Here is a 72,089-nt window from a genome sequence, read left to right on the forward strand (position 1 = left end):
CCAATTCAAAAAGCATGAGGATAGGGTAATCACAATTCTAATATAGAAGGTTTTTAATAATTCTATCATTCATAAACCCATTTTTAAAAAGCCAAAACTATATCCATATTGTAGAAAGTACAATAAGAGAAAGTAAATTGTGGCAGAATATTAGTTGAGCAATTAATTTAAAACAAAACTTTGACATTATTTGAAGGCCAGAATACTATCTAATATGCATGTTCCACTGCTTATTGCTCCGTAACAAACTACTCCATAAGCTAGTGGCATAAATCTACCATTTTATTAGGCTTGATTCTGAGAGCCATTATTTCAAACAAGGTACAGGGAGGATTTCTGGTCTATGCAGTCAGGGACCTTAGGTAGGAAGACCCATCTGGAGGCTGTTATTATCTATAGGAGTTTAACTCACATAAATAGCATTTAACATTGGCTTTCAGCAAAAGCTATTGACATAGTATCTACATGTGGCCTCTATGCAGGTTGGGCTTCTTCACAACACGGTAACTGGGTTAACAAGAGCAAATGTACCAAAGTAACTAAAAAGACACTGTATTGCCTTTTATAAGCAGGTTTGGAATTGGAATCACTTCGACTGTAATCACAGCCTACCTAGATTCATGGAGAGGAAACGGATGCCATGATTGATAGTAGGAGTAACCAGTGATACAAAAATGAATGCTTTTTTGTAAAATTTTTGTGAAAGATCCTTCAAATAAAACCATCATTGCGCCCTTCTGTCATTTCTTCTTGTTCTTGTTCAAGCCTAGAATACTGATATGATAATTAGAACAGTAGCCATTTTAGACCATGAGGCAACTTGAATATACGTGTGACATCTGCATTCAGTCATTTAACAAAAAATAATCTAAGTGCCCAATTATTATGTGCAAAACACTATTCTAGGCACCAGAGAGTGAGTTTTGAACAGAAAAGAAAAAAAAATAAATTCTTCCCTCATAATTCACATTTGATTGGGATGATGGGGACACCAAAAACAATATTTATAAATATCCATTAAATGATGATAAATGCTATCAAAGAATGAAAAGTGCTATGAGAAAGTATAAGGTTGATAAGGGGAGAACATGCAGAAAGGAAGCAATTTCAAATACAGTGGTTCAGAAAATACATTATAAATAACATTATATAGTTAATGAAAAATATTGTCAACTCAGACTCACACAAATCAACTTTCAAGTTTTAGAGTAATTTCAAAGATATAGCCAATTAGCAAGGTCATATTAAGTAGAAAGATTGAGGACATTGAGGCTGTCTCTAGGTCCTATCTTCCCAGAAAAGACATGCACTCTTTACCTAGAGAAATTGATAAGGTCTCTAATGAGGTTCATGGGTCATCTCACCCACTAGGAAACAATTGTTATTAACCATTTCCATCATATATTCCAGTGAATTGAATAATATGTGACATGCTTCAGGGAGCCATGTAAATACATGTATTACAATTTATTCACTATATGTAACCTGTTAGCCAGGGGTATCTTGTTAAGGACATTCTATAGATAAGTTTTCCTCATTGCTAAATGTCATTCATCTACCCACACTTAAGTTTTTATTTCACCCAGGATTGTCCCCCAACTCTTATAAAAGGAGGGAGAGAACGAATCCTAGTCTAGCTGCTTTAAATCTTCCCTCTCCCGTATCATGCTATTGAAGAAGATGAATAGGACCTTTTGGGGCCGAAAGAAATGCTAGGGTAATAGTCCTGAGCCAAGAGAATTCATGGGAAGTACAAAGAACAGCACAGGCTGACTGTCTACAGCCTAAAAGCAATTGTGAGGACTCTGAAGAATGAGTGAAGTGAAAACTCCGTGAAGATGACTGAGCAAAGAAGTGCCATGATGATACTTGAGTTTAAAAAAAACTTTTCTTTAGTATTTGTGTCAAGAATAGACTATAGGATGGAAGGAAATATAGAAGGGAGAATGGTTAGTAGAGAATGGTAAGTGCTCTTGATGTCTGGCATTGGAGTTTGTAGAAATGGAGTTAGCATGAAGTAATTCTGTGCATAGTTTTAAATGCAAAACAAAGAGAATTTTGGGAAAAAAATGAATGTAGAAGTGAGAAATCAAGAAAAGAGTTAAGGATGACATCAAGGTTTTTAGTTTAAGCACCTGGGAATAATAGAGTTGCCATTTCCTGTGATGGAGAAGATGACAGAAGGAGCAGGTTTCAGAAAGGAAAATTTCTAACAAGTTCTATTTTGGAACTGTTAAATCTGGACTGCCTATTCAATTTCTAAGGAGAGATAACAAATATGTGCTTGCCTATATTATTGAGGATTTCACAGCTGAAGTTATAAATAAGGAATTCATCAACTATATGTGTTTTTCAAAAGTAAGAAACAGAATGAATTATTAAGTGAGTGAATGCAGATAGACAAGAAAGGATTTCAAGTTATTCCAATGTTCAGAAGTTGGCAAGATGAGAAGGAACCAACAAAGGAGATGGAGGAGGAACAGCAGGTAGATTAGAAGGAAATTTTTATATTCTTGAAGCCAAGTACAGAATGAGTTTAAAGAAGGAGGAAGTAATAAACTTTTGCCAACACTGATGATTACTTAAGAAAAGGGAGTGTTGAGAGTTGCCTGTTGTGTTTAGCAATGTAGAAATGCAAAAGTGTGTTCAACAAAGTGATAGAAGCAAAAGCTTTATTGGGATGGATTCCAAATAGAGAAGAACATGAACAATTGGAGACCAGTATAGAAAAACTTTTCAAAACCTTTGCTGTGAAAAACAACAGAAAAGGTGGTATCATGAAAATTCTCTCTGTAATGGGAATTATGAATTGTTTATAAGCTGATAGCAATGAATCAATAGAGAAATCAAAAGTAATTTGTAGGAGATGGCACAACTGCTGGTTCACTATGCGTAAGTATGTAAGAAGTGATGGGATTAATTAAAAGTGGAGGGACCAACTTTGAGAGCATGAAAAGTTCATTTATGTAACTGAAAGAAGGCAGGGTATGTGGGTGTGTATGGATGTTGGATCTGGTGGAATACATTCTGGAACTTCTGTTTTGGTGTGTGTATATGTCAGGAAAATGAAAAAATAAGGTCATTAACTGACAGTGAAGATAGAGAAGGAAGGAATGAGAACAGTAAACAAAGTATGAATTATTCATCTAGGAGAATGAGCAAGTACACAGAGCAGCAAAACATGGCAGAAAGAGCATAGCATCGCATTCCCACTTGAGGCATACAGTCATGATCTTCAAGGGAGAAAAGTCAGCGTGAATTTTTCTTTGTCACTGTTTAGCAGCATGGGTGATGTCAAAGAGTTAGATTTAACCAGAATTTGGGCTTTGCATGGTAAGTGTGACAGAGTGAACAGAAAGGCAGTGAACTGAATGTTGAGGTTGGTCTGGTGGATGGAATTTACCCATTTACTTCAACTTCCTTCTAGGAAGCCTTCTGACATTGGTGAAGTTGCAAAAGTAAAATCTACATTTTCTAGATACCCTGGGATCTAAGTTCCAGATGCCAATTAGATTATATAGAATAAATCTCTTTCTGGGAGAGATGAGAGCTTTCTTCCTGCTACTTTTGTATGTTTTCGGCTGGCAAGTAAGGTTGTAGAGTTTTGGGATTTTCAGAAGCAACACTATAGAGTTAACTCAGTTAGAGTTTGGAAACAGTTTCAGCAGAGATAGTGGCTAGACAGTGTCAACGCATCCATTTAACAAACTCTTATGTGTAGAGAGAAACATCTGAGACAGAAGAAGAGATTTCCTGATCCTGGATTCCTAAACTTTTGTTCACAATTACAGTTCACAGTTTATGTTCTAAAAGCACATTGTTCAATACTGCCTCCTAATTCCTTTCTTCTCTGATTGTAGAAGGGTTGGTAGCTCTTCAGCTATCAGGCTGCTGTGCCTTTCAAACATGAACCATTGGACAGTCTCTGTGTATGCTTAGGATGACCTCAGATAGCAGATACCCAGAACAATCCTGGGTTACAGACTATTGTCCTGTTTATTACTAGTATTTCATTTAACTTTCTGAAGTATTTTGACAAAAAACGATAAATTTATGGTCACTGTAACCCCTTTGGAAACCTAGATCAAGAAAATGTAAATGCTTTAATCAATAGCACTAGTCAGAAGAATTTGAAAATCCATTTTAGATGGGAAGGACTCCACTAAAATAAAATTGACATCATTTTTCCCTAAATCTTTGTAAATTTTCTAATTGAATTTAATTTGTAAACCTCCTGAGTAAAAAGTAATATTTAATTCTATATTCTATGTAATTTTATGATTTATAAATATTGGCAATAGTTTGCCTACATAGCATTTTTTAATGCCTTTTCTATATTTAGGGTCTTCTTCATTTTAGGGGTTTTAGTGGAATGCAGAAATCACTTCAGAACCCAGATAATTTTTTCCAGCCTCTCTTGTTGAAACGTAGAGGTGAATAGGGCAGACTCCACGAATCACCTACATCTACCTGAGATCTTTGACTCCTAGGCCAGTTAGGTAAAGAAAGAAGTAACTTATGAAATCTGTTCCAGGAGAATGGCAGCTGCTTCAAAGGTTTCCATGAGCATTGGTGGCATTCCACTGGACCAGACTGGCTTTAGAGGTTTATTCCTGGCTCTATAAAATGTAACTCTATTTCTGTCCATTTTGGAAATACTTAATACATTTCTTTAGCCTAAAGTACTCATAATTATTTTCTATTTTGGAAACGAATAATAATGTCAATCTTACAACTATAATAGTATCTATGGTAATATTTTTCTTATTTCTTTTTCTGACAATAAATGAGCACATACTGTGAGAGGCATATCATGGCTATAAGGTAAATGGTAGCCATAAAGCCCATCCAAACATCTTGCAGGGCTGACACTACGCATCAGTTAACAACATGATACAACCTGGCCTGAGGATTTCCAGCACTGGGCTGGGGACTACTGAGTCTCCATGACAATGGGATCTAACCACCCTGGTTGCCTAAATACAAGGCCACTTTAGCACAAATGCAACTTTCATTAACTTTAAAATAAAGCTCACCCTTACGTGAAAAGCTTAAACTCCCTGTATGGAAGAAATACCTGGTGAATGACCCAGACTACGTACAGGTATAAAATCAGGGGAAGAATCCCACAAACTCTGAGAACGGTCTCTGGATGAAGACCCTTCCGGTCAGGCAGTCGTCTGATTCCTGACTGTATCTGGCACATTCCACTGGTCTGCTCCCACTATGGGTCTTGTATGAAGGCTGCCAGAGTAAACTGACTGAACATCAAGACACTGTCCAAGACTCATCTTTGACAGGAATTGGAATGAAGGGGAGGAGTAGCCCCTGCACAAGCCGTTAAACTAAGGCCACCCAAAACCCTAGAGCACAACGATGAGATAAGTCACTAAATGGACTGACAGTAAATGAGCACTGAAGAAAATGCAGTCAAGGTCAAATTTGAAATTCAGAAGAAAATTTTTAAATAAAATAAATTTTGCGATAGGATTATATTCAGACAGTACATGGTAACTTAGAGTGGTATATTACGTATTATTTCTTAATATCATTACTTATCAGATAATCTTGCCCACTCCGGATTTCTGAAGAATAGCATTTGTTTACATACTGATTGCCACATCTTATAGGGCAAAAAGGTAAATTTTAAAATCACATTTCCATTTGAAACTTGAAACTTTTCCACCAATTGGATTTATTACCTATGTGATCAGCCTCTTACGCTTAGTTTCCTTTTCTATTAAGTAGTGTATTAATATCCACTGCAAAGAATAAGTTAGACATTGAGGCTGTGTTTAAATAATCTAGTATAATGCCTCAGTTTTTAATTTACCTCCCTCTTACATTTCTTCCAAAGCATAAATTAAGGTAATTTTAATTTAACAACATATCTAAGAGTTACTCTGATTCCATTTAAAATGCTAATTAGATAACATTTTGTCTACACAATTAACATTATATTGATATTTTATTTTTATGGTATTAAAGTCAGTGCAGGAGTCATTGCCTCCAAGTTTTAACTTGTCAAGGTAAAGGTTAAATTTTTAAACTTTGTGTAATATTTTAATTATATAATTTACTTATTTGCTCATTTGTCTTTAATCAAATATTTCTTATTATCACTCTTCATGAATAACTCCATATGTTCCACCAACAGTAGTATTTTAATTAAGCATTCCAACGTTTACTTCCCCAAATCAACTTTCCTCTTCTGTTATTGAATTCTGTATATAGTGTTTCAAATTTGATTGATTCCTTTGTGAAACCAATTGTTTGTTTTTCTTGTCCAAAACCATGGAATGGTTAGTTTTTCAAACTAGCATCCTTTTTTTGGTATCATTCTCAGGCTCTTTCTTCAAGATAATTATCTTTTGCTTTTTCTAAGAGTTTAAAGAGTTTATTCTATTTTCCGCTGGAAGTAAAAACACATCATAGCATTAATAACAGATATGTTTAGGGGATACATTTTAAGGTTTTCCTATTTTCATTATAAATGAAAGGCTATAGAAATATCATCATGTATACCATAAATAAACAGAATCAATTTAAATGGTTATAATTGTTCTGGCTGAATCTCATATTCACTTTAGGAACATAAAGTAAATCCTATTTCTTATCTATGCATACACTTTAAGGTACTGGAATATTTTAAAATTTAATACATTTAGTTTATTTAAATTATATCCCTTAAATCAAAGTGTCTGAGATAATCCCTTATGTGAGAGACAAAAAGTGTTAAAATAGAAAATATGAGCTTTGTGTTAAAAATGACTGTTGTTCAGAAGGCATATGAATAATTTGAGGGAAAAATTACACACTCTGGCTTTGAAAGATTTGTCATTGATTTTGGTCACATCACTACAGCTGGAATCAATAGTGACTGGACTGCAGCTACACAGAAGTGCTGCAAATGGACTTTGGCAGTGTACTCCAAAAGGTCTTCAGGAAATGAGACTGGAAGGAGAGATCCATCTGGAGAAGGATCAAGGCTTTAATTTTAAAGACTTTCCAGTAACCCCATAAACTAAATATGACACAAAACACAGAGTATGGCCTAACTTGTCCCTATGGAACAATTTGAATTATGGCGCCATTCGTATATTACTTCAAGGATCTCTTGGCTAGGAAAAGAGAAAAGGAAATGATTTCCTATCTCTGCTGTTGTCTAAGATTTGCGTGTTCATACACTGAAAATCACTATGCTGTACATTGGCATTCTTAAATGTCAAGGTTCATACATTACCTCAAGGTCTGGTAAAAATGTCGATTCTGATTCACGTTGCTATGGGGTGAGGTTTAAGAGTCTGCATCTCTAGCAAGCTGCCAGGTGAGACTGATGCTGCTGGTCCACACAGACCCCTTGGCCCACAAATTGTTTGCTTAGCAAGCAAGAGTTTAAGGAGTCAAGGAACGCCAGTAGAAAAGGAAAATGAGAAAAGGATATGCTTTATCTTTACTTGGAACAACAGAGGCCAAAAGGTAGAACCAACCTATAAATATTGTCCTTTTTAACATCCTTAAACAGGATTCTATTTTCCCTCTGCTGGCTTCACTTGTCTTTATATATTTCTTACCTAGGAATACCCATTTTTTTTTTTTACCAATTTAGGTAAATAATCTCTAAAAAATTGATCATTAAAAGCATGGGAAAAGGTTTATGTTTGGATATTAATGATGGAAACTTATATAATTAGTATTTTTTATATGACCATTCAATCTCTCTATGTAGAAAAATGATCAACTTGGCACCTAGTTGTGACGTTTTCAAAGCTATTATTTACCAACTGTGTGAACTACTTGCATGTGGAAAGTTATGTCTTGTTAGTGGGCTCCAGTTAAATGAATCTGGATATAGTTATTCCTACAGACTGGGAAAATCAATAAGAATGAAGTTTCTATATATCTATTTTTCACTTTAAACATTTGTCTCTTTTTCTTCTCCAACAATATATTATAAACTAAACTAAATATACCAAAATATAATAAATAAAATCCTGGAAATTTTTCCTGAGGAACAAATGAGCTATTACCTCATTAAGTCTTAATAGCTACAGATACTGGTTAAATTTATCAGGTGCACATATATAGATTTCAAATATACATCTGTTCCTATTACGATTTTCAACTAAACTTCTCCAGTTTAATTTTGGTTATGTAAATACATTCAAGATATTTAATTATAATGTGTATAGTACATTTTAAATGAAAGAAAATCTTAACTTATGGCATTATTATTGGAAATGTTATTCTTCTCTATTTAACATATTAAATACAATGAAAACATTTTGAGGGTTAACTAAGCAAGCAATCATAATTTAGTAGAGCAAATTTGAGGAAAGTAATTCTTCCCATAGGAATTGATTTTAAGCCAATTCTTAGAGATTGATCTTTGAATCATTAACAAAATATCAAAGTCTAGTTAATACCTATTTGATGGTAAGTACATGTGGTGCTTGTTTTTCCATTCTTGGGATACTTCACTTAGTAGAATGGGCTCCAGCTCTGTCCAGGATAATACAAGAGGTGCTAGATCACCATTGTTTTATGTGACTGAGCAGAACTCTATGGTATACACATACCACATTTTATTAATCCACTCATGTATTGATGAGCACTTGGGTCATTTCCACATCTTAAAAGTCCCAAAACAATAAATGCTGGATTTTTGTTTTAATTCTCTATTTTATCTATATGTAACAAATGTAAAGTCAGAAAAATAAGTGAGGATACAAACAAATGCTATGTTACACAAAGTTTTATTTTTTGTCTTCTTTTGGTAACACAGTATTTGAAGCATTAAGTAGTAGAGGAGAAGTGTGTCTGAGACGTCAATTACTTCCTAATTTTGTCATGTTGGACAGCTGAATCAATTGTTCTGAGCCTCAGTTTCCCCATCTAAAATATGGGTAACTCTTACATAGGGTTGGTTTGTTGATATTGATACAATGTACCTAAAAGTACTTGAAATTGGGACAAAATATGATATAAATACAAAGTATGAGTTACAAAAATCTTTATAACCTAGAAATTAAGCATGTAGGCGCAGATATTTGTCAAGTAGCTTACACAAGCCATATAATATCCTATCTATAAAATTAACATGAAAATACCATTTATCTCATACTGCTGTGAAGATAAAACAAGATAACCCATATTAAAGTTGTTCAGCATAGTTTGTATAAGTACACAATGAATGCCTGCAATTATAAGTATAGGACATAGCATAAACCATGATTTCTCAGTCAGTCAGGAATAAAAGCACCTCCTTAAGAACAGCTAAAGTGAGAGACAAAATAAACAAAAAAATGATACCACAAAGGTTGCCAATTATCTTGTGGAATATTAATGCTCATTTTATGCTGATGCTGCCTTAATGTTAATTAGAAATCCAGAGTCTTCCTTTGTGCATATAATGAATATTCTTTCTCATGCTCTACTTATTTGTCCCTGGCAGTTACTAAATTAATTACTTCAAATCTGAGCTCACACAAGTTTTAACTCTTTATGTTTGTACTAAATGTAAAATTTAAATTTGGTACACCAAAGCATTTTCAGCATCAGTTTAAGTATGTAAAAGAAACATCTGTAAAATATGATTAAAGGTCTTTTGAACAAAACCATGTAGCAGATACAAGAAGATTTGACAATAAAAGTCCTACAAGAGTTGAATTTGATCAAAAGATGTCAACTGAATTTGCTTCATACTGGTATTTCTCGGCTTCTGTATTCATACAACATACAAACTTGAAATAAAATATATTAGTAACTTTTAGGAACATGAAATCTACCATTTCCTCAGCTGAAAATGAGTAAGACTTCATTAAATTTATATGAAGATATAAAACTTAATATCCTTAGCAACCTTCTTCTTGGGTGTCAACTTAGTATGCGGTGTGTGTGTATGTGTGGTGTGTGTGTGTATATATATATATGTATACATGTATACATATATATATATACACACACACACCACATAGAAGACATTATTAAAAATTTCCAGCAGATTTTATTATCAATCATCAAAATCTCTGGTATTTTGTCTTAATAGCAATTTGTATATGTCAGCCAGGGCTGCCATATTAAAATATCACAGACTGAGTGGCTTCAATAACAGAAATTTATTTCTAACAATTCTAGAGCCTGAGAAGTACAAGATCAAGGTGCTAGCAGGATTCGTACTGGTTGAGGCCTCTTTCCTTATCTTGCAGATGGCTGTCTTCTCACTGTGTGCTCATGTGGCCTTTCCCTGGGCACACACAGGCCTGGTGTCTCTTCCTCTTACAAGGACACAAATCCTATTTGATTAGAGCCCACCTGTATGGCCTCACTTAACCTTAACTACCTCCTTTCAGGCTTTATCTCTAAACACTGTCATAATGGGGGGTTAGGACTTCAACATATGAATGTTCAGGGGAAAATATTCAGTCCATAACACCTTATAAAAAAGTCAACATCTTCTCCAAAATAGTTAATAAATTGAACTGTTACTTTCCAATCAAATATTTTTGACCTAGCCTATGAATATTGAGTGCATATATATTATACATAATACATATTTTCATATTGTAAAATATAAATATAATAAATAATCAAAAGAATAACATAAAATATATATATTTTTAACCTTTCACTGTTGTTTAATTTCACTGATGTTATTTATGTTTTGGAGCAAATAATCTTCTTGCTTTATCCTTTGATATTGGTTTAGGCTGGGATAGATTTGATACCTCACTAGGTGAATAATAAATTTCTGTTTTTGATTTGCATCACTTTGAGAACACATTCACATTCATTAACAACTTAGCATCACAAAATGCTATTGAACTATCGTAACACTAAAGAAAAACCTAGGGAAAAGTGATTTACACAGAAAACACATTTCCTAAAATGGAGTATTATTCAGCCTCAAAGAGAAATAAATTTTTTATGCATGCTCCAACATGGATGAACTTGAAGACATCGTGCTAAGTGAAATGAGCCAGACACAGAAGAACAAATGTATGATTCCACTTATATGAGGTACCCAGGGTAGTCAAATTCACAGACACAGAAAACAGAATGGTGGTATCCAGGGGCTGGAAGTAGGTAGGGGGAAATGAAGAGTTATTGGATGCAGAGTTTCAGTTTGGGAAGATGAAAAATTTCTAGAGATGGATGATGATGATGGATGTACAACAATGTGAATTTGGTTAATGTCAATGAACTGTACACTTTAAAATGTATATAATTTACCTTTAAAAAGATAAAGATTATGTTATGTATATTTTACCACAATAAAAATGTTTTCAAAGAAAAGAGATATTCCAATATCCTTTAAAATAAATGGATTCATGGTAATGGGAGGAAAGTACACACCTTAAAATGAGTTCATTAAATTAAACATGACAACAAAGAAAAGTATAACTAACGAAACTTTTCTTGCGCAATATTTTCTTCAAAGTTTTTACGTTGGTTTTAATCACTTTTATTATGAAGAATTATTTTTTAAATAACATTATTTCTCATTCTTCATTATTGACCAAGGTAGACTTCAATCTCTCCAAGACTACTTTAGTGTATTCAAGATAAACTATTCCTATAATATTTTATATGCTCTCGGAGCAAAATAATAAATTTCCTAGCTTGAAACATTTAAAAATTTGAAGGACTATATATATATATGCATATATATAAACATACACACATTTATGTATATGTGTGTGTGTTAGATGAAGAAAAAGGACCACAATGTTTTCCTAACTACAACTGATTACAGGCAATAGACTAAATAAAAAGTATATCCAATATAGTGAACATTATAATATCTAAAATGATATGATAGTGCTCATTTCTTAATTGCTTAGATAAGAACATAGGCCTATCTAAAGTTATAGGGCCATTATCCTAGAACAAGAAAAACCTTTTAAAATACGTTCTCATGTTTTACATCTCCCCAAACAATACCATCTTTATTATGTACCGTGGGGAAATTGAAAAGGTAAATAATAGAATAATGTGCTCAGCTTCACAGAATTATCCTGAGTTCTCCTGGGAAAATGTGCCCTTGTAATGGACATCCCCTTTCCATATTCAGACAGATCATCAATTCCCTAAAATTGATTAAATTAAAGAAGCATGTTCTCTAATGATGACGAACAATGCTTTCATATTTGACTGCTAAGATATAATCAGGGAAAATTCAATTGAATATATTTCTTATTAATTTTTCTACATTAATGAAGCAGTAACATGGACAATATAATAACAATCTATCTGGATTTGAGGAAAGCTTTTATTCTCTTACACAAAGTTGATTGATCTGTAAGGACAGAATGAACATAGAAAAAGAAGAGACCTACTGAAATGGATGGGAAATAGTTTCAAGTGTGGAGATAGACATTATCAATAAAAGGATTGAAAACAGGCAAACAAACAACCCTCACCCTCGCCTCGCCCCCAAAATAAAAAGCAACCTGACAGATAATATAGCAGAGGACAATCAAGGAGAAGTGTCCTTTAAGTAGAATCACCGTTGCTAAGATTTGACTGCAAGAAATACCTTTCAAAATGGAAAAAAAAAATGTACTAAGTAATCAGATTAAATTAAAACAGAGGTAACATATCTATTCTGTTTAATTTAAGTAATTTATCCCAATTATCTTTATAAAGTAAAGGATTACTGGTATGACTTTTACATTTAAAATGGATTTTCATATACTACAATCCTTTAAATGTGTGATGGTTAATTTTATCTGCCAACTTGACTAGGCCACAGGATGCCCAGGTATCTTTTTAAATATTATTTATGGACGTGTCTGTGGGGGTGTTTCCAGAAGAGATTGGCATTTGAATTGGTAGACTGAGTAAAGAACATGCCCGATATTGGTGGGCATCATCTAAGCCACGGAAGTCCCAAATACAACAAAAAAGGCAGCAAGAGGTTGAATTCTCTCTCTGGGTGAGTACTTGAGCTGCAATGTAGCTTTTCTACTCCTCTTGGATTGTGACTTGTACCACTAGCATTCCTGGTTCTCAGGCTTTGAAATTGGACTGGAATTAACACCACCATGTTTCCTGGGTCTCCAGCTTACAGATCAGGGGATTCTCAGCTTCCATGATTGTGTGAGCCAATTCTTTATATTAATAATGGATCTCATTCTGAATTTACTAGTGTCCATTTCTCTGGAGAAGTCTGACTCATACAAAACTGGAATAATCAGAAAACCCACTTCAAAATAGCCAAAACAGCAAGAAAATTTATATTTTTCACCTAAAGATCCCAAACACAGCCTAGATGCCCACACATAATTTCATCAGCAATTCAGTAATATCAAACACCAAGATTATTTCCATCTTCTTATTCCACCCTTCTTATCATAAGTTTCATTCTTTCTAAGCATGTTTTTCCTCATGAGTGTATACTGTCTGTCATTGTTGTTTGGGTAACAGCCAAATACAAGCAACTGATACCCTAATGACCAAGAAACAATAGTTTCCTGTGTTTTATATTAGGAATGACAAAATCTCTCCACCTGCTTGATATATTTTAATGTATGCCTGCTTGGACAGAACTAGATTACACGCTCACTCCTGTAGTAGCCTCTGGCAAGACAGAAAAGGGATTCATATGACTAGCTATAAATAACCATCTGAGATGACATGGATATTTAGAGATCCACTACCATGAACCCAAAGGAGGTCTTTCATATATAAACACAATTTTAGAAATTTTAAAAACATTTTATTCCATTTCTTTAAAATTTCTTTTAGAGAAAGGGTCTTACTATGCTGTTCAGTTGGACTCAAACATCTCAGCTCAGGAGATCTTCCACCTCAGCCTCCCTAGTAGCTGGCACTACAGGTACGCTTCACTATACTGAGCTCAAAATGTTTTATAGCAAACTCAAAATTGTTTTCTATGTTGTTAGAGATATAAAAGGTCTACAGTGATCAATTTTCTGACATATTTAGTAAATTTTAAATTTTAGAGTAAAAACTAAAGGTAGCTAAAAGAATTTGAGTATTTCTGAATTGCATGTAGTTTGAATTATTTTTATATATAATGGAACAGTCATTTACTTTTTCACTTCTCATGGAGAAATTAAAACACTTTCTCCATTTTATTCATTTATGTCCTATGTCCACATATATTCATCTGAGTCATTTATTTATTCTTTTTTTTGTTCCAACTTTTAATCAGTATTTAAATTCTATTATAGTCACTGTCCTGACCTACTAAGCATTTCTTAACCTGATTTTTCTTTATAATTCAACACACTCATTTGGCTTTTTCTTTATGTAAACTTAACTTTTTATACTTTTCTTCTATTGTAGAATCTTTCTATAAGAATTCTTTTAAAACCTCTATTCAAATTAATAAAGCATTAAGTATGAAAGTTGTATTCTTTTTAAGGTATTCTGTATGTATACCAAGAAAAAGATACATCAAAAGGGAGATATAAAGAAGTTCAGAAAGTATAGATTTAGTATTATATTTCTTTTAATTATTTTTACTTAGATATGCTATTTTCATTCTTTTGGAGAAATAAATTTTATCGTATCTGGTATTTGCAGATTTATATATTATCAATGATTACCAAGAAAAAATGATTGCCTTTTTCTCCAATTACCCTTTTAGCCTCCTGTATCTCTACAGAGTATCCCAAGATTTTTCATTTGTTTCTGACAGTAAAGCTCTTGGTACCTCACATAGCATACAGCATATTCATTACACACTTTGTATGTATTTATTAATTAACTCACTAACATTTGCTTCGAAGGAAGTACCTAAGGGTACCCCTGTAAAAGTAGAGAATCTGGGATTAGCTCTCAAAAATCTCAGACATCTACATGTATGCTTCTGAGCCTGGTATTTCAGTGATTATTGTTAAGCCAGTAAAGCTGCTATCCAATCTTGTTGTGTCCTTACTTAATGCAAGGCTGATGTAGAAAGAGCTGTTATTAAATTGTGAAGCAGTGTGTTGGGTAAAGGATCTATGAATCTTGCTAAGATCTGTCAAAATTGAGCAGCTAATAATCCTGTAGAAAGCCTAGACAGCACAGTGCATGTGAGCCCAGGGTGAAGAGTTTATCTTTATTACCCTTTTTAAAGTATCTCTCAATCTTGTTGAATTGCAAAAGTTAGATAACCCTGTGGCCACATGATCTATTCTTGGAATAGAGAAAAAATAAGCAGAACTTGTAAGACTATTTGTTGCTGTTGACAAAGCGAAACATTCCAACAAGACATCACTTATTTTAAAAATCACAGAAGCAAGAATCAAAATACCTGAGTTTTAAAAACACTCTTTTTTGCTTACTAGCTTTGTAAATATGGTATATACATTTGTCAGGTATTAATTGGCTGAAAGGAATAGAAACCTGTGTAGGGAGACTTAGGTAGGAAGGCCGAAGATAGGTTACCCATATAAACCAGATATAGCCAAATCTTCTAAACCATTGGGATCTATCCTTCCTTAATTCCTAAATGTTATAACTCCAGTTTCCGTCTCAAGTCCAGTTTCCACCTCAAGTCCTATGTATGCTATGCTAAGTCCAACACTAGGGCCACCCTTAGGATCCATGGGTTCCTTGGCAAAAGTTCGTTTGTGGACACAATGAGCCTCACACTCTTTATCACCAAAGATGTCGTTCCTAAGTAATTTCACATCTCATAAGAAAAAGGGAGCAATACTGTTATTATTCACAGTGGAATGGCTATTTGGAACCTGTTTATAATAAAGAAATATAGAACTTCTTGCATCTAAAGTACTTAATTCCATGTATTTCATCCTGGTTATATTGCTACTCCTGACCCTACTTTATCCTTCCTTCCTCTCACACAAACTGGCTTCCTACTGACTCCCTGAGAAGCTGTTACTGGACCTCATTGATGACCACTAATAAAAATCTTCCACAGAGTACACATAAAAATGTGAACAACAATGTATTGCATTTACTGTTTGAAATTTTATAGTGAAGAAATACAACAATGCATCTTCAAACTGTTTCTATTGAATGTTTTAGATGTGCTATATTATTTTTTTGGAGATTTAAGCTTTTATACTACTATTCTGTTGCTTGGAAGAAGCATCTTCTTTGTCTAGTATAGAAAATGATGGCTTAAATTCAAAGCCACATTTAATGTAATCTACAGAATAAACAGAATAACATTTTTATTGTATTCACCATATTCTTTTTTGTAGTAAACATGGTAAATCTTTACTTCATTATCAATTATTTTTATTATTAGTGGTAGGATTTTTTATTTTTATTTCAATAGATGTAGGGGCACAAGTGTTTTTTTGATACACAGATGAATTGTGCAGTGGGAAAGTCAAGGCTTTTAGAGTATCCATCACCCAAGTACTATGCATTGTATTCGATAGGTACTTTTTGACCCTTCAGACCCATCCCACTGTCCCTCCTTTTGAGTCTCCAAAGTCCATTAAACCTATATGACCACATACTCCCATCACTTAGCTCCCACTCATAAAAATTATTTAAGGGTAAAGTGTGTGATGTTGAAATTTAAAACTATCGTATACTCCTATATCAAATACCAGATGTCAACATTGGTGACTAACGAATTTAGCATATTTATCAAATTTAGAACATTGAAGTTAGTTGCAAAGAGAAATGTAATAGATGACAATGTTATAGATTGAATTTTTGTCCCCCAACATTCCTGTGTTGAAGTCCTATACTCCAGTGTGACTATATGGAGGAAAGTATAAAAGGAAGCAATGGAAGGTCCTAAGGGTGGGCTCTTAACTCAATAAGGCTGCTATCCATGTAAGAAAAGAAAGAGATGCCGGGAGGGCAAGCACATGGACAAAAGGCCATGTGAGGCTGCACAGTCAGAAAGCAGCAGTTTACAAGCCAGGACATCTCACCAGAAACCCACCCTGCTGGCACCATATCTTGGAATTCTAAGCCTCCAGAACTGAGACAAAATGAATTTCTGTTGTGTAAGCCTCCCACTAGGTGGTATTCTGTCATAGTAGGCTCAGCAGACTAAGATAGACAATAAATCAATCTTGCAATGTTTCACATATTTTGACATCATTATTATTAATGTTTTTAAGGCCCTATGAAAATAAATTTAAAGTTTCAAATTTTAATAAAATAATGCAAATTGTTAGTTTTTATTAATGAATTTGAATCTCATGGTAATTATGAAGTATAGCTTGCAGATAAATACAGTATGAATAAAAACAAAATAAAACAATTAACTAGATTTTCAATTTGGCATTTCTGAACATTTATGACACGGTAGAGAACAGTGAAGTCCCGTTATCTGTTCTGCATAAAAAGGTGTTTGACAACCAAATATATTTGAGAAATTTTACATATAAAAGCTGTTGGCAAGAAGTAATTCAGAAGGGAAACTGTTTAAATTTGTTCAGCCAAGAGTTTTTCAAACTTTTTGGATGTGGATCCTTATAGCTACACATTTGAACATTCTAGGAAACTAATGTTCTGTGGAACACACTCTGGAAAAGGCTGTCATAGAAAAATCTTAGCATGTATTAGGAAACAATATAAAACATGACTTGGTTAATTATTATATCATGAAGTCGACAGAAAATTACTGGGCTATGAAGCTTGCCTATCCACTGGTGGGAGTACATGAAAAAGCAGTAAGAAGACCTACTTAGTGGCTGGTGTTTAGAAATATCTTATTCTGCAGTTTATAATTGAAGCACTTAGTAAAAACTCTGACTAGACATAAAGATGACTAGGTATCAAGTTGGAAGTTTGCGTAATTATATTTTAAATACTTTCTGCTTACAGTGAATATTGGTCCTAGGAATGAGACGGAGGTCACACACTGAAGCTTCAAGTCTTCACCCATTAGAACAGTGGTCACTAAACTTCTTTAAAGGGTCAGATAGGAAGTACTTCAGACTTTGTGTTCTATGATTTTTATTGTAACTACCCAACATTGCCATTGTAGCACTGAAAGCAGTTATAAACAATGCTTAAACAAATGACCATGACTACATTCAAATAAAACCTTATCTATGATCACTGAAGTTTGAATTTCATGTAATTTTCACATCATAAAGTGCTATTCCTCTTTTGATTTTTTTCAAACACTTAAAAGTATAAAACAATTCTTAGCTCACAGAATATATATAAAATAACAGACAGTGAGCAGGACTTAGCCTATAGTTTTCTGAGCCCTCTTTTTAGAAGAAAAAGTTGAGTAATGAGAGCATCTAATAGGTCTTATTTCAGAAACCAATTTTAGTATTAGAATGTCTCTCCTTTTGAGTGAACAATTTAATTGTCTAAAACTAGGTTATTGACCTATTGGCTTCAGAGCATGAGCAACAGATACAATTCAGTCATTTTTTTTTTTTTAAAGAGGAGATAACCCCATATTTGAGGACTGTATTCACACACATACAGGTAATGGCTAAATTAAGAATGAAGATAAGAGGATAATGGAGTCAATGGAATATTATTTGGAAAGTAAAAATTAGTTCCTTTATGTGTAAAGTTTACTGGAATTTTCAGAGTACATTAGTACCAATTGGGAGAAACTTATCTCTCAAGAAGAGTTGTTCATGATAGGAAAAGTGCTCTTTAAAAGTCACTTGGGACCATGAAAACACTCATTTGAAATATACATGCTTATTATGTATCTTAATGGGTTTAATTGAAAAGTTTAATAAATTTAGATCTTGCAGAAGTAATTGAAAAAGTGATGGATAATGCTAATAATATGTTAAAAGCAGTAAAGATCTTGAAGTAGCTAATTCTATGGATATCTTGGGAGGTTGTAAGGACTTATGACAGTGGTTATGTCAGCTCAAAACCAAACATCTGGATGCAAAATGAACCATTCAGTCAATTATCCCACAGCTCTCATGTTCGGGACAAGTATCTAGAAGATTCAGTGGAATATTCACATCTTATATGAACTAGTAGTATCTATGAGTTATAATACAACAGAAGCCCTATTATGGGGATAAAAATGAGTCAGATTTTCTGAGCTGCCTTTTGCGATATACATCACCAATTTTATCGTGAAAGTGTAGTAGTTTCTAGGTTAAAGAACAACAATGATTAATATAATATATAATAGTAGTAGCAGCATCAAAAGAATAAATTGACATTTTGAGTTCAGAATTCCCCTGTTCTGTATTCTCCAGCTCACCTTTCTGATTTAGGCAGGCAAAGGACGACAGCTGAAAACTGAGCCACCAAGTAGCTTTCTCAGTGTTACCCAAAATATGGAATAGAGGAAGAATTAATCAATTTTCTGATTACCAAATGTATCTCACCCTCTCAGTATTTTCACTTGTAGGATGGTTTACAAGTGAATTATCTCATTTTATTATCAGACTTTTAAAAAAATCCCATATGACAAATGACTTAGAGAAATTAAGTGACTTGAAGTTACAGAACCAGTAAGTTGGCAGGTACTGGACTCAGTTTTTCTGACCCTTATTCAAAATATCATTTTGTGAAATCAATAACAGGAGAAACTTCAGACACTACAAATACATGGAAATTAAACAGCAAGCCTTTGAATAGCCAATGGTTCAATAAAAAAATTAAAAGAGAAATTTAGAAATTTTTGGACATAAATGAAAATGAAAACACAATATATCAAAACCTACGGGATACAGCAAAAGTAGTTCTTTTTTTTTTTTTTTTTTTGAGATGGAGTCTCACTCTGTCACCTGGGCTCAAGTTCCGTGGCATCAGCCTAGCTCACAGCAACCTCAAACTCCTGGGCTCAAGTAAGTCTCCTGTCTCAGCCTCCTGAGTAGCTGGGATTACAGGCACATGCCACCATGCCTGGCTAATATTTCTATTTTTAGTAGAGACAGGTGTCTCGCTCTTGCTCAGGATGGTCTTGAACTCCTGAGCTCAAGCTATCCTCCCTCCTCGGCCTCCCAGAGTGCTAGGATTACAGGCGTGAGCCACCACAGCTGACCAAAGGCAGTTCAAAGAGAGAAGTTTATAGCAATAAATGCCTACATCAAAAAAGCAGAAGGATCTCAAAGTTGCACCTCCAGGAATTAGGAAAACAAGAACAAACTAATCCAAAATTAATATAAGGAAGGAAATAATAAAGATCAGAACAGAAACAAATGAAATAAAGACTAAAAAAAATAAGAGATCAACGAAACAAAGAGATGGATTTTTTAAAAGATAAAAAAAAATTGACAAACTTTCACCAGACTAGCTAAAAAAAATAGACTCAAAGAATTGAAATCAGAGATAAAAAGGGGACATTACAACTGATGCCACAAAAATGCAAAGGATCATAAATCCTATTATGATTACCATAACAATTATACACAAACAGGAAAACTTAAAAGAAATGGCTAAATTCCTGTACACATAGAACCCACCAGGAATGAATCATAAACAGAAAATCTGAACAGATCAATAATGAGTAACACAATTTTATCGGTAATAAAAAGTCACCCATTACAGAAAAGCGCAGGACCTCATGGCTTCAGTGCTAAATTTTACTAAACATTTAAAGAATTAGTATCTATTCTATTCTGTTTCAAAAAATTGAAGAGGACAAAATACTATCAAATTCATTTTACAAGATCAGCATTACCCTAATATCAAAACAAGACAAGGACATGACAAAAAAGAAAACTACAGATCAATATCCCCGATGAACACAGATGCAAAAATTCTCAAAAAAAATACAAGCAAACCAAATTCAAGAACACATTTAAAAGATTATTCACCATGATCATGTGGGATTCATACCAGGGATGCAAGGAAGTTTCAGCAAACACAAATTAATAAACTTTATGCATCACATTAATGGAATGAAGGATAAAATCTATAGGATAATTTCAGTAGATACAAAAAACGTATTTGACAAAACTCAAATTTTACCCTTCAAGATAAAAACTCTCAACGAATTAGGTATAGAAGGAATGTACCACAAAACAATAAAGGCCACATATGACAAATCCACAGCTACTATCATACGGAATGGGGAAAAGCTGAAAGCTTTTTCTGTAATATTTGGAAAAAAACAAGCATGCTCACTTTCTCCACTTCTGTTCCGCATAGCACTGAAATCTCTAGCCTAAGCAAGTCATACAGGAAAATCTGTCATTTGTTAAGCAGTATTACTCTATAAAACTCTAAAACTATCACTTTTAGAGATTAAATAATTTGATCTTCCAGTCTTAACCTTATTTAATTCAAAATGTTACTAAATTGGATTAACCAGTGTATTAAACAGAAGACTCAAGTACATTTTATCAGTTCTCCAAAATCAATTCCTTCTTCACAAAGCAAGTACCTACCACCTTCAAAGAAATGTGACTAGTAGCCCAAAGAACATGCATCACCCATGACAATTATCCTGAAATGGAGGGGAGAAAAAAGACCTGTTGTTTATTGACAGAAGGTCAAGAACGGTTGTAAAAGTACCTGTATCATTACATTTTACTCCTGCACCATGCATAGATGCTTAGACAACCGAAGAGAAAAGGCTATCCCTACAAAAGGACATACCATCCAAGTGTATTAACTCCATATTAAAAACTAGTATGAAAAATATTCTTTATTTAGGATTTATTGATTTATATTTCACTTTTGATCGACAGACTGAAAAAGTTTATTGCTATTTGTGTAACTTTAAATCATACATACAAAGATCTACCTAATCATGTGTTTAAAGAAAAGAAAGTATGAAATTAAAATAACAAGAAAAATGTTAAACACATCTTGCGTAATCTACTGGAATATTAATAACTCGTTTATCTTTGTTCTCAGTTCTCGTCCTAACTGACCTTTCAGCATCATTTTACACTACTGATAGCTCCTGTTCCCAGATGTACTTTCCTGCAATTGGCATCTAGGACACAATTTTCTTTCTCTTATTTTTTCCCTTTTATTTATCACTAATTGCTCCCAATCAGTCTCCTCTGATGCTTCTGCCTTTTTTCCTGGATCTTTAAATATTTAAGTTCCAGTCCCATGACTCAGGCTTCTTGTGGTTTCTTTCTTTCTGCATTCACTCACTTGGTGAACTCATCCAGTCTCACGCCTTTAAATACCATTAATATTGTGGTCCTCACAACTTTATTTCTCCAGCACATGCTTTTCTCCAAAATTCTTACTTTCATATGTCCAGCTGCATCTAATTTAATGAGTGTTAAAATACCCACATGTCCAAAGCTCAACTATTAGTCTTGCCCCCAGACCTGCCACATCTAGAGTCTACGCATCTTAACTGATGACAACTATATTCTTCAAGTTGCCAAGTCTAAAAATCTAGAAGCCATACTTGACTTCTTTTATTATCTTAAATGCTATATCTAACTCATCAGTAAATCCTGTTGGATCTACTTTCAAAATAGGATTTAACCATTTGTCACCAAATCTACAGCCACAAACCTAGTCTGAGCTACCATTATTCTACCATTATATAGCATTGACAGTTTATATTTTAGCATGACAGTTTTCACGCTTCTATTTTCTAATACTAAAGTCTATTTTCAACACAGAAACCAAAGTGATCCTTTAGGCAGATGGGGCAGACTAGGTTGAAGGTTTTTGTTTTTGGAATAGCCAAACAAAATGCATACAGTATTTCAATTTAATCCTGTTACATGTCATTACATGAAATTAATGGCAAATAATATGACAATAGCTTATAACCTATGGAAAAATATTTATGAGCAAGATAAACCATGCAAGAATATAAAATATGAATAAAATTAGGCAAAAGACCAAAAATGGACAATCTAGGGAGAAGCCTACTGACCTCCCAAATATTAACCTGCTGATAGGGCAGGTTAATAAGGGTGACTTTTAAAAATGTCATTAGAATAGAAGAATTAAAAAGAATGAAGCAATTTTTCCTTTTCTCCACGTTTTAGCCCTGTGATAGGGGGATTCTGAGTCAAACAGGGATGTGGGTCCTTGAGACTTGGGCTTCCTATTGCTCCCAGGGTAGAAATGACAGGCTTGCATCCTAAAAAAGAAGGACAACTGAAGTCCAAGAGGAAGCATCAGAGCTCTGAAACATTAGAGTCAGAGCGTTTAATACAAACTGACATGGTAAATTTCTCCAGGACTAAGGGAAGGGGCGATGTCAATGTCTTTAGGTTCCTGGAAGAGTGGAAAATGATTCTTTAGTGAAGAACCCCGGGTAGGTGACAGGATCTCAGGCAATTGATGGCAAGGTTCATAACAGCAGGAAAAAATCTACATGAGAAAACATAGGTACATTCGTTTTATTAACAAATAAATTTAAAAGTGTTGCTCTTTGGTACTGTCTGTTAATTTTATACTAGTAGTGGGCTATTTGGAATGGAGTGCAATATAGGATTATATACTAAATTCATGGCGTATAACTCAACTTTGCATAAAGAAAAGGAGACTTAATCAGTACTGGTAATAGAGCTTTATATGATAATTTTTCAAACAAACAAAATTCACAATAATCAATATGCATGGGTGCCACATAGGATTCTGTTGATTTTAAATTAATTTCTTTGTAAATAAAGCAGTAATTTGAAGCTCATTTAACCGTTCTGATAAATTATGGCATCTTTTGGTCCTGTGTACCGTCAAGTATGCTAATAATGAAAACTTCATTTAACCAGGGTTTTTATACTATGTAGAATATTTCTCTCTATACATAACTGAAATTTGCCCTGAAACACATTTTTACAAAATGATGAGATACTTAACAATTAAGATTCCAGTTTATTTTTCATAACACTTCCATAATTAAATATTAGTGTTAGTTTTCTGGTAGTTATATACATTTGCCTACATTCCTTTATTATCTTTTTTGTCTAGAACTTGAACTAAACCAGCAGTATTGATATCATGCTATAGAGATGTTCCATGAGAAAGCAAATTCTGATATGCAGGGTACATTCTTACTTTATTTTTTTTTTAATTTTTTGTGGGCTCCATACCAGATGTCCAAATTTGATCCAGTCCTCTAGATGCTAATCTGCTCTGCATGGACTGGATCTACTATAGAGGATTTGATGGTTATGCTATTACAATATTGAGGTATAGGAAAAGTTACATGTTCTTTATTATTTTTGTAGAAATTCAAATTACCATGAGTCCCCACTTCACATGTGGATAAGAATTTAAATTTCAGGATTTAATAGGCTGCTTCTTTTTCACCCAAGTCTGTAAAAAGGGAGGGATTAGAAAGCCTCCACTGCTTCTTTACTTTTGTGTCAAGGAAGTTTTAAATATGGTTGATATTGGGATGGGGGAAATATAAACGTGTTGATAAAAGCTACAAAGCTCTTTGTGCATAAAAATAAGAATATATTTCTTTCTTTGCCAGAGAAACTGGAGAAAATAAAAAGCTGGATCTGGAGATCATAGGAAATAAAACACTATCGATTATGCAAATATAAAATAACGACCTGTCAACAATACAATTCCTGAGATGAGTTACTTTTTGTCTCTTTTAAGCTGAGTTTTTTAATTCAGTTCACCTTTTAGACACATTCCTGAGACCATCTGTAAGGCAGTTGGAAGTCATGATATTTTGAAATAAAAAGGGGTACATCAAGCTTACTTGATATTCTTTATTTGTTACTGTGAATGCCTCACTCAAATATTGCTTTATACATAGCACTGAAAGCATTAGAAAAGCCTGGCTTGGCAAAATATCTGGTTTTAGATATGGACAAGAATGGAAGGATCTGGTGGTCATAAATCTGTGAATACAATTTATTGAATACATTTTTCAAGTCATTGTGATGAGACAGATAGAATTGAAATGGGTCTATGTGCATGTCTGTTACATTCCATTTTATGTGAAAAGGGCCCACCCTGGACTGGTTCCAAATTGACAGAAGAGCTCTGAAAGAGTGATAAATTTTAATACATCTGTAGCTTATAATGATTAATGGACACCTATCAAACTTTTTAAGAAGTTTGAGATTTCAAGTGTCTCACCGCTTCTAAGTAGATTTATCAGAGACAGTTAACTGATGTTTCCACAAGGAAAATTACCAACAGTAAAAAGACTCCCTATTATAAGTAGACTGGATACATAACTTCTAGAAGGAGGATCTTTCACATTATCCAGACTCTGTGCCTTACGGAAAAAACTAGTATATATGAAATATAATTTTATTAGTTTAACCTAATGGCCAACCTAACAGAAATTAATTCAATTCAATTCAATTCAAGAGGTTATTAAAATTGTATAATTCAGATTTCTCTTATCTAGTTAGGGTAATAGAAAATATTTTCTTTTTGAAAGGCATTTGTATTGACAAGAAAGTTTTAAATTAAATTATAAATATGTTTAAATTAAGCCAATCTTCTTAAAAATAACAGTAGAATATTCCCAACAAGAAGTAAATGTCCAAATATTAATTTTACCTTCATAAAATAATTGATGTCATTACATCTCATGCCACATACTTTCCCCTCATGGCATCTTTGTAGTAGCTAGCAGCTACTGTTTTTTTTTTAATTTCAGCATATTATGGGGGGTGTGAACATAATTTATGAATATATAGTACAAAAGATTTGTATGTATTTTACTGGAAATGTTAGTAAATATAAAATAACAACTTTAAAAATGTAAGCATTATGTAGTCTAAAATTTTATATGCCCATGAAAAATAACAATATGCTCACCGGAGTATAAGAACTTCTCTACATACTAGTTAGGATCTTAATTGACCACTATCTTCATCTTGGAAGCACTTGCTAAGTACTTTACATTTCACTCTTTATAGCTCGATTGATTTTTTCACTTGAAAATGTACTCAGAATGACAAGGTAACTCTTCTTTTGTTGAAGAAGTTACAATAACAAAATGGCGAATAAGTCTTTATAAAAAAAAGACTTTGATTCTAATAAATCCATTATCTTTAATTTAATTCAAAATTATTAAATACTGCCTAAAACCATACAATATCCCTAGTATTTTTGAGCATGTTTAGTTTCAATGTAGAAGTACTGAATTTTATATCAAAATACTTACCAATGGGTTCTTATTTACACATTTGATTAAGAATATTTAGGTTTTTGTTTTACTAAAGACACTGTGCTGCTGTGGTTTTCTTTATTCATCTCTTATTTTTTTTCTAGTTTCCTTTTACTTCTCTTATTTCCTAAACCTTGAACTTTGTCTTTTTTCTCCGTCTACTTGCTTGCTCAAAAGATTCACTCTCTTTCATAACTCTCATTACCGCCTCTCTTGATTTTTTCAAGTTAATATAACAGGTAAAGCTGACATTGATATTTTTTTTACCAATTCAGGCAAAACATTGACAAAAATCCACTAGTTATATAGAATATTAAATATTATTTTAAAAGTAAAATTTAAGTGGCTAACTTGCATAAATGTGTATATGTCGCATCAATGATGTAACAGTATGTAAAAATTTGTCAAACTGTGTTATTATTGTCCGTGTGAGATTATCTCCACTTACATATAATAATGTGAAGACACCTACATTGTTATTAACATGCCAAGTACACTAATAATATTCACCATTGTGAAAAAGATTTCAAGTAATTTTAGAAAAGAAAAATTTGATTGCTATGAAACATTAGTATGGCTATCTTAAGATCCATTCCAACTTTCTGAAATGGTATCATAATGAGAAATCTAACAATATAAACTTGGATTTTACATTTTTTCTGCATGTTTATAATTACAAGACCCTTTTAGATGAAAACAAAAACGAGTGAAGTAAACTGAAGTTGGAAATAATCTGTGGCAATAATTCTCAAAGCATAATCTAAATTTCTTACTTTGTTCAACTGTTTGCCTATCTATATTTGCAACAGAAAATAATATATTAGTCACAACATGAAACACTTAACTTACCCCATGCATAGAATGTAAAGTAAAATAAAGTGGTTCATCATGCTTATGCTGCGAGAAGCATGAATTTAAAGCTCTTAATTGCTAACATAGAAAGTGTATATTGTGTTTACTCATGTGGATCATAAAAACGTAATACTGGTTTATGCAAGCTAGAGCAATTATATTGGAGGTATCACATGCTATTCAATGTTGCTTGTATTAAAGAGAGTTCAGAGAGTTTCAAAAATCCAAATTATCCTTAGAGTTATATATGTTTGATACTAAAAATATAAATATAATCTTTTACTTATTTCATTCATAAATACCAAAAATTAATGTAGGTTTATTTTCAATGCCAATAATTAATAATATGAAATATTATATTGTGAGTTTATGAATAAAACATGCTAAACTATAAGCTAATATGTGAAAGGGAAAATAATGTTTGTTATCTTTTGGGGGGTATGGATGAGTGAGATTTATAGAAAGCCAAAAAACTGATACATGTAGGAAAAATCTAGCCCCAACAATTCAAAATTTTTCTATGGCTATGGAAGGAAAAGAAGAGGATAGAAAATTAAGCTCCACCTATAATTCAAAAATTAAAATAAAACATTAGATAAAAGCCAGAGATCTTAAGTCAGCAATTAGTTTTCATGTTCATTCATTCCAAGTCCTGTACAAAATTAAAATTTATGCTTCATAATGTTGTAGTTCTCTTTCCAAATTTCAGCTTAAGGTGCTAACGAGCTATAAACTACATAGTTGTTACTAGGCAAAAAAAGCAGCTCATTAAGTATCCCAAATAAGAATAATCAGCTATCAAAAATTACTAAGAGTTTACATAATAGAAAGGCAGAATAAAACACTGTCAAAGATATAAGTGTTAGAAGCAGAATAAAAGGTGGTCAAATCTTGATTTTAAAATTATCTATTGTAATAATCGATATGGACATTAATATTTATATATAATAATCATTTAGTAATTTTTCTTTCTGCATTTTACAGAATGAGAAAAAGAAATCCAAAAGGGGGTGCTAATGTAAGTTTCTTTTTAATGAAATTGAATAATGCATGTAATGTCGCTAGCAGCCGTCTACTACATAGTAAGTATTCAAGAAAAGGAAACTCTTTTTATTAGGCCTGCTTGATATTGTTAGTTTCATAGCTCAGAATCACTAATCTCTTTATAATACAGTAGCATTTACCACTATATAAAATTTCAAAACTTATTTTGCCTTTCTGGCATTCTCTTTATCTTATTTTTATTGTCTTTTATCTAAAAGTATCTTATTGAGGAAGAAGAATCAATAGGGGAGGACAACGGATGAGTCATGTTATGAAAATAATTTACTTTCCATTGGACATTTGGATCTAGTGCATATTACAGAGTTATTAGTCATTACAAGACTTTATAACACTTGACAGACCGATAGCCTTAGCTTAGATCTCATAAAGTTTGCCATTAAATTTTGAGATTTCCATTATTACATCAGACCAATGAAGACTATCATCTCACAATAGTTCTCTGTAGAAAAATTCTTCTGTTGGAGGTAAACAATTCAGCGAGCATCAAAAACTTTACTTTTAATGTCCCAGCTCGCTCAGTTGTTGTCTTTTCACACTCAGGTCAAACTGTTCTACAAACATTTTAAAGTTAAAATAATTGATACAATGAACAAAATCATTTTTGTTACTAACAAAAAAATAGGAAAATATGGTGTAAGCGTTTCAATATTTAATAAAAAGTATTTTTTTTAAATGAAACATGCCAGGGACTTTGGGCATCATTATTTTAAGAGTGAATGTCACCGGTATTTTCAGATTGGGGTCATTTGTCTCAGTGGTGCAACTTCGAGTTGTCTGTTCAACTGACATTTTGAGGCCTCACTAGGTGTCACACTTTCTTACTGGAGTCATATTTAGATGCCATGTATTGAGTCTGCCATTTGGGGGCATCTGAAATTAAGCTCTCCATTAGTAGCACTTAACGGAACTAACATTTATTAAATATATTCATAATATCCCAAACAGCACTAGTCAATAAGATAATATTTTTACCTTATTTACATAGAGTGTTTACAAAACTCTGGCAGAGAAGTTGTATCCCTAAGGTCCAACTGATTTGGGAGATATACACATTAGAATGCCAAAAAGAAAAACAACTTTTTATCGAACTTTACTAACAGGCTCTGTGTGCTCAACCTACAACGTGGTACCACATTTCAACTGCACTGAAAGTTGATTTAGAATCCAGCCACATCTCAGTAGCCCCCATCACCATCATTCTGAACTGATTCGCCGTCATCTCCCGTCTGGGTTACTGTTACAGCTTCTTTAAGGACTTCTGGATTCCACTCACGCCCTCCTTACAGTCTAGTCTCCACACAACAAGCAAAGAGATGCTGTTAAAACAGATGTCAAATGTCTCACCTCACTGCACAGACTTACCGAAGACTCACTGTTCTATTCCACACAAAGCCAATGTCCTTGCATTGCCAGAAAAATCCTATAGAATCCCTCCCCTCTCATTCACTCTACCTCTATAGTCTCACCATGCTGGTCTCCTTGCCTTTCCTCAAACTCTCTTCTTCTTTATTCCAGCTGTGTCATCTGCCTAAAAGATTCTTCTTCCAGAAATCAGCATGATTAATTCCTATTTCCATCAACGTTTTGCCTCATTTTCTCCCTCTCAATGAGACCTACTGTGACAATCCTGTTTAAAATTGTGCCTCCCCAGAACTCTTGATTCCTCTTACTCTGATATACATTTTTCTCTTTTCCATACTACCCATCAGCTTCTAACATACCATATAATTTATTTATTCATTATGATTGTCTATATCCACCTTCAGAATCTAAATTCCACAAGAGTAGGGATTTTTTCTATTCAGTGGTCTATTCCAAGCTTTTAGAGAAACATAATAAATGATTATCATGGAGATGACTATGAATGAACAAAGTTTCTTATCCATAATATTTTATTTTAGAATTAAGAAATGATTCGTATAATGGTTTTGTAGTTTTCCCAAAAGCACTTAACTTCTCCTTAGTGGAGGCGAGATTTGAATGCTGGCATCATGATCTGAAAGCAGACATACTCAACCCTCTGTTACACTATGACCCCCAGTTTCTGCTCTTTTGCACCACACTATACTAATTCTTGCTTAGGTTGCGTGATTTGGTTCTAATTTGTGTGCGCACCGTTCCCTTAGCGAGCCCACGTCCACATGCTGCCAGGGGCGGGTCTCCTGGTATCTTTGCGAGGGTTCCCATGCATCTGGGCACTGAGGTCCTGCGCCCGCACCTTGGCTGGCCCATCTCCACTGCAGCCCAGCAGCGAGACGTGAGCGCCAGGGCCCTGCGGGTTGGAGCTGACCAAGGTGCTAAAGCCACAGACTCCGCCCATCTGAGCCGCATCCTGCACCAGCTTCGCCAGACAGGAGATCAATGTAGAGGAGGTGCAAGCCCTGAGGGACGCCTGCAAAAGTGACTCTGCCAAGCGGGCAGTGCACGCCAAGTTCCATCTGTCCAGGTATCCTTGGAATCTTGTCGATCGAGGATATGGAAAATTTTATCCAATCATTCTATGTTAGGGTGAAGGGCATGGCACCAGTAGTCATGATCACACCGACTCCTGCTGTTCTCTGAAGATGAGACAGGGAAATCTAAAGGAGACATTTGCCTGGCCTGAGAAAAAACTCCAACGATATGACCAAGAAGTCTGAAAGAATCTTGAGGGAAAACCACTGTGCCTACATCAATGCCTCCATTGGCTGACATATCCAGTGGAGAACATCAGCCGTACAGAACCTGCAGCGAGCATTTACTTGTACAGTTCACCTTTCGATACTTCCCATGACTTTGATCAAAGAACAGGACATAAAAACAAAGTCACCAGGACATTCCATGACAAATGTGGAATCAGAATTTCATTTACAACTTCAGGTTCACCGGAGAACAACTAAGCAACACCAAATCCTGAGATTTTTACCTTAAGGTCCGCTGTACATTTGCCTTGGACAGGAAAGCCACCCAGTGATAAACTTCAATAAGCCATGTTTACAGCTGCTGTAAGGCAGATGCTATTATAAGGCATTAGGTAAGCAAATGGTGCCCTGAGCTACTGCAGAAGAAAAATCACATTAAAGAAATAAGTATTGTGATTTTTAAAGGCCAAATTAAGTGCTGTCCTGGTTCTATCCTCTAATTTCATTGAAACCATACTTGGAGTGTCTGTGAGGGTTTCTTAATAACTTTTGGAAACACTTTTGCTCTCTGAACTGTAATTAGCAATAAGTGAAAACAAGTAACCACAAACACCAAATGCCTGCTTTGTTACCTGAAGGACTAAATGTAGTTGTCTTTAATGTACTCTGGATGTTTTTAATAGTTATTTTTTCAAATCTGTGGATATTTTTTCAACCTTATTTTATAAATTCCCTTTCTATAAATAATAGAGGAACTTAAGGCATTTTGCCATTTGGTAATGAAATGAAGGGCAGAAGATTTAGAAAAGTACATGTTCTAAACCTACAACAAACCAAAACAAACTCATGTCTGTGTTTGCTGTTCATAGTCACAGATTTTGTACTGCTACCAAAATTGCCAAATAATTTTAATAAAACTAGATTTCAACACACACACACACACAAATTCACTTATTCTTCTATTATGATTGATAAAATATCATCCCAGTAAGGGGAGAGGTAAATGAATTTCTTTATACTATCATGGGATGGAACTGCATACACCATAACAAAAATAATTTTCAGCAATATGGAAAAAATATTTCTTCAACATGCCATAATGTTGAATGAGAAAGCAGGATTTAAACTTCCATATTCAATGTGATCTTAATGAAAAAAAACATACTTAGAAAAAAGATCAAAAACTTCAGGTTAAAAGTCACATTTTGATCAAGTCCCATTTACTTATTTTTGTTGTTGCTGTGATTGCCTTTGGAGTATTCTTCATAATGTCTTTCCCTAGGCCAATGTCTGTAAGAGTTTTTCCAACATTTTCTTCTAGAATTCTTATACTTTCATGCCTTCACTGTGAGTTGATTTTTTTGAGAAGTGAGAGGTACAAATCCTGTTTCAGTCTTCTACACGTGGCTATCCAATTTTCCCAGCATCGTTTACTGAATAAGGATTCTTTTCCCCAGTATATGTTTTGCTACCTTGCGAGATTCATCTCAAACTCCACCTCCTCACTGAAATTCTGTGGTTCTTCCATACTTCAGGTGAAATTATTTTCTCTTTTTTTCATATGGCCAGAAATAGATATTTAGAAAAATCCATTCAATAGCATATATCACTTCCTACCTTGTTTTATTGCTTTTGGGTTTTTTTGTCTTTGATGTCAGTGTTTCAAGATCAGAGAATATGTATTATTCAATTTACATTTTCCATGACATGTACCATCTTGCAAAAGTCCAAGTAGGTAAGACAGGATCAATTAATATTTGTTAAATTTATTTCAGCTTCATACTAAATATTACTGTCAGTATTTGGAAAAGAAAAATCAATGCCTTTCATAAAGCACAATTCTCACTTCTTGAACATTAAAATATGTATTATAGATCTCTTTAGTTTGGAGGTTCTGTGATTCTCCAATTTCCACTTCTTCCTCCATTATGAAACAATCTGACAATAGCATATATACTCTTTATCTTTTGATCAGTCACAAAATGTTTAGTGTAACATCATGAGAGGTATGAGCAACATGGTCTAACCTAAACGTATGTCATCTGATTACAAGCTTATAGAAATGTATGGTAAATTTTATAGTTAATAACTGTCTCTGATATACAAATCTCGCAAGAATAGTAAAAATTAAAGGAATAAGTTTTATCCAGGTAAATTTCTAATTGGCATCTAAATGACTAGCACTTTTACACCTTTTGAAACTCGTTACCAGATGCTGCTACATTACTTCTTCCAAGGGTGTATGAAACCACAAAGAAAAAGTGACAAAGACTGTTAAACAATGCATAAGTCTCAGCTACTGTCTTTGTAAAATTTCTTCCTATATTCAAATTTCCTCTAGGAAGGAAAGCTTCATTGAACACTGCACAGGCTTCACAATGTTTTGCTCTTTGCCCAGTATGCTCTTTCTCTGCAGGTGGAAAAGACTATGCATTGTCTGGTAGGGGGTGTTAATTTCAGAAGTTTTCAGTAGATTTACCACAGTAACTGGAAGAAAGAAACGCTTTCTTTTTCTATAGGCCTGGTCTAATCCCAGAGCTCTGTGATGTGAAGAAGCAGAAGGTGGTAGAGTAGGCTGAATAGACTTTAGCACTATGTATCTTTTCATTCAAATGCAGAGGTTATAAACTCTCTTTTTATTTTCACTTTCATTGATTCATCATTAGTTGCTCAAATCAAAAGCAGGATATCCGCCTGCCTCTATGTTTTTGAAGCTATGTATGCATCCTCTGTTTCCATTATGCTTGTGTAAAAAAGTTATTCTCTAGAGAGCTGTTTGCCTTAAAGGATGTGAAAAAAAATTAATTTAATACCCCATATGTTGGAGTTGAACTACACTTAGTGTTATCCTATTACATTTTTGCTGCTGCATATGATAGATTCTATTATCATCTTTCTTATTATCAATCACAATGTAAAAAAATACATTGCATTAGTAATAGCCATGCATTTTTTTTTTCAATATCAGTTATTTATTCACTATTCAGTGGGACATAGAGAAGAAAGTGGTGGCTGGATCTACCCAATTCCAATGACAATCTTTCAGGCTTTTTCTGACTGTAATTTTTGGTGGAAGCAACTATTAATTTACCAAAAATTATGTAAATGTAAATTGTGTTTAGAAGTTGGAATACAAAAGGTGACCTAAAACTTATTTTTCACCAAGTCCCATTCTAAGCAATTTGTACATACTAATTAATTGAAAAAAACCTTAGAAAGTAGGTACCACCATCATCATTTGCATATGAAGAAATGAACCTATAGAATTGTTAAATACTTTGCCCAAAGTTATACAGGTAATAAGCAGTAGCACCTGAGATGCAAATCCAGTTAGGCTGGTTCTCCAGTGTGTGCTCTTAACCACTGCACTCCACCGAGCAGTTCTCTCTCTACCTGTCCATCTGCCTTTTAGCTCCATAGTTAGGTGAATCGTTTTCTATTATTCTCAGTTATGCCTCCATATTGAATAATCATAGACTGATCAATTGCAGATGAGAATTCTATAACTTGATTTTATAAAGCACAAAATTTCTGGAGTTGGAATCTGCTATATCTTTTAATGTATATAGTCACGTGTGGACTGAAATTTTATAGATTGAAATATTATCAGTAGCTTTCTTCAGAAAATCCAATGATCTATTTACTTATAATAAATTATGCTAGACGGAAATGTGCACAATTAATCTATAAACTAGAGTACTTGAATCGAATTATTGGCTAATGTCTTTGTCTTTCAACTACTCTGTGATGAGATTCTGCTATTATTCATAATTACTCCAATATATATTCATACATATTTGTGTGGCATATATTTTTTTGACAGTGTTCTTATTGAAATAAATTTTCTTCCGTAGTTTCTTAATTGATGATATATTACCAGGAAGGGCAAGGAGTGGAACTGCTAAACTCAACAAGTACACTTAATCTCCTTTCATTTTTTTTGTTGTTGTTGTTGATAAGAAGAACTTACAAAATGACTGTGCAGCAGGAGGCTCTTCCTTTCGTTGCTGGGAAACAGTCATTTGTGATTATTTCAAGGCATTGCCACCTGGAGTGGAAAACACCTTTTTGTGCCAAGGTGCCAGATTAGACAGATCACATCACTTCAAGACCAAACATCTGCTGAGACAATGTTGAGTAGGCTGTGAATTCCTATTGGCTCCATTTTTAACAACATTTGTTTCAAAATTTCATGTGCCAATTAGTCCATAAAATATTTATTGAGTCTCTAATATATTCAGAACACTGAAATAGTCACTGTGGGCAAACAAAACGTAATAGTTCACAATCCACCTCTCTAAAGAGCCATATACAATCTAAGGCTAGAAATAGTTTTGACCATAAAACAGATGTGACCTTGTCCCAAAGGAACTTAACAGAATAAACACTTCTGAATCAGAAGCTGTATGAAGCGCAGAATCAAAGATTGTCTGGTCTAACATCCCACCCAATGCAGTTGTTCCTTCTGCAACATATTATCATCTAAGTTCTGCCTGAATAAATCTAATTATATTGATTTTTATCTACGAAGCAACCATCTTCCTCTTTTGGGGAGTTCTAATTAAGAATTCTTTCTACCGTTTGTCCTTGTTGGGTCATTCAAGGCACATCTATTGAAACATTTGATGACCACCCCAACAACTGTGCCATTCATTTATTCTCTAAGTTCAACTCCCTAGTTTGTTTATACAATTATACAGTTTTCTTTTCCTTTCATGTAACTCTCTTCAAGCCTTGAAGATACTGCTTCATTTATTCAACACACATCATGTTTATTTTCAAACAATTACCTGTTTGGCTTTCTCATTTTAGTGAGTCCAAATGCAAGATTCCTGAGTCAACAAGGATGCTTCTCTTTTTTACCCCCTGAAAGGCATTTTCTAGATGAGGATTATTTATGCAAAAAACCTGGAGGTGCACACTAAGATTTTAGTCAATTCTCAAAGAAGGGAATGAGAGCCACCAAGGAGTCTTAAGATAATTTAAAGGCTAATAATCCTTAGCCATGGTGAAGTTAGGGCAATAGAGTAGAGTTGGGCCTGACCGAAAAGCAGCTACATTAATAAGACAAAATGACCAAAATTTGACCAAGGCTTGGTGGTAGTAGTTGTGCTCGAGGTGCTTTTTAAAGAAAGGGGCAGAGAATAGACAATGGCTAGATAAGATGTAGTGAAATTAACTAAAATAAAATGATTCAGTTAATGTAATTCAAGACATCTACCCTGAATTGGCTTATATATTAAGCTAGAGTGCAGCAGGATTGGTTAACCATCACAACGCCGGCCAGGAACAGTCTCAAAGAATTAAGCAGTTTGCCTAGATAAAACAGCTGTTTCTTCTCTCTAATCTGCCATGAAAAAGTACAAACAACTCCAAGGGTCTTGACAAATCACTGTCCAAATGATCAATTGCTTTCTGATGCAGTTTGTCATTGCCTTGCATGAGATAAAGAAAAAGAAAAAGGGAAAAAACTAAGGCTGAAGTCTAGAATCTCAGTTCTCTAATGAAATGTTTAACATCTGTTAATGTGATTTTCACAGACCTATAGATTCAGCAAACTTTCAAGTTATTTTTATTGTATTGAATTCCATAGCTTTGTTCTTTAACATTTAAATGCAGTATCTTGAATTCTAACATGGCAAAATACATTTTCTAAAAATTACCATTTTATCATGAAGTTCTAACTATTAACATGTTTCCTATTTTGAATTTTGGTAAGTTTTGTGATATCATTTTCTACTTTTGAAAAGAAAAATAATTTTGTCATCATAAAAACTCACTGAGCTTCTTATAGTTTCATTCTCTATAAGAATGACAGGGAAAAACCCTCAAGCTATAGAAGACAAAGAATATCCTGTTTTGATCTGAATCCATATCTGTATGTCTGATACTGTTCTTTTTATTCTTTCTGAATATCATGTGTTCTTTTTAGGAAAAGAGACTGACAGGCCCATTTAATCTTTTATATTGGCCACAGCGATAACTTCCTATTAAATATTTCATGTTGTTGTACTGATAAGGAACATAAGACATTATGCAAAACTTGGCACAAACTTGGCTCAGGAGAGCATCTGCTTAAAAATCAAACACTTGAGAACTTGGAACTTAGCACACCGCAGTGCTCCTGAGATGGAGATGGAGCAACTGTATCGTCAGTGATGTTACTGTGGGCTCTGTAATGATATTCTGCTCTTATCCTTCCAGTGAACCTCGACATCCCAGCTGCTGTGCGCTCCTAGAGTGAAGTGGCAAGTTTCCCACGTCTGTCCTAAAGACACTGCCACAATGAAAGCTCGTTCGTAAGTTAACTATTTAATAGTTTCTTAGTCTCAGAACAGCAAAACAAAGCCAATTTCTAATGTTTATTGAGAACCTTCCTAATAGGTCTAACAGAATACTTATATTACTGTGGACGGAACTCAGTTGGGAAAAATGATCTTGCTGTATAAATGGAATTTTCACTGAAAACAAAATTGTCTTTGAAATATGTTAGATATTCATAATGATGTCGCTTTTACCTGGAGACCCAACTACTACTTGATGATGATTCTTCATTATTTAGAGATGGCAAAGTTAATAATTTGAGTATTTGTTTTTAAAGTTAAAATATATACTACAAATCTTTTTTAGTAGAATACAATTGTCTTCTTCTAAGAATTCTTTCTCCCTTCCACTCGTTCTCTTTTGCAGAGAAATCATTTGCTATAATGAAGGTTAGGCTGAACTCACTCTTCTGGTACAACATCCCCCTTCTAAGTCGAAAAAAACATAATAATAAAGTTTACTTTTTCCTTAGAGATAGTTAGGATAGAGATAGCCTAAATATTTAATTTAGTCTTTCTCATGAAATTAGGGAATCTTATAATAAAGATACAAAAATATTGAATAAAGAAAGAAAGATTAAGTCTGAAAACATAAGCATTACCAGAATAAGAATTTTTAAAAATGGTATGTCAAAATTTTAAATTTTTAAAAATGGATGTAATAAATTTGATACATATTAAAGTTGAGATAGATTTCTACATGGCGTGCCCATGTAGGAAGATTATACTGATTCGAGGATTTCAAAATGGTAACAGAAATCTCCATTCCTTTAGTGATAGATACAGATATAAAGACAAAATTCAGGCTAATTTCCTAAGGTAAAATAATAATTAGTAATAAAGTAATGTTTCTTTTATGTTCAATAAGCTTAGACTTCAGGGCAATGAATCTGTTGTTAGCTTCTCCAGTGCATCCAGAATTACCTCTCAGAACATGTACTGTGAAATCAGACAGAGCTGGGTTCAAATTAAGCCCTGTCTCTTACCAAAAGTACAATTTTACCTCTCAGGGATTCAACTGTCTTACCTGCAGAATGAAAAAATATATAGAGAGAAAGTAATATACTTTATAGGTTTTTTTCCAAAGCACACTATTGGTTCAAAAGCAGGTGGTCATAAATAATAATTGCTGGTATCTAAGTGACCATGAACTTTTAGTGCTTTACATATTCCAATATGTTCTTTCTGGCCATCATCTTAGTCTCATATATTAAGAAAAAGATGGAATTTTATGTTATGATATATACACTCAGCATTCTTTCTGTGTGTTTCTACTTAAATATGTACAAATGTAATATAATTTTCCACAGGCAAGGGTTGAAAGAGTCATAGTCATTCATAGTATTTCAGCAGAATTTAAAAATGCATTAATTTCTCACAGCTTTTCATACAATGTCTTTCACAGCATAAATTCCTTGGAAATAGAGAACATTGATTTTAGTAATAAGAAAAAATATATACTGCAATTATCAGCATTTTTCTTCTACAAAGGAGGTGAATAAAATTAGCAACTTCAAGATAAACTAAACCAAATCTATTAAATCCAAACGTTAGCCTTTAGTGACTATTGGGAAGAGTAAATCTTATGTTTAGTAACCCTGGAATTTAAAGGAGCAGATTTCTGTTTCAGCATATCTTGAACTCATTGTAACTTTTTATAAAGATTATCAATTTCAGTGATTCAAACTATGGTGTAGCCCCAAAGGGTACCTGATTTTATTTCTAAAGAGGTAAAGAGGACTAGGACCTTATTATATGAAGGACAAATTAGTTGTTAGTTTAGATTGAGTAAACACTCAATGAAATAATTACGAACCTAAAGGCTAAGTGCGAAATTAATGAATCTTATGCCTATAACATTCTATTCTAGGAGTTAGATTTTTTTGTAAATAATCAAGGATCAGCTCACAGAAAAAAAAAATAGGTATTATGGTCAGAAATCAAGAAGAGGAAAATAAAAAGAGAAAAAAAAAAAAAAGCCCGTGAAGCAATGTGTGTTGATGATTCTGGAGAATGAGAGGTATTTACCAAAGCGGAAAACTCTGAGGTCCAATCTGACAGATGTGAAAAATAAATGAAGACATAACCTGACAAACTGCTCTTTTGAATGGGACCAGGTAATGGGAAAGTATTTAGTTGTTTCTCAGTCAGGAGAAGGAGCTAAGTGAAATCTAAGGAAAGAAGAAAACAGAGGTCTCATGAACAAAACAAAAAGAAATGACAGAAAAAAAACTACACAGCTATAAGAAACAAGTGAGAGCCCTCCTCTTCAAATTTCAGGTAGGCAGTTAATAATAAGAATCAACCCTTAATGACAAGGACAGCTGTATTTCATAAATGTATAGTTAGGTTTGAAGATAACAGGGTGGGAAAATTGAATAGCGCAGCATAGTTTAATTCAAACATTAACAGAGAAGTTTCACTACGACGGTAAAATTAGTGGTGATACGGATTATTATCTATGAAGTAAAGGAACATGCCATATAATGCTGTGAAATTGTTCTCATTAAGGGAGTGTTCAAAGAATATGAGACCTATTAAATGATTCTAGTCAGGAAAACAATACATAAGAAGAAGTTCAAGCAGGTGTCGGTATTGGACCAATCAGAGGTTGCCCTCTGGGGGATAGGGGGACAGTTCCCACACATGAGGTGAGCTGGAATGACAAAGGCTTATCTGCAGATCCTCAAGGCATTGGCTTTATATTGCTTTTTATAGAGGTAGCCTACAAGACAGAATCAAACGCAGATATTAGAAGATAAAACATCTGGTTCTAAAAGCGAAGGGAAAGGAAAAAGAATACCGGCCCTCTGAAATTGCAGCGTGGTAGCCCAACACACATTTGCATAGGAAAGGGGGTAACATCCAAAGTAACTTTTCTTTTTTTTTTTTTTTTTGAGTCTGTCTAGCCTGCCTGAAAGGAAAAAGGAAATAACAAAGAAAAGTGAAACACCCTGTTGAAGAAAAACATACAGTGAAAAGAAATATTTCTGCTGTCACTGAAGTAACAAAAGTCCCTCAAGGGCTGAAACATTCAGATTTCTGGAAAGGTAAGAGTTGGGGGGTGGTCATCCTGCAGAGGTGTTGCTCTACCTTGGATATCAGGTTTTGTAAGCATGAAAGCTCAAAGAAGCTTCAGGTAAGCTCATAAATCTTCAAGGAATGAATCCCCACCTGAGATGAAGTTAGAACAGAAAAAAAACTTCCCACTGCATATAGGATTCTTAGGGCAAAAAGGTATAGTCATAGGCTCTGTGGCACAGTGCTCAAACACTCAAGGATTTGACTGGAAATCAGAAAACTCAGAGACTATTAAAAAAGTGACTCTGAATGAAAACATCTAATTTGTACGCTGTGAGTAGAAGTGTAAATTGGTATAGATATTTTTCAAGAGTATGGTGGTTTCTCAAAAAACTAAAAACAGGACTATCATATGATCCCACAGTTTTACTACTGGGTATATATCCAATGGAAATGAAATTAGTATCTTGAAGAGATATCTGCACTCTCATATTCATCACAGCATAACTCACACTAGCCAAGATATGGAATCAACCTCAATTTCCATGGACAGATGAATGAATAAAGAAAACGTGAGATGCACACACACAAACACACACACATACACATAGGAATATTATTCAGCCTTTAAAAGGGGAAAAAAAAAAAACCTCCTACCATTTGCAACACACACACACAAGCCTAGAGAACATTATTTTAAGTGAAATAGCCAGACACAGGAAGACAAATACTGCATGATCTCACCTACGTGTGAAATCTAAGTAGAACTTGCAGAAACAGAGAGTAGAATGATAATTGCCAGGGGCTGGGAGGTAGGACAAATGGGGGAATTTTGGCCAAAGGGTACAAACTTTCAGCTACAGGATGAATAAATTCTAGAAATCTAATGTATAGCATGGTGACTACAGTTAACAATACTGTATTGTGTGCTTAAAATTTGCTAAAAAAGAGTAGATCTTAAGTGTTCTCATCACAAAAAACAGGTAAATATGTGATGTGATGGGTATGTTAATTAATTTGATTGGACGATTCAATTCATAATGTATACATACATCAAAGCATCACCTTGAACACCTTAAATATATGAAGTATTTGACAATCATATCTCAAGAGGGCTGCAGAAATTTTGAAGGATGTCGGTTTTGAGGGTTGACGATTGACATTAGATCATGATTGTATCACCATTTAAAAAAAGACTCAAGAGCAAATTTAAAGTGGGAGATATTGTAAAGGAAGAAAGCCTGCAGAAAGCACTGCCACGCTCTGGTGGGAGTGCCAGTACAATTATCTAGGTAGGTATTTATTCAATTTAATTTGGGGGGAATATCTGTCTTGACTGTTTCTGAGAAGGCAGTGTGATAAGGGGACACAGCTCATCACTTCCTTCAACATGGCACACACGGTGCCACCCGAGCCTTATGCAGAGATTTAGCCCAAATGAAGTTTAAAGGCATAGGCTGTGGATTCTGGAAAACTGGTGCAGACTAGCATCCTGGTGAGACTGAAAGCATTGACTCACTCAGCGGGGGTTTGCTATTGTCTTTTAACCATTTATTTATTCAGCATATGGGTACTGAGCGACTATTTGCCAGCTCTGTCTAGGCACTAAGGATTCAAATATTTCAAGCTTTGTAAAACATACATTGGAGTGTGTGAAATAAACAACTGATTTCTTTGTGTGTGTGTTTAAGTGGCTGAGGAAGGACAGAGGACACGAGTTTCACAAGAGATGACCTGGTCATGGAATGGAGAGGACAGATCTTTCATATAAATACTGAAATCAATAAAGCTGATCAATACACTGGCTCAAAAGCACTGTTAGAGTGACAGTGATCTAAGATCTCCATGGAATGAGGGACAAGGAGCCTGCATGAAGGAGAGGTGGTGGGTGATAGACTTTGATAACATGATGTTTAGATCCAATGTTTTTATATTAGGGGAAGGGATATTAAACCAGAAACAGCTGTGGAAGTCAAGGGGGTATCATATTCTAACTCCAGGCCCAGGTGTTTTGAAGAATGGGAAGGAAAAAAAAAAAACAAAACTCTCTTCGAAGAGTTGTAAAGAAGTGGGAAAACTCATATTTCAGTTAAAAGAAGAAGAAGGCAATGTCAAAGAAGAGGTCAAGACTAGACATTTATTTAGTGAAGACTGACTACATTCCTGAGGGCAATTCGAAAGAGTTTTAGAAAATGGTAGGGAGTGTGTTAGGTAGCATTACTATTTCTACCATGAAGAGTGTCTGAGGATTAGAGTCCGTAGGGTGGGAAATGACGTGGGAGATTCTTGAGTCTTGTGCTGACCGACGTAACTAAGAAGGGGCATGATGATCGTGATTGTGAGACTGAGTGCAGGGAGGAAGGAGCAGTGCAGTGCAAGAACCTAAAGAAGAAGCAGAATTCTGGTTTTCCACCTGAACCTTGGCCCTGGAGTTAATTATTGGTTGTGCGTTGTTTTTTTCAGCTGCATTTCAGATTCTTTTTAAGCAAAAGGTGAGCTTTCCACTAGTTTTCTCAAGAGGAGATACAACGGAACAGTAGCTGATATACCAAAAGAAATCTTGAAAAGAAAGAAACAGTACTACTTATAAGAACTATTAATATCTCCTCATTGAAGAGGGGCAGCCACCAGCTTAGAAATTAAGCCCAGTGGAATATGAAGTCAAAATCAGAAAATCTAAACAGAAGCCTTATTTCCCTGGACTCATATTCTTGCCTCAGTCAATAAAATAGGAATAGGAGCATTTTTACCAGCAATGAGGAAAAAGCGTTTTCTCCTCATCTCCTCTATCCTGCTCTCACTCCTCTCTCCAAGGGAGAAGATTCTCTTCTTATTGGAAATAAAAGTCCTGAATAAGGAGGACTGAATTAAAATATGTCAAATGCTCAGAAGAATGTCTGGGACATAGAAAATACCATGGAAGTATTACAAGTATCACAATTTTTCTTGTTGATTTTATTTAAGTTTCTTTGGACATTTATGTGTTATATTTCTCTTAGTTTACACAAGGGAACTTTGCTATTTTGGGTTTTAGCATTGTTGGTTGAGACAAATTTTATCATCTTTCTAAGGCATCATTAACCTTAATACATTTATTAACTCAGCAAATATTTGTCCAGTTCCTCCTATGTGTGATGAACAAGACAATGTCTACCCTTACAAAGTCTATGCTCCAGTAAGGAAGACGGTTAATAATTTCCAAGTTTTTAGAGATAGAAATTTGAATAACAAGGATTATAAGGTAGATGCAGAGGAGAAAAATCTTAATTACCAGTCAAATTTCTGGCATCACGTTTTCAATTTCACTCTTTCTAAAAAAAATTTAACATTCATTATTGTCTAAATGTTTTATGAGAAAAATCACTAGATATGAAGATCAATCTAAATTAGATTTTCATGAAATTTCATTATTTCCTTTAATAAGGATCTTCTCTGCTAAAAATATTCTTTTCCTCTGATTTTTTCTTTGGTTCCAAAATTGTCACTGGTCAGTAAACACATGTTGAATGAATAAATGGTTATTTCACTTGTCTTATTAGCATGGTAGAGCCTACACTGAAAACAGCAATTAGCTTGATTCACAGTGTTAAATGAATTTAAGTAAACCAATTTTCTCCATTGCAATTATAGGCCACACAGTACACAGGACACTAAGGCACTGCCCATATTCTGAAGAGTAAATAGTGTTCATTTTGTCTTTGCTATTCTGGTAGAGATAAAGAACTTAGAACTGGCAGGGGCAAGGTGTAACACTTGTCTGAAGTGGCTGATGAGTGATACACATGGAGCAATTATTTTTACTTGCAAAAGTATCTGCTTTACTTAAAGTATTATAATAAAATATTCAAGTGGTATACTTTAGTAGCACCATACTACTTAGTTTAATATAATTATGATTATACAGAAATCTTATAATACACGTGTCACATCTTGTCTTAGAATATCCCATTGTCATTCTGAAGAAGAACCAAGAGATCTTAAACTCAGCCATTTAGAAGCTAAGCTAGATATTTCTTAGACTTCATGACTTCTGTGAAGGAGGTGACCTTCTTCAGAGGTAACTCATAATGGACACTGGAAATGAGGTCACTGGAAGGCGTTGGAGTGACCCACTTCTCCCTTCCTTGCTTACAGTTTTCAAGAGTAACTGCACAATGTGCTGGGAATGTAATATTCTGAGATAGGAATGGACTGGCTAGAAAATTGAGGGCTCTGTTCCTGTCCATCCTAGAACAGGATGTTCTTCAGTGCTTTAGCCCATCGAGCCTTGCTCCCCTGGGGTGTAAAACCCGGAGCAGACTGCTGCCCTGGGTCCCTCAGCGGTGGTGCAAGTGGAGCACAAGCAGACAAGACACCATCTGCCCCAGACAGCGAGGGTCATGAATCCTAGACTTCTGTTTTCCCTTGCTGTCTTTATGTAAGTAATAAATCCACTTCATGTAACTTGTGTGTATGAGTGTTCTGTTTCAAAGCAAGGGCAAATCAATAAAATAATGATTATTACTGATTAATGCATGATTGCCTCGTGGTTATTAAAAGTTATTTTGCAATTTAAGGTAAAGAGGGTGTTACTGAAGAATCCCTTTAGGATGTCAAACATGGAGGTTAAGTTCCTTAGGGAAAAAGTTCTCTACCTAGAGATCCTTCCAGCTGGGCAGAAGAATGAGGCAGAATTATTGACCCAACTGTCACGGAGCCAACCTGAGCCAAGCTACAGCCTGAAGCTGGGGGTGAGCTAATTCACACAACCAGTGAATGTGAGAACAGACGCTTACTGTTACAAGCCACGAGTGTTGTGGCTGTGTGTTATTTAGAGTTATTGGGGCAATAGTGTACTGAGACACGTACTATCTTTTGAGACTTTCATTTATTTACTGCTCAAATTGTTTTATCTACCATTTCACCTTACACAATGTATCAATCATAGAAAGGTCTCTGTGATTACCTGTTGATTGATTGATACACAGCTTTAGACTGAAGGAATTTACAATCTCACAGAAAAGAAAAAAAAAACACAGAAAAAGTTACAGAAGTGTAGGACACTATATGATTGTGCAGGTAGTGTGCACACGATGAATCCTACAGGGGTTTAGAAGAGGAAAGAAGACAGTTTTATTGGTGATGTCTGTGGAAAAAAAAAATATAGAGGAATTGATGAAGTCTGTTGATGAAACTGGCTTTGGACTGTATTTAAAGAACATATCAAATTAAGCATGCGTACAGAATGAGAGATAATGAAGTACATAGCAAGGGCATGACTGAGCACAGCACTCTGAGGGATAAGTGTGTAAGGAAAAAGGCATCTTTGGAAACAGACTGTAGTGGGTTCAAGTCTTGCCCTTGCCTACCTTCATAATTGAAGGGAAACTTCTTAACATTTAAGTGCCTTTATTTTCTTCTCTGTAAATGAGTTAAGTAATACTTTTTAGTGGGATGATTTTGAGGATTCAAGTGAGGTAGGCTACAAACCAACAGGCATATTCCATACATTAACAACAAACTATTAATTCCTGTCACTCACTCGATTTTTTTCATTTTCCTCTAAGTTTTTTCTCTTTTGTCTTGTTTCCATTTATGAGTTCAAAACACACCTGCATTTCAAATATTCAGCTTAAGTTTGAGAGTATGAAATTGACAGTAACAGAGCCATAAAATAGAGACATCAGTAGTCACAATGAGGAATATTGTTTTCCCAGCATCACCTAATACAAAGCTGAGCACCTGTAGGTCCATATAGACAGACTTGAGCAAGTACCGTGGTTGACTTATTGTCTCACTTACTGACAGACATGAATGAATGAAACCAAGCAACTTCAGAGCTATCTTAGACAACATATGTGAAACGCTGAGGTCAGGGTGGGTAGGAAGCCTAGGAGTTTGGTGACAGCAATATATACAACATTAAAGTAACTTGTTCAGAGAAGACTTGTGAAATTCAACTCTAACTACTGAACTTTAGCTACATTTTATCCTCATTCTCTCCAATACATACTTTTCTTTTGTCAATCGACCTCCAAATTTATCTAAAGAATAACTGAGAACAGACAATAATCCACAGTCTCTGGTATCACGTAGGTTTTGACTTTGCATTTCTCACAGAAATTTTCATTTTAAACCTTAGTACTATGAAACCTGGTTTCTAAGGCTGAGGAGGGAGGATCATTTGAGCTCAGGAGGTTGAGACCAGCCTGAGCAAGAGCGAGACCCTGTCTTCTCTACTAGAAATAGAAAGAAATTAGCTGGACAACTAAAAATATATAGAAAAAATTAGCCGGGCACAGTGGTGCATGCCTGTAATCCCAGCTACGCGGAAGGCTGAGGCAGGAGGATTGCTTGAGCCCAGGAGTTTGAGGTTGCTGTGAGCTAGGCTGAGACTCTGTCTCAAAAAAAAAAAAAAAAGAAAAAGAAAAAGAAAAAAAGAAAGAAATCTGGTTTCTAATAGTTGATAGAGCTGAGTTTTCCAGTCTGTTTTCCTCCCTGGAATTCTAACTATGGTATAAGCAGCCTTAATTTATCACTGATATCATCATTTATTACAAGCCTTCATCCTAACCACCCATTGTCTTTTAATGTCCTTTCTTTTTACTTATTTATTGTGATGGCCTGCCCAGCTCTGAGTCTGCCTTTCAGCCAGGTGGCTGGTGCTGACTGATCAGCTATCACCATCCATCACAGCAGCAAGCTGCACACCATTCACTGCATTTCAAATGCACGGTGCACTTCAGTTTTCCTGTTCCTAACGCCTTTGGCCTCTCTGCCAATAATTCTTCCACTTTAATATTTAAGAGGCACCCAAAAGTTTGGATGTTTGAATATCTGACTTCACAAGTAAACAGGATGTAGCCGGAGAAAATTCTCTCTGACTTTCTGTGTCTTCCTCCCCTTTAGGTGTATGAACACAGAGACAGGCTGGAAGTTCTTTGTCCTTTCATGGTGAATCACCAACACTGTACTGATGTGAATCTTAGTGTAAAAAATACTGCCTTTTGACAAACATGCAAAGTTTTAAATCTTTGAGGTGAAAGGAGCTCTGGAGTTTGATTAATTACTTTGTTCATTTATCTACAATGCTTACTTCAAATAGCTGAAGTTCAAATTGTTCTCACAATAAGCAAAGTGTCTCTCTTTATTGAACAATATATAAAAATACACTTTTTGCAGAGGCACAAATAGTTGTCCTGAGTACAGTCTTAATAAAATAACATTACTTTAGAATAGATGCTGATGTTTTTCATTGGCTTTGTTTCTTCTAATTTTCATATACTCAATGACATATGCCAAACTCATGATGTAAATGCATGTTGAAAAATGTTTAAATTTTACAGTCAACTGTCTTAAGAAGTGGAAACTCAGCACTTTCACTTTTTAGTCTTTTGTTTGTGACAAGTTTCATAAGCAAATAATTAGTGATTAAAAAGAGGTTACTGACTTTTTGTTTCAGCTCTAACATGTAAAAAGCTTAGATATCATCACTGTCTACATGTACCAAGAAAAACTATGATAATCTATAAATCAATGCCCATCAGAGAAGTGAAGTTGCAAGACAAACCACCACACCAATATCTGGAGAGTCTAGTGCATCCAGCGAAACACAAGTAAGATTTGTTTATGTAGAGCAGAAGCTATTGAAGCTGTAAACTGGTAGGATACTTAAATGATTGGCTATTTTAATGAATTTCTGCTGACTGATGCTGATGTACTAGCATGAGAGATGATGCATTATATATCCTTGCTCTGCCCTCTGAGAAGGCCTAGAAGCAATGAAATTGCAAAGCACTGAGCACATCTGGCATCCAGATCTTAGTTTCTTCTACCATTTTCCAATTTAAACAATCAGAGCTCCTTGGAGAATGTATGATTCTAATACTGGGCCAGGGAATACATAGGATGAGTCTGGAGCATCTTATATTGCCAGAAAGTAAGAAAATATTCAAAATTAAACCTGATGATAAAGGTATGTCATAGAAACAAAGGAGCTTTCAAAGCCCAAAGAGAAAAACTTGAGCAATAAAATAGTGAATTATAACCCAATGTATGAAATGAATATGCATGAGCCCATACTGATATGAATACATAATTGAATAAATAAATGGAGAAGAATAAACAAATCTCTCACACACAGAATTCCCAAAAATGATGTAGATACTCTGTTCTGAAGGTAGAGAAACGTAACTTTTCACTCCTTAATTGTGGGCTGTGCATGGTGACTTCTTTCCAGAGAGGACAATATGGAAAGAAAGAAAGCAGAGAAAATTCACAATAGAAAAACATGATACAAGCTGTATCATGATCATGACTGATATCAACAGAAATGTCATGGTGACAGTATACACTTTTGATATGGTGTTATGGAAATGGCAATTTACTCTGTAGCCTTTGTCTCATGAACCTGTAACCCCAGTCTAGTCATGAGGAAAAACATCAGACAAATACAAACTAAGGGACATTCTACAGAATAGCACTACTCCTCAAAACCATCAAGGTCATCAAAAAAGGGAAGGGAGGAAGGGAAGAGAAGAAAGGAAGAAAGGAAGAAAGAAGAGGAAAGGAAAGGAGTCTGAGAAACTGTCACAGCCACAAGACGACTAAGGACACAAGATGACTAAATTTATTGCAGTATCCCATGTGATCTTGGAATAGAAACATGACATTCTTTAAAATTTAAGAAATCGAAGATTATAGATTTTAGCTAAAATCATGTATTAATATTGGTTCATTTATTGTAACAAATGTCCCATACTAATATAAGATGTTGACAGTAGGAGAAACCGGGCTTAGGGCATCTGCAAACTTTTGTACTATCTTTGCAACTTTGCTATAAATCCGAGTCTACTCTAAAATAAATATTTATTTTAAAAAGTAAAATAAAACAAAACCAAAACCAAGATAGTGTCACCAAACAAGCAAACGAACAGAGTTGAGATTTTTCTCCTTGCAAAAATTGCTAAAGGAAGTATAGCAACGGCATTTAAATCATACATTCTACGGGAAGATGGCTTAACCTCTGTTTCACTCACATATTTTATTTACTCCGACTTAAAATTGTCTGTGTTTCCACTGACCCTGCCAAGAAATGGCCAGGTAGTTTTTATATCTTGCAGGCCCTTGCACATAAAACTAGCTCGTACTTCAAGTGGCTAACAGGGAATGAGATGTCCCATCACTGGCTAAGACAAGATACTTGAATCAGAAAGCCCTTATTTTGATGGTAAGCACCCGCTCTGCTGATCTGGAAGGGGAGTTTTCAATTACTTTGCCTCTGGGATTCTTCGGGAGAGAGAGACTACGTATCACTACTTCTCTTTCATATTTATTCATGTAATAAAAATAAAAATTGTGCCCAGAGCACAAACATCATACACACTCCCAGCTGAGCCCATGGCAGAAGCTGTAACACAGATCTATTAAATCCACTCTGACTTTTATATAGCTATTATTAATAATTCTTCATTTAATGGTTTTAAAAACCTAGGCAAAATGCTAACCTAGGTGGGACATCAGTATATAGGTAAACATCGTAAATGAGACTGTGCAGAAAGCCAGACTGTATAGCCATTTTATTCAATAAATGTCCCCAGAATTCTTAGTTGACAGAGTTTTTGTCCTTATAGCTTTGTTCACATATTAAGAGTTTACAATTCAAATGTTTTGGGTTCCTCTTAGTCCATAACTAAAATTGCCAAACTGGAACCAGGCAAGATTTTGGCTGGGTAATCTCATCCAACGCCATCATTTTACCAAAGAAGACACAAAAACCGAAGCAGGCTAAATGACGTGGATAAGTTCATGAGGATAACTCATATCAGAGCCATAATCACAATCTGTGTCTTCAAAACCCCAGGCTTGTTCTTTCAATTTACCCCCCTGACAGTTTATGATAAAATTGCATTCCGCTTTAGTTCAACACTGAGTTCCCTTTGGAATTTTGTTTCAGAACAGCTTGGATGGCATTTATAGAACTAAAGGTGTTTATGGAGTGATATCTTAATATTTTTTATAGTATTTAAGCTGTGGTTTTACAAAAGTAAGAAATTGAATCAGAAATCAGAGGTATCCTTCAATCAGGTCAACCTATTTCTTATGATACCAGTGATAACAATTGCTGCAGTTAGTCAATCAATATGTTTTAAGGGAGCATCTACTATTTCTAAACCACTGTATTAGGTAGCAGAATGAGAAGCTGAGAGGGGGAATGGGGACACGGTATGAAATGTCTAATCAGCTTGTCTATTATGGAAGATTTAAAAATGGATGTAATTCAATGCAACATGTATTAATATAGTGTAATTTATGGGGAAACCAATTGAGTAATATTGATACTGACTAGGAGGTCAGGTAGAGAATCATGAAAAATGTGATATGTGAGCTTTCTAGCTGAAGTCATGATATGTAGGAAGAACACGAAAAAGGAGAAAACACAGATTCTAATAATGACTGCAGAATGACAATTACCCTTATTTTTTGTTGTTTAAGGTGTTTCTTTAAGGCAGTTAGTGGGGGCTTTATGGAAAGATATACTAGAGCCATATCATACAGTTCCCCCAAAGTCCTCTAAGAAAAGAAAAAAATTATTGAACGCCATTTAAATTACTCGGTAACAAATATTGTATAGTTGCAAAAATACCATCTTAGAAGTGAGAACTGTTTACTAACTTTTATCTATGATTCTCTGGATCAAATCTTTGTAAGTCATCACTGAAGGTTGGAAATAAAAGCAAGCAATGATCAACATTTGAAAGGGTCCGCCTAGTAGAACAGGGTGGTAAAGTCAGCAGCAGCAAGTACGTCATGGAGACCTATGACAAGGCTTTCATACCAATGGGGGGACTTCTCTGGAGTTATGCCTTCCCAAGGCCATTGTATTCTATCTAATAGAGGCTTTTGATTAAGCAGCGTTTTCTTCCCATACACTGAGAATAACATGTTTCATGCAAAATACATTTTACTCTAATACCTACAAGAGAATCTTATTTTAAGGATAACAACTTGATATATGACAAATATGCAACAAAGAATTAGGGCTTTGTTGACAGAGGAGAGGATTATGGAGTAATTTATATATGATTTCTACAAAGATCTGGTCAATATATATTGTCTGATTTTTATATATTAATTGTATTCTCAAATATACATAGATTTTTGTTAATTTTTTAGAAATTGCAAGAAATATTGATTTTATTCACTCAGCAATGTATGCTCATCAATATACTGTTTTAAGGAGAAAAACTGCACCGCAGATAATTTCATTTCTTTTAAATGCAAATAATGTAATGTTTTATCATTCCGTAATAGTAATACATTCTTAGAGTAAATCAGCCAAACAAAGTTAGAATTTTAAAGTAATTATAAGACGTGAAAGTAACAACTCTTTATAACGTGTAAAAAAGGCACTAAACCTCGTATTATTTCTATAAAGGTCAATGTAGTTTCATAAATATTTATTATTTATCTTGAAAATTATTATGTAACGTGCCCACAAAGTATTAGGTAATATATAGAAAAGAAATTAAAACATGTTATATAAAATTAATAATGTAAATATAAATAATTTAAATATAGTATGTAATCTATAATATATAATATAAATGGAATATTCCACATCCACCAATTCTGGGAGAATATATGACAGAATATGCACACTGCTTCATTATTCTTAGAGAATACAATTAGTGACAGGAAAAAAATTCATATGTAACTAAATCCTGCCTGTGAGTTTTGGCAATGGTATATAACACCACTGAATTTTTTTTTTAGACATACTGAAAAACTAATTGTAATATCCAGATATGTATGAAGTTTTTGAAACTTTAGATATTTACAGATTGAAAGCAACTCAAAGTTCAGGTAATAAATAAGAAATTTGCACTTCTAGCCCTAGGTCAGAAATTGTTCTTTATCAGCTAGGCGGTTCATCAGTAATGAACCAGATGAAAATTTAAGGAAATATTTACTTGTCACTTAATGCTGACATGACTTAAAACAAAACACCAAAAACACAGAATTGCATAAATTGTTTGCATATATAACATGCTAAGGGGAAAAAAAAAAAAAGAAAACACAGTGGAGATCCCCAGTATAATAAACGTATTACTCTCACAGGGAAAAAGCCCAAATCCCAGCTTACTGACATACCATGTCACACGCATGCGCACACATCCCGCAGACAATCGGCTCGCCACCCCCCTCTCTGTTCCTAAGCTTTTGAGCAGAACGCTCTTGGACTGAATGTTGTGCCACTGAGGAAATAACCAGTCTACTTTTGAAATTATCTGCTAGACAGAGCCTTTACTGCTTTAAAATTCCAGGAAGACGTCAATCAATAGGTAAAACCTGAGAATAGGCTGTCCTCAGCCCTCCCATAACTTAGCACAGAAATTAATGACACTACAATTATCCTGCAATGGAGGTAATTTGCTATAGTTAACTGAAAGAAATTTTCTCACTTTTTAGCTGATGAGTTCATTAGCTATATTTCTGCAATTTCAACTCTCCTGCTACCTATTGGAATTAGGGATTTTCTGTCACATGTATGCTCAAAATGATATCTAAACTCCTTTCCAATTCTGAGATATGATAATTATATATTATATTATGAAATTATTTTAATTAATATATAAATATAGATCTCAACATCATATAAAGTGCAAAAGATCCAGGTGACAGTAAAACTACTTTGAGAACTACTCAAACTCTCTCCTCCGGAGATTTACCATCTGTGATATTTTTATCACCCCAAACATTTCATGTGTCATGTGCATAAACACACCAGCATGTTATTTTACAGTCATATATACCTTTATATTCAAATTGCATTTTACTTTATAGGAAAGATAAAGTTATGCCTTTGAAAAATTGAAAGGGGGTTTTAAGCATCAAAACAACGGGCAGTAATAATTTTATGTTGAACACCTATAGAAGTTGGGAAACAGCATGGCTGCCTTTAAAATTAATGCAGTTTGTATTTACTTTGTCCTCAAGCCTGGGGCTCTGACATTTTTTCTGAGACTTGGACTCTCAAAGGTTATCTTGATGTTAGAGTTGATAATGTCACAGTTGATGCCATCCAATCCAGTATAATATTCTTTACCTTGTGAGTGACTCATAGTTATGTGATGGATATAATTTTAAACAACGTCTTTTAAACACATATGCTATATATGCTTTTAAATATAGAGAAATGAACCTATAACCCAGGACTGGACTCTAAGACATTTGTAAGCCATAGGCTGACACGTAAATTTTTTTATTTATTCAAGAAAGCCCTCTAAACACTTTTCAGTTAGGTGGCTAGCGTGTTTCAAGGACAAACTAAAGTCAGGTTTTAACCTGCATCACAGAAATGTTTCTAAGAGCAAAGATTTCTAGTGAATCCAAAGTACAGAAAGCCTTTTATTTCCCAATCTATGCAGTACTTCCAACCTAGAGGACCCTAATAAATACAGTAGAACATTTTATAAAAAAGTTAGTTCAGAACTTTATCTGGTTGACCAGAGACATAGTAAGGGGTCAATATGATATTAAGCTCAAGATCAAGCTAAAGATAATGAAGAGGAGTGGTTGAAATTAATCTATCCAGAATCAGTGAAGTTGGTCATTCTTCTGACTTTTTTTTTTTAAACAGGTCACAATATTTTTTACCCACTTTTCCTACACTTAGGTATTGAAAATCAGTATCTTCAGTGAGATGTGCAATACTAGTATTTTGGACCTGTGGGAAAAATCACTTTATACATCTTCATGTTGTCGTGTTTCATTTAAGTGAGTTTAAAATGTAATATTCTAGTACCAAAAGATACTTTGATTCTATCCCTAGGCTCATATGGGGTCTAGACCATGTGAACTGATGAGTAAAAGTAATCAGGAAAAATTTAAGCCTCCTTTCACAGGAAGGAAACATAAGACAGATAAAGAAAAAGTCACCTATTGTTGGAGAAACAATTCAGTGGATTTATTTTTCTGATGAAAAGAGCCAATACATGTATTTGTTCACTATCAGTATTCTCCATGGTTCAAAAGTCAGATTCTTTATTGCAGAGAGATGCTGAAAAGATAGAGATTGGAGGCATTAAGCTGGTGAGGTATATGAAGAAAATAAAAAATAAGAGAGAAAAAAAGGAAGGGGGAGGATGGGGAGGCAAGGACAGAGGAAGGGAGAAAGACTCCTTAGAACATTAAAGCCTTCATCTCAAAAATAACTACTACAGGTTGCCACTTCTAAAACTTATCGAAGACAGAAGTTGTGCACAAAAGTTAACACTGGAAAAGAATGATCCACATTTTATCAGTTTTGTGGATGTTTGGGGACAACCTGGATTTGTTCATTCTTTTAATAATTTACTCATCTGTTTAAAAGTATTTATTAACAGCCTTCTACATTTTAAATTATCTAGTACGCCCTGGGAATATTCTGGACAAGACAGAAATGGCTCCTCCTTTCACGGATTTATATAGTCTCTCAGAGTTAGTAATCTAGGATTTGACTAATCTGAAAATGGGAACAGCCTACGCTTAAAGGATAACATTTTCCATGTTAATGAATACTTTTAATCAAGGCCACTAAGTGAAATCACAAAATATCTTAAGTTTTATATGTTATAAAACTTAAAATTCCAACTTCAGAATCTGGGGTTATCAATTAAGGTTATTAATCAGCTTCTTTGTATGCTTAACCCCTTATCTTTTTCCAAAATACTTTAAAAAATATAAATCTCTTAGAGAGATATAAAGTTGAGATCATACCTCACTCTGATTGCTAAAACGGAGTGTATTAAACAAAATTAACAAGAAATCTAGGTATATGATGATAAATCTGGGGAGAGACAGTTTAGAACTGGTGAATTGTCCAGGATTCCAATAATACCTCAACCTCCTCATCTTTTATGTTCTGCCATCCTTTGGGAAAATCACATAATCACACATGATAGTAAGGCAGCTTTAATACTAGGAGAAGGCAGGAGAAATGTGAATGACAGATAGTCAATGTTGGCCAGGTGTGTTCTGTAAAGTACTTCCTCAGTAGCCCCATTAAGGAATCTCTTATTACATTATCATTCAATGACTAGGGTAATGTAAAATGGCAATTATACTGTAAAGGATTATAGCAAATATATTTTATTTTTTATGTTGGGTAGATTTTCCCCTACCGCCCAAAAATCTGATTTCTCTTAGAAAGAACAGATAATGATTAGTGGGGTAAGGAATTAGTAGTTTCTGAATAGTATAGAGGAATACATCTTAACTGTTTACACCTAAGCGTAAATAGTTGGATGAGGGAAAAACATAAATAGAGTAGAAGACAAGAAATCCTGCTAACCATGGAAATAATTTGCTGAGATATAGGAACCCAAAGCATACTTTCCACTCAGTTTTCTTTCAAACTCTGCAGGATACATACACTAAACAACCCTTCCCCCCCTGCCTACACACAAACACATACCTATGCCTGATGTATCCATTCATTGGACTATTTACCAATAAACTGTTTTAGAATAAGCTTTGAAAGCAGTATATGACATATAGTACTTTCCTCCTAAGGAACCTGTACAAAGTGCTACCCATGAATACATTAGTTGTTACATTAATATCCTGATGGCAGAAAGAAGAAAGAGCAATACTTCCAAACTAATAAAATTTATGGTTTTAATATATACTTAAATGATTTTTGTTACCAAATCAAGTAACTGAAGAGCAAAATAAGAAAATTTAAAAAGATGAAAAAAATAAAGATTGTAATTACTGCCTGACACAGTTGAAAACGATGAAGATTCATTGTAGTTGATGCTTTGAGCATCTTTACTGAGCAACAGATTAGTCATAAATAATCCAACACTTAATATAATATTGGTTACCATCATTTTAGTTAAAAGATGCTGAAGCCTTATTAAATAACACTCTATTTCTTGGCTTTTGCAGGCTAGAGTCCCTAGAGGCAACACATAACACTTGATCTCAGCCAAAAGGCCGAGAGGAAACAGTCGTAATACATTTGAAAACATATGGATCTATGGCACATACTCAATTACTAGGAGATAAAACAATAAGAAACCCTAGGTTTATACTACTGAAGTTTATTTTTGTAGGAGAATAAAGACTACTATGCTTATACTTCATTTTTGCACTTGATTTGCTTGTGTTCTTCCATAATCTTGTTTACTACGTAGCTCAATAAATAAGATTTAGTTCTTTTCACATGATATTACCATCTTAATGGATACATTCAGATGTTTCTACTAAAAGCTGATTTCTACACCATCGCTACCCTGTATGTTAAAGAACTATAATATTTTAAAAAGTTTACAGATAGGAAAATAGCATTAAGATTTCCTCTTTCCACAAAGAAACAAAGTTTCATGAATTGCAAACATGTAGGTGGCAAATCCTTGAGAATGTTACTTTTTTGCATACAAAAAAAGCTATTTTTATGCATTGTGATTTTTTAAGTTATGATTTGTATTTTCTAAGCCTTCCAGAGTTTTAGCTATGATTTTCCAAGGGACTTATATCTCACATAAAAATATATGCTCAAGCCCTTGTTTTGCTGGAAGATTAATGTGCTATAAAACATGCTTCCATTTTTGCCCTACCTTTGAGTAGATGGAAGAGTAGAGACAGTATCAGCTGGGCTGCAGGGCTCATGACAAACACATTGTCTTCTCCAGCTTCTATAAGGAGAGGGCATTTGCTTTGATTTGATTCTCTAGAAGTACAATTAGTTCCTAAGTATAAGTCATCTTTTCATTTTTATAATTCCTATCTGAAGGACAAAACAGTATCATTCTACTCTTCATCTGTCTGGCACATGTGTTTAATAACACTTGGCTTCTGTTGACAAACAGCAGTAACAATTGTAATAATAGAGAGTTTAAGGAGCAATTTCTATGTCTCAAGCACTGCTTTAAGCCCTTTGCATTTATTCTCTCATGGAAGTTTCCCAATGAAATATAAAAGTCAGATATATTTATCGTATTGTTATTATCATCATGTCACAGGTAGGAAACTAAGGCATCGAGACATGAAGACACTTATCTCTGGTAACAGAGGTAAGTGGTGAAGCTAGAAAGGCTCTGAACCCTGGAAACGTGACTGCAAAGCCAGGTTCTTAGAAAATGTGTAATACCACATCCTTAAAAACCCAATCAAGTCCAATATAGTAAATATTTCCACATTAAATTTTTTATGTGCAAAGCATTGCTGTATTGCATGCTGAGGATTTAATACTGAGTTTGAGAAAAGAGAGAGGCAAGATGAGGTGTACTAAATTTGCCGTAAGTGGATTTTGAGTAATGGAGTTAGTCCTCGCGGCAAGGATTCACAGGACATCCATTCAAATCCTATATCTGCTATTCACTTGTGATTTGAGGAATATTCTCTAACTTCTGTAGGAATCTCAGTTTCTTGTGACACTCGAAAGGGTATAATGAATACTAAAAGTTTCATGCATGAAAATTCTTATTCTGGGTAAAGCCTATTAAGATATATTCGAATTATTATATTTCATGCATTTTATCTTTTATTTTATTTATGTCCCACAATAATGAGTTAATTACTTTTTTACATATGAATAAGTTGAATATAAAAGAAGTTAAAAGTGCAAATAACACAGAAATAAAAATAAACCTTTTGCTGCCAAATTTCAAGATTTATTCACTACACAGAAAAGTCACAACAGGCATTTGCTATATGACTATGCATTTCTACATTTTAAAACACTATTTTTTCTCTGGTATTGAGGAGATAAATTTCAACGTAAGTATAATAAACTGTTTTTTATATCTATAATTATCTCAGTATAATAGCTATTTATATCACTTATAAAAATAATTTATTAAATTTTCTCCTTTAAAAAATTGGTTTAGTCATTATAATACCATACTTTCATTTAAGAATACTGAAGTTTGCTGGCCGGGCGCGGTGGCTCACGCCTGTAATCCTAGCACTCTGGGAGGCCGAGGCGGGTGGATCGCTCAAGGTCAGGAGTTCGAGACCAGCCTGAGCGAGACCCCGTCTCTACTAAAAATAGAAATAAACTATCTGGACAACTAAAAATATATATAGAAAAAATTAGCCGGGCATGGTGGCACATGCCTGTAGTCCCAGCTACTCGGGAGGCTGAGGCAGTAGGATTGCTTAAGCCCAGGAGTTTGAGGTTGCTGTGAGCGAGGCTGACGCCACGGCACTCACTCTAGCCCGGGCAACAAAGTGACACTCTGTCTCAAAAAAAAAAAAAAAAAAAAAGAATACTGAAGTTTGGTTCTGCTATTATGTTTATTAGTGCTTTCACCAATACAGCATAAAGAGATTTTATGAATTAAAGATCCAAATGTTGTATTATGAACAAAATTATAACATTTTATCAAAATTCTATCAAATTTGGAAACATGGAATAGTCATGTTAGACAACCACATTTCACAATTCAGCCACATTTTCTACTACTGCTCTATAAAGCCATTTGACTGAATTACCAGAAACATTGAATCATTTCTGTCTTCACTAGACAATTTGAGTCATACACTTCCCAGTTGACGAGACTAGAAAGGCATTGCAAAGAAGCTTAAATAAGCTTTTAGAAAAAAATGAAAGAAATTGTCAGGATTACTTGTTCATTAAGTAGCATCAAAGTATTAGATGCTCTAACACTTTTGAAAACAGTGGTTAAGTTCCTAATAGTGATTCCATGGATGATGTTCCTCAAGATGGATTTGGCAATCTGATTATTTCCACAATTGTGCTAGTGTAATTGCCTCGAATAATAAATATGTATTTTTGTTTGATGTATGTGTCCTTGCCTCGTCATGTCTAACAACCTCCAATTCTTAAAACAAAAATCTATTTTTCCAATGTTGTTAGAAAAAAAGAAATAACAGAAACTATATTTCATATTGTTAGCCCTCACTTTGACAACTAGAAATCTCTCTCTCCTGGTGGTGAAACTGTAAACCTTCTTACATAACAACACGTAATGGATTTGGGGTGAGGAGTGTGGGACTTGAAAGGACCCCAGAACTGGCTTGATTAACTTAAATTGGCAAGAACAAAGCATCAATCAGAAAGAGAAAGAAAATTAAAGGGAAGGAAGGAAAGAAGAGAGAGCTGGCAGAGACTGAGCAGTAGGAGACTTGAGAAGGGAGACTTGAGAAGAGAGATTAGGAACAGTATCATGATGTTATAGGTGAGACTTAGAAAAGAAAGTTGGGTAAGAAATATATTTTAAAAGTTTTCTCAGAATTATGGACATAAATTTCCCTTTCAAGTTTCTTAAGATATATCAGTTACAATTTATATCACTTTTCAACGTATTAAAGGTATATTTTGGAATGCAAGGGAATGAGATGAGGTTCTTCCACAAACTGAAATAAAAGGCCCCTGTCTATAACTTCTTCCAGAAAGGAAAAAAAATAATAAAAATTTCTAATAAATAGTAATACAATATTGTCAAAATGACAAGAAAATACTCACCATGTTGGGACTCAATACTTTGAAATTTATAACACATTCCCTTTTCGAAGAATCATTTTCTTCCCTCCTTCTCCACAACAGTTTATTCTACAAATGCATTTACTGCTAAATATTTAGGTTTTTGTATCTATGAATAATCTCACAGCTACTTTGAAGAAGCCTTAAGCATAATATAGTAAGTGTGATGTTTTTTCAACGCATTCAAATTAAATTCTTTCTCCATAGTCAGCCACTTAATAATCTTCTATTTGGGGGACTTGTAAGAATCTCTGAGCATTCAGAAATACTGGAATCTTGGGCCATCCCTCAGAAAAAAAATGTGGAATGGCAATAGAAATTTGTTTTTAATATTCTCATTTTCCTCATATATCTTGTTTCCCAACTGTAATTCCTCTTCTACCACTTTAGGCACATGATCCACATGTTCTCTTTCCTCAACTCAGGTAAAACCCATCTGCAGATTTTTCTGTTCTTGTAAGTTAAAAAGTGATTTTACTGACATATAGTAAAAGCATATTCTGGTTCACCAATATGCAGTAACCCCATTCCTCCAAGTTTCTCATTCTTACAATCGAAAATCCCCATTCACAACAAAACAAACAAGCATGAGACAACTGTGAAAGTTAGAAAGAAGGCCAAGTGCTTGGAGACCTCAGGGCTTGAGGGAGCCGCAGTAGTGAGTCCCGCAGGTTTCCTCATTGCCTGCAGATAGCTCAGGCAGGGCACTACCGAAGCCTCCAACCTGGAAGTGCCAACATTCACAGACCAAAAAAGCTCCAATAAAAGCCTGTACCCCCCTAGCAAAAGGACCTAAACAGCGTGGCCTAACAATAGAACACCTGTTTCTCAACACCTACCCTATTCCAGCCAAACATCAACAGAAAATTATGTAGTTTTACAAGATGTTACCATTTGGGGACACTAGATAAAGGCTACCCAAGATCTCTCTATATTATTTCTTACAACTCTGTGTAAATCTACAATCATCTTCAGATTAACAAGTTTAATTAAACACTACATTCTGTTTCAAACTCTGTGCTATGTGAAGATGAGTCTCTTATACCTAATGTGTTTGTATTTCAACAAATATATAAGCTCGGAAATAATAAAGTGCTCATGGAACTTATATCATCAACCAATGGGCCAGAGAGCACAATTTTTATATAGAGCCAAATTACTTCAAAAATTATGTAAGTTGTTCAATGAATTTTTATGAGCTTGTATCATACACCAGGCCCCAGGAACATAGAGGTAAACTATATGATGGTTCTTATATATTAAGCAATCATAACTTTGTGGTGAATAAAAACAGAAACCAAAATTACATTGTACAGTGATGAATACAAGTGCACATGAGAACAAAACTTTGAGTGCAGAGTACAGGAATGGCTAAGGGAGCAGCCAATTCCACATGTAGGAAGTTGAGTTTACTTTTGCCAAAAAATATGTAGAGGAATGACAATTGATCATTGTTTTTGCACAGTTCTCCTGTAAAGTTTACACTGCATCCTAAGTATCACTCAATAGGCCTGTATCAGTGCCTTGTGGTATTTCTTAATTATGCAGATGTTATCGATAGCATGCATTAGCAGTTTATAGCCATGCTCCTGCTCTGCCTTACAAACATTTTTCTCCACACATATTTGGGAGTTTTTAAGTGAAAACCTGTTATCAATCTTATTTTAGAGATGTGGAAATATAATCTAGAAGATACTAACATCAGAGATAACTATGGGAAATGCTGTCCTTTCAGATAAAATGAAATACTTATGAGCTTAAGATATGGAAAATATTTGAGTCACTGATATTTGAATAAAGAATTGTACGTTAGAAAGCCAATATAAAAACCACTTTTTCCAATGCTTGTAGCATTTAGGTATTTTCAGTTTTCATCAACTTTATGTAGCCACTGTGTTCGAATTATCCTCACTTCGTTAACCTATAGATATTTTACATGCGGTGTCCAAAGTAAAGAAAAAAATCATTTCTTTACGGAAGAGATATAGTTTTCATGGATTTTGTTTCCTACATGAAAAAGTAAACTTTGAAAAAAATAAGGCAAATATCTCAGTCTGTTTCAGAGTTCCATATGCCAAACTTTTAAAATAATCCATTTTATCACTCATAAGTAGTGGTAAATGAACTCTATTTTAGATACAGACTGATTAATATATACTTTCTGGACTTTATCAAGAAATAGATGTTTTATATCCCTTATGTTATGTATTCTAATTAAATCCAAATGTTGGGGATGCATTAAGGAAAAAAAAAGAAATTTGGAAAAGCTTATTGCAATACTTAATAATTCAGATAATCTCAATTGATAAAAATGTTTTATTACTACCTTTAGTCTCTGGCTTCCAAGACCCTAGTGATCCTGCTTCTTGGTATGTTGAACCTTGTGTGGTACAATCTCCATATTGTACCAGTGTTGTTTGTTTGACCAATAGTAGATAGCAGAAGGAATGGTATGTCTTTTCCAAGATTAGGTTATAAAACATATTGTGACTTCTCTTCATTGTTCTCTCCTTCACATAACTCACGTGGAACAAATTGCTACTGTGTGCTAGACACTGTACTAGGTGCTGAGCATAAACAGTAAACAAAACATAAAGCATTAACCACAGTGAGGGAGCAGGCAATGTACAAAAGAAGAAAGAAATAGTATGTTATATAGTTATAAATGCTAAAAAGAAATACAACAGGTAAGGAAGGGGAAAGTAAAGAGAGTAGATAGTTTCAAATTTAAGATAGGGGAATTGGGGAAGGCCTTAATGAGAAGATGGCATTTGACTAAAGACCTAAAGGAAGAGAGAGAGGGAGTGAGTTTGGAAGATTGGAAATATGCTTCTTAGCAACGGGAATAGCATCTGCAGTGGCTGTGAATGAGAAGGAAGTTGGGCATATTTAAGAAATATTCAGCAGTACAAGAGTAGAGCTAACAAGGGGGACAGAGGTATGTCAGATGAGAGGGACAATTCAAGCCACATGATACAGGACCTTGGGACAAAGAGGTGGTCATAGGAAAGACTGAGTGTTTATTGGAAAAAAATGTGGAGCCATTTGGAAATTATTGAGGAGAGGAATAACAGAAGTCTTGTATTTTAAAAAGATTACTCTAGCTATTGTATTAGCTAGAGAAAATGAAGGAAAGAGGCAAATAATGCAGCAGGAAGAATAATTCAAACGATTTTGTAATAGCTCAGAGGACAGGTGACAATAGCCTTTATCACTGTATTGAGGTACTGAGGGTTTTTGCATCTATAGTCATGAAGAATATTCATTTATAGTTTTCTTGTTATATTCTTATTTTATTATGGCAGATGCTTTATGATTTCTAGTAACAGGTATCTTTTCTTATCACAGTCTATTTTCAAATGTTGTACCAATACTTCCATTCATCTCCTCTTATCTTTTGTTCTATCATTGCCATACATGCACACATGCAAATATATTTTACATAAAACATATTTATATATTTTATATATGTAAAATAAACTTCACATTACTTTTAAACACTCAATTATCTTCTAAAATTTTTAAATTTAAACATGGGAAGATGCATGAAGATACAATGTGGAGAAAACTGGTTTATTAACTTAGAAATATTTATAATTAAAATAATGAAAATAAATGCATATTTTGAAAGGATTTTGGCTATCACATTTGCAGTTACAAATATATCTGGCAATATCTCATAGTTTTTAAGCAGAAATTATGTTCAAGCATAAATTAATAGTATTTTTGCAAAATGTCTTTGAGTACTGTTTCAATTTTTTTTGTGTGCCATATAGTTCGACCCAAAATTTAGATTGTCAGGAATCTATCTTAAGGATGTTACCAAAGTGACAAATGTATTACATATGTTTATTTCAGCATTAATCATGCTAATGAGAAATTAGTAGTAAAAATCTCAGAGAAAAAAATAAAAACACTACAAAGGCAAACACCTAAATATTTCAGTGATTTTTTTTTAATGGTGGCGAGATTATAGTCCTTTTCTTTAATGGTTGCTTATCCTGATAGTCATTATTCTTTTCTTTCTATTAATAACAGAACCCTGTCAGTTTTAGCTGGGCACCTGACCGCCCAATGAGAGATGGTATTATTAATAACAAGCATCCTCTGCGATTATGATTAAAGAAAATGTGGTGTATAAATATACACAATGAAATACTATTCAGCATAAAAAGGAATTAAATCCTGTCTTTTGCAACAACATGGATAGAGCTGGAGGCCAGTATCTTAAGTGAAACAAGTCAGGCACAGAAAGACAAATATCATATGTTCTCACCTGTAAGTGGGAGGTAAATCATGTATATGCAAAGATATAAAGTATGGAATGATTGAAAATGGAGACTCAGAAGGGTGAGGGGGTAGGAAGGAGACCTGGGTGATAAGAAATTACTTAATGGGTACAATGGACATTATTCACAAGACGGATGCTCAAAGAGCCCCCATTTTACCACTATTCTGTATATGCATGTAACAATGTAACAAAATTGCACTTTGCTTTATTTTTTATTTTTATTTTTTTTTCTTAGAGACAGTATCACTCTATTGCCCAGGCTAGAGTGCTATGGTGCCAGCCTAGTTCATAGCAACCTCAAAATCCTGGGCTTAAGCGATCCTCCTGCCTCAGCCTCATGAGTAGCTGGGACTACAGGTATGCGCCATCACACCCAGCTAATTTTTCTATTTTTAGTCGAGACAGGGTCTCCCTCTTGTGCTCAGGCTGGTCTGCAATTCCTGACCTCAAACGATCCTCCTGCCTCAGCTTCCCAGAGTGCTAGGATTACAGCATGAGCCACTGCGCCCGCCCCAAAATTGCAATTTTGCCCCATAAATTTATACAAACGAAAAACAAAAAAAAAAAAACAATCGTCATATAACCAACTTCTGTCCAACAGAATGTGAGCAGAAATGATGTTTTCAGCTTTCTAATAGTTATTTTAAATGGAAAATGATTATCATTCAAGTTAGTTTCTAATGTTCAGTGGGCACAAGTGAGTTCAATATTCTATGAGATGACAAACGAAGAGCATAGAACATATCCCTCTTCTATCAGGTGACCTGGTATTATAGAATTTTTAGAAGAGGAGAGTATAACATAATCTTGTTTAAGCCCCTGCTATCCATTCTCAGCTGAAGATTTTAGCCACCATCTTCACTAATCTAATAGTTTTCTACATTTTCCAAATGACCTACAATGAATATGTATGTAGAAACACTAGTTGAATTTTATTTTCAAAGGAGAAAGAAACCAAATCTAAGAATGAACAGAATTGATTGGACCAGCATTTTACTACTAAAAGCTGATGGTCTTAACTTTTAGATATTTGGGAACCTAAGAAAATCTTCCAAGGCTTGTCACAATAAAGTATTACTCTATCTGTAAATAATATGCACAAAATATTGACTTTAAATGAATAGTTGCCTCCTCTATTCATATATAGGTAAACACCATGGAAACAAGAGACAGGTAATATGTTACTGAATTAGCAAAAGATACTCTAAAATTTAAAAACAACCATAGTGTTAGCACCATTTCTATGAAAGAAATCATGGATTTGTGACATCTTTTTAAGTAGACATAAACATAATTATAGTCATAGAGTATAGCCATAATCATAAATTTGGATTAGCTACTCAGCCACTCATGATAAGGGATTTCTCGTGGTGAGGCTCAGGATCTAGAGTTAGAGTACCTGAGTTCATATCTAAGTAAAATTACTTGGGCAAGGATCTTCACCTATACAAGCTTCACTTCCATCATATGTAAAATGATCTTAATAATACAACTTAATTCATCAGGTGGGGTCAGTATTAAAAAGAATTTAGCACTGTAAGTGGTACCCAGTTGTAGCTCCATAAATATTAATTTTTATTATGATAATGCTAATTCAGAGATGGATACTAAGATTAAATGACAAATTAGAAAATATATATGTAGGCTCCTCTCAGTGGGATTCAAGGTTAAGAAGTTAATGTGGAGTAATTGAAAAGGACTAGATGGTAGTTAATAAATTTTCACTTATTAAGTTAGCCAGTAATTCAAAGTTTCAAAGTGCCTTGGAATAAAGCTCTAATGAAAGGCGTATTTTAAAATATCAAGCCATGTCAAACTATACTTAACATGTGTATTTAAATTTATTGTGCTGTGACATATTTATTGGCACATTTAACTGATACCCTATAATGATGCTCTGAGGCAAAGTGTTATCATAGGTAAAGTATTTTCCTAGGCATTACTCAGTAGAGAATAATTCTTTCATCTGTATTGTCATTCAGTATTAAGACTTATTAATAACAAATTATTGATAAACTTAAATATCGTAGCTGTCTCAGTGTCATTGCACACTTTTATAGAATATCTTCCAGACTAGGAAGATACAGAAGATTAAATTTGAGAGGTCTCATTCCATACTATTTTATGAAAATTTATATAATGTGTGCTACAAATAGGGTGGGTAAAGGTGAGATAAAGTCAAATGTATGAGTAAATATAAGGAGGATAAATTTAAGCTGTATTATAATAATACATTTTCCTAAGGTCATAATGTGTAGAAAACTACACATATAATATAGCAGTTATATTATTGAAGACCATAGGGAAGACAGAATGCTCAAGATCATAGAGCAAGTCTACAGTAAAGATCATATGGTGATAAGAATTTGGTAATTTTAGTTTTTTTTTTTCTTTGTTAATTATAGTATCCATTTGCTTTCCTTTTAATCATAGAACATCAAGCATTAATATTGTAAACCACTTTTCTCTTTAATAAAGAGTAGTCTCTTTAATGTCAATGAGTTGTTGGTAAAACGAATGAGCGTAAGGTGGAGAGTAACTATTCTTGTCACACCATGTGTGCTACTCCTAAAATATGCAACAGATAATACTTCAAAATTAACCCCTTGTATATTATAGAATTTCCACAAAGTCTACTTTCGGCTGTAAAAATTGAGACTCAGATACTGTCATGTCCAAAATCCAAAGTTTTTAAATGACTGTGCTGACTTTGAAACTCAAGACTTTCTAGTTCATGTGTGGAATTTCCTACTAAATAATTGGATAACTATGTATGTTAAGTTAGCATGAATGGTGAATATTAATAACAGATAAGTCTAGTGAACACTACTGATTATCTTTTAGTTTTCATTCTCATTTTATCCTTCAGATATTCTACTTAGGGACTACATTTCACAATCTCTCTTGCAACTTGATGTGGTCATATTTGTGTTCTCCACCTAGGGTATAAGAACAGAAGTGACACGCACAACTTTTGATTTATCTCATTGTATTGGACTCTTTTCCCCAGACAAAAGGTTAGAAAAAATTTGATAATGACTCATCTTGGACCACACAGACCAGGCCGACACCTTGAGGATGGCAAATGTATAAGAGGGAAAGTACTTTAGTTCCAGAAGGACATCCTAGAGCTGAGCCAACATGGCTTAGAGGTCTGAGGAAGGTAAGTAAGCATCGGTCCTACTTTAGCCACTGAATGCCCCCGTCTCATTATTTCTGCACACATGCCCATATATATCCTATATGCTTATATAGTAAGCAAGCAACTAGGAAAGAGAGGAAGGATGCAACTGCATAACTCAAATAGTAGAGCAGAATTCAGACCCTATGTGTCAAGAGAACTAGGTGGCAAAAAGAAGGAAGATAAATAATTTGAGAAGGAGATGAATTGAAAGTATCTGTAAGAATCAAAGACTGGAGACATGCAATCCTTCTGAACACGAAGAATGCACTTTTGGCTATAATTCAGAAGAAGAAATACAGACTCTTAGAAGATCTATTCCTTCTAGGTTAGCTCAGAGAAATTAGGGTAGAAGTAAGGTAAAAATAATGTTAATAAGAAAGAATACTCTTCATAGATAGACAGGGAAATAAGGAAATGGATGAGAAGCAGCTTAGCTAAATGTTCAAACTGCAGTGAACAGAAGTGATGTGCATGTAAATATGAAAAATTATTCATAAATCCATTCATTCAGGAACTTATTCAATCAAAGAGCTTTTTAAAAAGCTTGATTAGGGAGTAGGGACTCAGCTTACATTGTTTTGGCTGAATTATACAATATTTTTGAGCCTCAGTTTTAGCACCTAAAAAAAGAGGGGTTTTAAGAATTTGATAAAATCATTATGGAAAGAAGATGGCACAAAAAAGGCTGTGATTATTCTTGCTGATATCATTGTTACAGAAAATGAGGCAGCTAATTCTCTGTAGGATGTGATATTATCAAAGTGGAATGTGATAGTTCATCTGTGCTTTGAAAGATAAGTAGGTATCTTTCGGGCAGAGAGCAAAATAGGGCTTTCCAGACAGAAGAAAGAGTACACATAAAGGCAAGGATCCTTGTAAGAACACTGTATAAAAAGGAAATTAATAGAGATTTGCAAAGCTTGGAACATAAGTCACAATAGAAGAGATAACTGAACAGGTAAGTAGGGACAAATTCTGAAGCAATTTGATTAACAAGTTATATAAATTTGACATAATCCTCTACATTTAAAAAAGCGTTTTGTTTTTTTTTTAACCGAAGGGTGATATGAAAGATGTTTTATACAAAGAAATTCAAGCTGCATTATGGCAGATAGAAAAGCATAAGGCTAGCTATAGATAGACTGGGGAAAAGGGCTGTTACAGGTGATTATGCAAGAGAAAACTGATGTCTAAGCTGAATCAGTGGCAGTAGGTGTACATAAAGATATGGCTGAATTGAAGAGGTAATCCTTAAATTGAATCAATGTTATTTAATAAACAACTGGATATGGGATCCTATGTTGGTAGTTTGAAGAACTGAGTAATTTCAGTAACTGAAAGTTCAAAAACTGGGGAAGGAACATACAGGTTGGTTGCCTGAGGAACTTGTATAATAGCATGGTTTTGTTAAGAGTTTAGGGAAAATGTATGCCTTACGCATACATCCTTAAAATAAATTGCTGCATTTGTAAGTAACGTAAGTTCCTCTAATATTTTTGCTATATCAGTCATCTCATATATCCGCATATCTTTTCAGAAAGAGTTTGTGTATGGAACAGCTGCTCACTCCCAAGAGAGCATTTCAATTTGAGCAGGAAGGCGCTCATTAAACAGCTCGGGCAGTGTGCTCAGTGCTGGGACGGAACTAGGAACACGTTGCACATGGTCCCTACATTCAGAAAGCTGAGAGTCTTGGTGTGTGAGCAGACAAACTAAGAGAAATTTTCTATCAAGGCACCATCGTGATCAGTGTTGGGGAGAATGGGAGCCCCTGGTTTATGGGGTTGCCCTAATTCCAAATTTTGGGGTGGGTGGGATCATATAGCTATTTTGTTCAGTTGTGCTCCCTGCGAAAGGAAATACTGTTCTCTTTGCAAGATTCCTTGCTTCAAATGAACTCAAAATTGTATTTTATTTGAGAAAATTAAAATTCAGAAAATGCGAGTTACAGATAGATGGTCTGCAATTTAATCTTCAGATTTTCCAGATAGGAAAAATACAAAGCTCAGGATTGTGCTGAAGCTACTGACATCATTATGAAAAAAAAAAAAAAGAGGGCCCAAAATACATCCAACCTACCCCTTTTCTCCTTGACATCGTCTGTAATGGAAAGGGAGAGGGGACCTTGCAGTACAGAAGACTAGTACCCAGGAAGAAGGAGGGAAGCAAAATGTTACCCGTGTAAATCAGAAAGGCTGGTGGAGGAAAGAAGTGAGACGAGAAAGAAGTGAAAGACTGGCCTTTATGGAGATTGTTTCCTTTGAAGATTTTTTGTCTTCAATTCACAAGAGCCTAGTCCTGAGAATTTCCAAATCATCTCAGATGATAGCAAATTGATATCGTATACAAAACTCCAAGATGAACGTGACATAAGTAAATGGAAACTAAGAGAGAAAATAAAACCCCTTGACTTAACATACACATTAATAAAAATTATCTATAGAAAGAGGGAGGGAACAGGGTGAAGAGACAATGGTGAAAGGGAATGGTCTCTGAATACAACTTGTTAGGTAACCTTGGTTTAGAAAATATCCAATTGTTTCCCGCCCATATTCACAAGGGACATATTCATGTACACAAGCAACTCTCCACCAAATTGGAAAGAAATATAAACAAATGACCCCAACTACCTATCAAGATGGCAACATAGCCACAAAGAGAAATCAATTGGTTTAAGTGACTTTAGAATAAATTAGAAGAGCAAAGAAATAGTAAATATAATGTGGTATTCTAAGTGCTAAAGCAAAATTAGTATATTATTTTAAATTAACTTATGTGGAATAATGTAAATGAGTAATTATGTTAATGTTGTTATGAACCAAAATTTTCAGTACAAAGGAACAAGATCCAGATTAAATAAACTTTAAATCCTGTAATAATCAATTTGATTTGTAAATATTATTATGGACTCTTAATTTTTCTTTACAAATATATTTCTAGGTAAGAAAAAGGTCTGTATCTTCAAAAATGTCATGAAAAATAAAAAAGAATGAGGAACTGATGCAGATGAAATGAAAATTATAAGATGTAATAAAAGCCCTTATTAAAATCTGGAACACCAATTTCAAATCTAATATTTAGAATGCTTAAGTACATTTAAATTATAAAATTAAAAATGACAAGTGTCATAAAAGAAGATCCTTTTTCTACGATACAGACCAAAAAAATACTGCTGAACTTATGAATTCAAGATAAACTTAAGTCAAATTAGATTATGGTAAAGACAAGGCAGTCTGTATCTTAAAAGTTACTTCTTTAAAAATTCTCAGATACGTATTACTAAACAACATTTGCAGGGGTGGGTAAGCAACAGCTAATTTATAAAAAGGAAGAAAATGGAGTTAAATATCTACAAATCATTTTCAGATTGCTTTTTAGAGTTTCTGAGTTTGTTTTTGTGTTCTTTTTTTAAGAAATAAATTGTGTTAATCTTTCTTTTCTTGGAAATAAGAAGGGTTGTCTTTGAAAAACATCTAATCATTTTGTATGCTAACATAATACATGGAAGATCATGGACACACTGTTGGATTTATTTATCTTTGTTTAGGAAGAACCTGAGTTCTTTAGTGTTCAAACATTCTTTAAGATTAAAAAAAAGTAAGATTGTAGGCACAGAAAACCACTGGTTAAAGAAATGATGTATTTATCAACATGCTGCTTCTGTATCAACTGAAAACCTCAGAAATACAGAGTAGCATTTAAGCTCAGCTGGAAGACTGCATGTCAGAGTTCCATGCCAATTGAAGGATGCATGACAGATTTTTATTTATTTTTAATAGACCAGTAGAAACATTTAACAGAAGTCAGGGTGATTTTCAGTATGTCCCTCATACAGTCTTAGTATTTCATATGAACTGCAGGCATCTGTGAAGCAATCATTTTGCTTTCACATTTTTCCCAATTCACTTTGTCTAAAATGACTTGATGCAACATAAATTTACTTTATTTCACTTACAAATAGAAAAAGGAAAGTCCTTTTTATGTTATGAAATAATTTCCTTTCTTCTATATATCTTTCCAAACTGACGAAAATAATGCATAGTTGAGTCAGTGTTAATCTCATATTCCTCTAGACTTTTAGTCAAGTAAACACATAAATCTGCATATTATAATTACTACAAATCTATAAAGGTTAATTTAGACATAATTTTTTAATGTATCATCTGTTAGACTTGAAAAGGAAAGCAATGATAATTTTGTTCTGTCTCCAGTTCTCTCTCTCCAAAATCCTCTTACCAAAATTTTCTGAGTTCTGCCTCCCAGAAATCAGGCAATTTCAAGTTATACACAGTAATCCACATTTTTAAAATTAATACATTTCATAAGAACTAAATAGGCTGATTCTTAAATATTGGTAAGCTAGCTTTGATTCAGTCTGGGTATAATTATACAAGGATTTCTATTTCACCTTTCCAATATCACCTTCCTTGAATGTAGTATGTTACAATACTACCTACATTTTTCTTATTTTACAAAAAGTATTTCTAAAATGTCCCTGAAAATTTGATTTCTCTAAAAATATATTAAATTGTTGAAAAATGTTTCTCTTTATAGCTGTATTTAGTATTATGAAACTTTTATAATGTATACTGCTATGTTTTAAATCTACTAAAAGAGTAATGTTCTCTATGGTTAAAATATTTCCAATGATTTGTGTTCCTATATTACTAATCTTTTAAATAAATTGTTAATGAATTTCAGCCTTTCTTTTATTTTTATTTTTTATTGTTATTTTTTTTTTGTTTTGAGACAGGGTCTCACTCTATTGCCCTGGCTACAGCGCAGTGGCATCATCATAGCCCACTGCAAAGCTCAAACTCCTGGACTCATGTGATCCTCCTGCCTCAACCTCCTGAATAGCTAGGACTACACCTAAGTAGCTGGAACTTCAGGCACATGACACCATACCCAGCTAATTTTTCTATGTTTTGTAGAGACAAGGGTCTCACTCTTGCTCAGGCTGGTGTTAAACTCCTGACCTCAAGCAATCTTCCCACCTTGACCTCCCGAAGTGCTAAGATTAAAGGCATGAGCCATTGTACCCAGCCAGTCTTTTTTTAAATTAATACTTTCTGGAAATGTTGCTTGCATATACTAAGTTTCCCCTAAGTCTGTTTATTTTTTTAATGTGTCAATTTTTATGTTAAGATTTTGAGAAAGATGTGTTTCTGTCCAACTTTGTTATGTAAACCTGTTAAGATAAGTCATAATCTAGTTGATCTTTTTTCTTGAAGTTTAGAAAAAACTTTCATGACATAGTTACAAGAACACAGAATTGACTGCTAAGACATT

The 72,089-nt window shown here is 34.2% G+C and overlaps 1 pseudogene; it reads left to right on the top strand.

Moving 5' to 3' along the window:
• The first annotated feature begins 27,873 nt into the window (after positions 1 to 27,873).
• On the top strand, positions 27,874 to 30,762 carry LOC123624156 (annotated as a pseudogene).
• Positions 30,763 to 72,089: the final 41,327 nt, after the last annotated feature.

The sequence above is a fragment of the Lemur catta genome, chromosome 19, assembly GCF_020740605.2.
Source record: "Lemur catta isolate mLemCat1 chromosome 19, mLemCat1.pri, whole genome shotgun sequence".
Classification (NCBI taxonomy): domain Eukaryota; kingdom Metazoa; phylum Chordata; class Mammalia; order Primates; family Lemuridae; genus Lemur; species Lemur catta.